Source organism: Cynocephalus volans, chromosome 16 (genome assembly GCF_027409185.1).
Source record: "Cynocephalus volans isolate mCynVol1 chromosome 16, mCynVol1.pri, whole genome shotgun sequence".
Classification (NCBI taxonomy): Eukaryota; Metazoa; Chordata; class Mammalia; order Dermoptera; family Cynocephalidae; genus Cynocephalus; species Cynocephalus volans.
Genome location: NC_084475.1, coordinates 71,797,440 through 71,869,528, shown reverse-complemented (window position 1 = coordinate 71,869,528; position 72,089 = coordinate 71,797,440).

Genomic DNA, 72,089 nt, shown 5'->3' with positions numbered 1-72,089 from the left:
TAATATAAATTAAAGAATATTTATTAAAAAACAATAAATTAAATTGTATTTTGATAAAAGTAAAAATCTAATTTTTTTATCTAGTTAGTTGTGTGTGTGTGAACACATACATATAAAATCATAAAGTTAGAAATAATGAAATCAATATAAAAATGATATATGTTAAAATTTAAGTTGATTGAATATCAATGGATTTACTTATGAGAAAAAAGTTTCAGAATCTTTTACAGCAAGATATCATTGGCTAATATAGAAAAAGAATAAAATTAGAGTTTTTTCTATGATATTAACAAGCTATTCTCTGCCCAGATAACAAAGTTTCCTTAATTTTTGAAAAACCAAAGTTCCTCATAATCCTTGTCCTTATTATTGTAAGATTTTTCCTTTTAAAAGTTTATATTTCTATCTTTTTTCTGCAATTTTTCTTGATTTTGTCTTTTCCTAACTCAGTCCCAAATACAGAATATAAAAATAGTAAGACGTGTTTTATTCACAAAATATCTCTGGGTTTTCTAAGATGGTCCAGGTAACACGAAGATTTTTATATCTCATTATTAACAGGGGGATAAAAATAATTAATTAAAAAAATTAAGTTTACTTGGAATTCCCAAAATTTAAATACTTCATAATTGTTGTGAGAATTATTAAACATATCTTAAGATAGGACGTTTTATTGTCATAGATTTATTATGCATAAGTAGCTTTCTCAAAAGAAATATGTTTATGTTAAAACCCAAAGAGTAGGAAGTTACTATTTTCAATTAATTCTTGTTTCCAGATTTCAGTACACTTGTCAATCAGGCATAAAAAGTGACAAATGTTGAGATATCAATTTATAATACATGATATATGATTTGATTGATTGGTGATATAAATCAAAAGACTTGGAGATTTGCCAGTGTTCTCTCTATTTCTGTTTTTACTCAAAAAAAATCAATGATTACGTTCTTATTAATTAACTAAATATTTTTTCCTGAAATGAGGATTCTACCATCTATTTTATAAAATTTAAAGACTCTTTTGAAGGTGAGATACCACATACTGACACTTGGATTGATGAGTGGCACAACTTCTTGTTACTTATAGCTCCAAGGAGAAAAGGTGGCCAGGCACGACAACACAGGGCATGGCACCTGGAGACAGAATAACAGCAAACTGGAGCTGTAGGGAGCAGCTTATGTATGGTGAATGGAATGAGATTAACTAAATTTCCCAGGGTTCCCAGGGGATTGGGTAATACGAATACTCATCTGGGCTCCTGGGAACAGAGGCATAGGGTCTACGCGTTGTTGCCTGGTATATGGCTCTGGGGTGATTTGGGTGGCAATACAGTGGTCTGGAGTGCTAGAGCCTAATAAGGGCTTTTGTTGGAGGTATGGACCTAATCAACTTCTCAAGAAAAACTGTGCCTCAAAACTGAGTCAAGACAGTACTAAAAAAAAAATAATAATAAAGGCAACTACATATCAGTTGACACTTGATGTCTTGGCATTAGTTTTGAGCTCAGGTCTTTGGGATATTTGAGTGACTTGAATAATGAAGAAGACTTTTAGAGAGTAGGACATAAGTTGTCCTAAACAGCATAGAAAACACATTCTTCTAAGAGTAAAAAGAAAGAAAACAAATAGAAGTTTAATTCCTTGTAGATCAGCCAGTAACTAAATTCTGCATTTACATGGCATTATCCAAGAAAATAGATGTGAAATTCTGAGGGTCTCTAATATCTTGATGGAGTTAGAAAGTATGCTAAGAGTATAAATTACTTATTTTTATGATGAGAATATGTTGGTATATTTCTTGAAGCAAGATGGCAGGTCCAGTAACTAAGATTTTGGGCAATGTGAGATGATAGCTTAGTAAGGTATTTGTGAAGGTTAGTGGTATTTTTAACAAAAAGAAATACATAGGTGTGTTGATCATGGTTGGAGACTCAGAGTGTGAGGTCATGGTGGAAAAATAAAAGAGTGAGAGTAGTAGAAGATGCTGGGGAGTGGGTGGTTCTCTTCCTAGGAGGTTGAGAAGTGGTCTCATATGAGGAAGATGCCTCTTAGGGAATGTAATAATTTTCATTAGTTTTTAGAATGACACAAATGGTAGTAATCTCTACCAGATTTCCCTTTAGGCATGGAAGTACAGAGGCGTACATTTTGGAGAAGGGAAAATATGCCAGGATCACAGTCTAAATAGACAGATCATGCAATGTAATCAAATTCCTGTCAAAGGAAAAAAAAAAAAAAACAGTAAATGTTCTGTGTCCAGCTAGTCAGAATCTCAAGAAAAGCAGCCCATGGTGTTGCTGGGTTGGTGGTCTCAGTGCGGAAGGTGAAGTAGGCTTTGGTACAGGGGTGACGTCATCTCTAGTAGTGAGCTCCTACACCAGGGCAATGTTCTCTGGGATGTGGGACTGGACTACTCTTCCTACGTGAATACCTAGTTGGGTTGATGTGGATCATGTTTTTGAGGTTCTACAGTATTTTAATAAGGTTGAGCTTACTTGTAGAATATGAAGACGATGTAGGCCTGAGAGCCTGACTTGTAAACATTTTTTAAGTCAATAGGTTTTAGAGGTGCACAGCTAACAAAAGTGATGTTGGTAACTGTGATATTGTTGTAATTGGACCAAAGCTCCAGAACTCAACTAACACAATTAAAAATCCAATTAAGGACAGCCAAATCTAAAAGCTCCCAATAATCCAAGATTTTTCCCAAATGGTTTATGAGAGGGGATCTGTTATGAATAGGTTTTAAATTATATGGCCTAATTTGGGTATATGTTGTTAACAAGGTGTCAGGTTGTGCATCAATTAAAACATCTGTGGCTGAGATCGGAGCTCCAGCATTAGCCTACAAGCAGCCCCTCCAATTTAGCCAATTATTGTAAGCCATAAGACTGTTATAGGTTTGGTTGGTGATGGGCAAGCCAGTGAGCTCTGTGGGTTGCAGAGCTTGTATTAACCAACCTTGATGGCATGCTGAGCTCAATGTCTGTCATGTTTGGGAGAGACAATGGCTTTCTTTGTGGGGGTTGACCTCCAGATCACAAACCAATATGAGCACTCAGAACAGCAGTAAAAAAAACCCACCAGTTACACTTGACAGGTTTTTATTACCTACTGATTTTCCTCCAGCATGTATTATTACCAAAAAGGGGTTGCCTGGTTTCATGATTATTGGATATGGTATTGATCCCATTATTATTTCCAAATGTGATTTTTATTTACTAAGTGGGGTATCTTATGTATCTTTTTGGTCTATCTGAAGGAATGATTCTGGAGTACTAATTTTAATTTTCTGGAGGAGATCAGAGGAAAAGCCTTGATTTATCTTCCATCCTTTATAACCTGAATATTGAGGAATATTTTGGGGTGGTGGAAGTCTAAGCTCAAATGAGTTCCGTATCCGATAACTAGGAGCCTGTCTGTGGGACAATCTATGGTTAACAAGTTTCAGGAGGGTATCCTGGCCTCCAGCCATTACGTGATGGGCTAGAATTAAAAATTTATAAGACAGGGGAAGACATTATTAGGGGGCCATATATACAAAATGAAACTTTATATATAGGGAAGTGAGACATATCCCCCTTTAAAAATAGAAAAAAGGAACAGGAAGTTTGTTGCTTTTTTAAGTTGATGTGAAATATGAATTTGCCAAGGAGTCTTCAATAGAAGAAATAAAGGCCAGGAACAGATCCATTTAAAAATGTGTGTGTCATTCTGTAATTTAAATAAGAGTTTTTTGAGGAGTCCATTAGGTCTGTCAATTAAACTGGCTGCCTAGACCCTATTAGAAAGATGACCGTTTCGTTGATATATTTTATAGAGTCCAAGATTGTGCATTGTGAAAAGTGAAATATCTGCCTTGTTTGCTATAAGTAATATCTGTAACTCCAAAGGGGATAAGGAGTGTCCTGGTGAGGTCCTGTATTACGGCTTCAGTATACAGAGACATGTGTGACCTTGATTTACATTTTGGGTATTTAAGGCAAGAGATTGCTAGAGATTTTTTTTTACCATAAAGGGTTTAACACTTAGGCAATGACCCAAGAGTTTGTAAAAATTGATGGCCAGGGCATTCAGTGTTAAGATGACTGCCAGAAATTTTGCCACTTGCTCTGACCCTCGGGTTCCATCCTTTACTAAGGACATCCTTGGTTAGGGAATGGAAAGTAGCAACACTCTACTGACCACCAGCACTTATCATGATGTCAGAGTTGTCCCTACAATCTTCAAGCTCACATTGCCCTAAAGTTTGTCCCACCTGGACTAGTCTCTCGCACCTGGAGTTAAGCCAAATAGCACTGTTCCTTTTCAATATTCCAACAATAAGGAACTTTGGATAGGAAGAGCTGTGACAACCACTGGCAGACACAGCAGAAGACAGCAATTCTAAAGTGCAAGCTTGTCAACAGGAGACAGTTTTGTCTCAAGCAGTTGTTGCAGTGATTTGGAACCAATTAGTCAAAAAGCAGTCCCTTGAGAAGCTTGCGAAGTGTCAGTGATCATGGCCGCACCATCCTTCTCACACTACCAATTGTTTTATAAAATACAAAGATTCTTTTGATGGCTAGACACAGCACACTGACAAGATAGAAGAAAGGAAGAATGAGAAAGGCTGTCAGGCAGCATCATTCAGGGGGTTGCACCCATGCACAGGGTAGCAGCAAGCTGGAGCTGAGGAGGACAGTATATATATGGCACATGGCGTAGGATCAGCTTGATTTTGTGGGCCCCCTGTGGATTGGATAATTGATAACTTGTAGGGCTCCAGGGCAGAGGGGCTGTCCCTAATTGTCTGTTACCTGACCCCAGGGTGATTAGGGCTTGTGTTTAGTAGGCTGGAGTATGAGAGACCAATAAGGAAAGTGGTTGGGGGTGTGGAAAAAACACTCATTTTATATTTTAGATTTTGAAAAAGGTTTTCAAGACACTGTGGGACTGTAGTTCACCCTGGGTATCTCAGTGATCCTGCACGTTCTGGCCAGTGTCTCAAAACTGGGTCATGGCAGTTTAAAAAAAAAAAAAAATCAGTCTCTTCCATTCTGTTTAAACCAGCTGACATAGTTCATTGGCTGAAACTCTTCTACTTTTTCACCATAACAGAGAAAAATTGGCTGTAATCTTAAATTAATACTGAAGGACAATTTCACTTAAAATTTCTGAAGATATCTCTGGTGCCAACCTCACAATACTGACAAAAATGTATAAAAGTGGGAGATAAGTATCTGAACATTGGTAAATGAAATTTTTACAATTATGTGATTCAAATGAACATGAATACATCCTCAGTACTGTTTGTTTTCTAAATGGCTAGAGCTTTATCTCAACAGTAACAAAAACAAATCGAAACTTCAAGACTCTGTATTTTCAAACTGTTTATCTAACTTGATTATATAGTAACAAAAACACTCATTTTATATTTTGGATTTTGAAAAAGCTTTGCAAGACACTGTGGGATTGCAGTTCTGCCTGGATTTCTTATTTTTGCTGAAGGTTCTGGCCCCCTGAACAATAGAAATTTTCATGCTATAAAAATAGGGAATGTTTTCTTTTGTCCCACAGAAATATTTGCTCACCACATTTAAGGGTGTTATATGCAGAGGTATGGGTTTATATTTCAAAGGGAGATGAACCACTAAGTCATTCTTTTGTATTCCAAATAACTGTAGAATAGGGTTTTTTCTCTTCTTGTCTCAGGGAAGATTTGTTTTTATGGGAGAGATACTGTTTCTTTCTCTGTCAGGTGAGGAGGAGAAAGCTGAATATAGGTTTCTGTAAAACTCACAGATTCATAATTTTCGATCCCTCTCCTGCAGTTTTAAGAAAACCTTCTTTTGCACAGGCATGCCTAGCCATCTGCCTCTCATCACATCTTTCTATAGGGGTAGAGTTGGGTATGGCGAACTGATGTAATTATTGCTGTAATTAATAATAGTCTGCTTTTTTCCCCCTTATTTTTAACATAGGTGCTTGCACACCTATATTTATTTACAAGATGAACCCTGCATCCTATAAATTTTGATACATGTGCTTTGATTTTTATTTCAAAGTATTCACTAATGTCCCTGTGATTTTTTCTTTTACCCATTGTTTATTTAGGACAGTGTTGTTTAATATCCACAAATGTGAATTTTCTAAGTTTCCTTCTGTTATTGTGATCAGAGAACATATTTAAGACTTGTTTTGTGGCTAAACTAATAATAACAGTAATAGTTACTTTTAATCCAGAATTCTTCTGTTTGCTTTCAGGAAAATACAAATAAATATAGGTATTAAAATTTCACCCAGTCTAGACAATGCTGCTCATCATCTAGAAACCCCATTGTCCTTATCATCTTCACCAATGCAAACTGGGAGAAGAAATGGTACCCTAAAAATTTTCACAATTATCTAGTGTATTGTTATGAAGTTTTAATGTGCTATAGCTGAATTTATTACTAAATGATAGGAGAAACATTTCCCAAGGACAGGGTATGGGAACCCTTGTGTGGTCTTTAGCCAAGAATAGAAAATGACTCTAACATGGGACTTCTCATTAACCTTATTGGAAGTTACCTCATCAGACAGTGTTAACACAGATACTGCAATAAACATCTGATGAGTTGAGCAATGGGTTCATGTCTCTTAGTAAAAAAGACATTATATATGCACTTCCAGTAGTTCAGTGCTGACGAGAGCCCAGTAACAAAAATCCTCAATAACCTTGTATCAAGCTGCAGAATGTTAAATATTCTAGTGCCAGCACCCAAAATGCTTAAGAGCCAATAATTGCCACATCTTTTCTTGAAATCTCATTTTCCTCCTTCCCACTCCCAATTTTGTTTTTCCTTTCTATAAATTTAAAATTCCATTTATCTTGAGTTGGTTTCATCTTGTATCATTCAAATGCAAGGTTTGAGCTAATGGCCTTTGGTTAGTTTCACTCCTTCTACGTTACCTAATTCACTTCTGAAGGAAGAAGTCTCTTCCATACTCTTTTTGGGTTCAGAATAAATATGTTAGGAAATCACCCTTATTTTTTTGTTCTCCAAATATTTCTAATTTATTTATTGCATGAGAACTCTACTTTTTTGTAAGAGTACAATAAGAATTATGATTAAATACATTGTAAGAGAGATCCTCTCCATTTCTTTATGCAGGCAACGTGTATTTTTAACAGGAGCTATGAAGATAATAAAAAAATGATTTTTAAAGCATTTTAGTTATCTAATTAATGTTAGAGTGTTAATTTCAAAACATTTTGTACAAGTTTTATTTTACTATAGGGCAATTTAGCAGGGGATTGTACTGATTAACATCTGTACCATTTACAGCAGAGATACTTTAAAAAGCAATATTCCCTGAAGAGAGGAACTCTGTGCAAAGGTATGAAACACTGAAGAAAACCATGAATAAAGTGCATTTCAACAGATTATTTTCTTTCTCTTTCATAAATGCGGGACTTGGAAAAACTGACAGAAAATGCTCAATTTTTCCAGCTTGTTTATTTGTGAGTTCATAGAAGTAGAGAGTAGAACTGTGGTTACTAGAGGCTGGAAAGTGTTAGGGGTTGAGGAATAGGGAGAAGCTGGTTAATAGATACAGAATTGCATCTAGATAGGAAGAATAAGTTCTACTATTCCATAGTTTTGCTAGGTGTCTGTAATTAACAATAATTTAGCGTATATTTGCAAATGTCTGCAAAAGAGTAGTTAAAATGTTCTTATCACAAAGAAATGATAAATGTTTGCTATGATAGATATGCTAATTAACCTGATATGATCTTCACACAGTGTATACATGTATCAAAATATTCCTTGCACCCCATAAATGTGTAAAATTTGTGTCAATTAAAAATTAAAAAATTAAAAATTTTAAAAAAGAGTATAAATTAAATGTTGTTATTCTCAGTGAATTTCTTAATGGAGAACCAGAATTCATTAATAGTGTAACTAATTAAGATATCTAATTATTTTGACATGTGAGGCCATAACTTGATTTAGCCTATTAATAATACAGTTATATCTCCGTGATCTTGAAGCATCAAAATTGTTATCAAAATTCTATTGGCCCAAGACATTCTGTCATTATTTGCTGAATTTTTCCCTGATCTTTAATGATAATTCTACATGGATGCAGATTTGTAGTTGTTAAAATATGGAACTTTCATTCTACCATTTTCAAAAATGTTATTTTATATATTATGAAAACCTAAAGTAGTATGAACAGTCAGTCTGATTTAATAATTCTTACTTAAATAGACCCCTACAATGTAGGTCAATTTTATTAGAATAAGTGGAGGAATCAATAATGTTTGTTTGTTCATTTATTCAAACAACATTATTAGATGCTTCTTATATGTTAGACACAAAGAGGATTAAAAAAGTAAATAGTGTTTAGCTCCTGCCTACTATCTCAATCATAAATAATGACCAGTGGAATTATGATATGGGAATATGGACCAAGAATCAAGTTCTTAGTTTATGAACTTTTACCTATGAGAAATATTAATATATCTCTGATACCTGCAACAAACAAGCTGTATCTTGGTTATTTTCCTTGGAATTTTTGTGTAATATTCTTGACTTGGTTGAGATTTTTATCTGGTAATTCCTTTGTACTCTTATAAATGCTTGGTTGTTTTGCAGGATGCACTCCCACTCCAAATTAAATTTGGATGTTGAGGCTGATAATGCTCCACAAGCCTCTTAAATCTCTTATCAATTTAAGAGAATTTGATATAAAGTGTATTATTAAGACAAGGGACTCCTTGGGAGAGCAGGGAGGGCAAAAATAAGTTTGCATTGGCTTGGGCAAAGCAGAAGGGGGTGATTTTGCCCTTTATGTGACTATGGGGTATGACTAGGGGAAAAGTTCCCAGGTTCAGGCTAGTGATTTGCAAGGGTTCAAATTTCCTGTCATTGCCTGAAGGGGAGACATTGCAGGGTTTTTCTTAGCAGCCAGACTAGATGTAGCGTGGCAGGGAAAGGAAGGGTGAAGCTTATTCACAGTAGCCAAGATATGAAAATAACCAAGTGTCTGTTAACACTTAGGGTAAATGGGTTAAAAGTGTGGTGTGTGTGTGTGTGTGTGTATACACACACATACATAAAGGATTATTATTCAGCCTTAAAAAGAAGGGAATCTTGACATTTGTGACAACAAAGATGAACCTGGAGGACATTATAAGTGAAATAACCTAGACACAGAGAGACAAGTACTGGCATAATGTCACTTATATGTGGAATCTAAAAAACAGTTGAACTCATAGAAGTAGAGAGTAGACTGTGATTCCAGGGGTTGGAAGGTGGAGAAAAAGGGGAGATGGTCAAAGGGTATGAATTTTCTGTTATAAAATAAATAAATTCTGGAGGACTAATGCACAACATGGTGACTATTTAATAATAATGTATTATATACTTGAAATTTGCTGAGAGAGTAAAACTCAAGTATTCTGACCACACACACACATACACACAAAGTAACTAGGTGAGGTGGTGGATATGTTAATTAGTTTGATTGTTGTAATCATTTCACAATGTACACAGATATCAAAGCATCACATTGTATACCTTAAATATATACAGTTTTTGTTATAAATCTGAGGGAAAAAAGTCAGTGCCAAACATCAAACATGGAGTTAGACTCTTTATCCAATTCACTGCTGATGTTTGATGATGATTATTTCTCATTTAATTCAAGCTGAATTAATTTAACCATAAATTTCAAGAAATGTATGTCTCTGCATCCAAGTAAAATAAAAATGAGGACTTAGATGAACATACATATTCATCACCCCAGATAGTCTAGGAGAAACAAAATCATATGCCTGTGGGGCATTTTCTCAAATATTCTAGTGATATTAATAGTGACCTTAATGTGTTGTCTCATTTTTTGGGCTATCTGATCACTTTTGCCTATGCTGTTCCACACGCAGCAAGAAGTACACATAAGGGAGCAATCAATCCCCTCCCTGACCTGTCGATAGTCCAAGGCTAGTGACTATCAGCAACTGCAGCTATCAGAGAGTGTTGTCCCACATTTATGGCCATGATGGCTGCATCAATTTAAATAGTATATTTGGATATTAATTTGAACATTTATTGATTAGCATCGGTTATTCAATTTTATTTTTAAAACATGAGATGTTTGCTCAGTGAGACTTACACAAAAAATTATTTTGCAACATCACCTCAGGGGATAATGACATATTAGGGAGTGGGACTGGAAAAGCAAATGTATGGGAAACAGGAAGCACAAAGGTTGAAAGAGGAAGGAGAGTAGCTTGTGGTGGTCAGGATGAACTGGGGAGGAAGGAGAGGTGAGGACAGCAGGAAGGAGTATAAAGGATGGGGGATACACTTGACAGGGAATACAATGAATGCTTGGGGTTATAGATTTCACCTAGAATTAATCCAGTAGTTAGATAGAGCTCATCACTGGGAATGAGTCCAGCTGCAAGTCTGACATCATGATCAGGGATGGGTCCAGGTGTGGGTCTAATGTCATCATTAGGGATGAGTCCAGCTGTGAGACTGGAGTCATATGATGGCTCTTCAGGCTGTTAGAGTTGGTTGAGAGCAAAGTCATGAGCCTCACTTGGTTTGTAATACTCTTGGGCCAAATTTAGGACATTCAGGCATAAAGATTTGTTGATATGGGAGTCATAGAAATGTACAGATTTAGTTGGGCAAGGAGGGAAAAAATGAACAAGAAAAGCAAGAGATCTCTATCTTGGCATCATACTGGATATGTAATGATCCCAAAGGATTCTGCTGTATACATCCCCCTATGAGGCTTTCCATTGTTCTTTCAGTAACGGTCTGGCCTGTATTGTGATAAGTAAGGTCAGAGCCTAGGATCATTAATTCAAAAAGCTCAACAGTGAGGCTAGTAGCAAATATATGTGTGGCCTACTGTGTGGTGAAACACCCTTGTTTATCTAGAACAGCCAATAGGGACTGCTTTAAACACTGCTGAAAACTTTGCCAATGAGGAAGAAATGAGATTCTGTAATTCCTCATTTAAAGGTTGGCATTGTATTGAAGAACCCAAATAAGTATGGGCACCAGCTAGGCCAGAATATAACCTACTAGCTATTTTATTGGCATGTGGGGTTCTCCCAGTGGCCCATGGTGTCCCCGTCTCAGGCTCATGGTATTACCCAAATTACCATAGGGCTGACATGAAAAGCCAGAAGGTCAAATAATAGCATTTGTGCTGTGTGCTTGCTATAACCTGAGGCACTGAAGGGAATGGGGCTGCTTGATATCCCTCCTCTAGGCCTATGTGGTTAGAGGAGCAATCCTGAATTTCTTAGCAGATGCTCTTGTCTGAATGAATTTTAATTTTTCTTGGCCTGTCTCTGCTATCTACACTGTTTTCTTGGTCCTGGAGTAATGATTTCTACTTCCTGAATGAGATAATCATTGATATTATTAATTAAATATCCTTTATAGTGAGGAAAAAAAGGAAATCTTGTAGCTTAGGCATCATCAGTGTGCTAGAATAGTTTTGACAGATAGCAATAGGGGCATTCAATAGTGAGTGGGTCATAATTTACAGTCCATTCTTGGACTGGCTTTCATTCTAATCTGGCTGGTGGCATAACCAAAAAAAGATGAAAGGGGAGAATGGTCAGGGAGGAACAACTAGTGCAATGTGGTCTTTATAAACTCCGATGTGCAAAGTGTCATCACAGAGAGTAAAGAAAGGCAGTTGAGGTGTTTCTCGTGCATTGGATATGGACAACAGGGCCCCAAAGGCCAGGGCTTTAGTATAATAAGGGCCACTAGCAGGAGCAAGACCCATTTAGAAGATCATGTTATTTTATAATTTCAATAAGTTTTGTTAAAGTAAGCCATTGCAGTGTTCCGTAAAACCTACAGCCAGGGACTAATAAAGACGATGAAAGTTTTGTTGAATGCCTTGTTAAAGAGCCTAATGTTGTATGCTTTGATAAGTAAAGTGAATACTTTGGTCAATGCCAATAATGTCGGGAACAGTGAAGGCAACAAAGGGTGTTGTAGCGAGGCTCTCCATGGTACTTTCAGTGGTGGTATGTCTGGTGGGAGGGGTGAGAAAAATGCCAGTGTAAGTATCCACAATGGTCAAGGAATAATGGGCAGCACTGGCAGAGAGGGGCAGTAGCCTGATAAAATCTATTGTATATTGTTAAAATAAAATAAAATTGAAATAAATAAATAAATAAATATATAAACACCTAAAAAGTAGGAATAACATAATTTCAGAAATATAGATAGTCCTATACATTAAATAAATTAATTTTCATGAGGGAAAAATCTATTTGTGGGTGACTACAATGGCAGGATCCCTGTGGAATGCAACATCAGAGATTGTGTTACCAATGACCTGTCTTTATCACTGGTTTGTCACTATTTTGGCCATGGCAGAGGATGGGGAAAGCCCTGTCTATTTCATTCAAACCTTTAGAGCAAAGGATTGTCTGTGATTTGGTATTTGATGGGTCTATTGGGCCAAAAGTATGGGAACACAATCTGTAGTGTTTTCTGAGGAAGTTTTGGCCCCTGTCTCTGAAATCTGTGCTAATCTATGAGTATCAGCTTGTACTTTGAGGTAAATTGGGCCTCAGCTGTCTGAGACTTGGTATGGGTGGAGACATGTGATCCTCATTTATATATGTGCTATGTGAAAAGTAAGGAATTCTCAAAGTTCTGTACCCCAAAGGATTTGTTGAAATTGTTGTTGACTTGGGCCTGAAAAAACAACTAGACCATTGGCAATAGCCTAAGAGTCTGTGAAGGAGTATAACTGGAGCCAATTGTTGACCATTGCCAAGATGATTACCCGGAGTTTAGACAATTGTGTTGATCCTTGGATTCCATTCTTTATCAGGGATGTCGGGGAAGCAGCAGCCCTTCAGCAAGCTATCCGTAAAGTATACAAACTCCCATTAATGTTCACTCAATTTATCCCAAGGGGCTCCTCAGGTAACTAAGGTGTCTGGAAGAGGAGTGACCCCCTCCAGCACTAAGACATCTGTCAAAGGATTGAGGACAGGGGAATCCAGCTCTCCTGAAGATTGGTTGTGGCAGAGGAATGGGTTTGGCTATATCCTGTATCCTGAAATAATTTTCATTTCAGCAAGGAGGCCTTGGTGACCATGGCAAAGTTGAGGGGCATTGACTCCATGACCCTGGGCATAATGGGTAGCTGGGTGTAGAGAGTTAGAGGTTAAGGTTTTATAAAGTCCTCTGTTTCCAGGAGGGTCTAGTATGCAGCCAGATGTTGTTTCTCTAATTGCATGTAATATGGGGCTCAAGCAGGCAGATCTTCTGGATGCCCATTTGCAAGTCTTTATGGGTGCTCCACAGACTTCACGAACTGTAAGAGGTGGTCCCCAGAGCTTCTGTTATAAGGCAGTCTCCAGGAAACACCAAAGAAAATGCCTGTTTTATGCATATTTGAACTGAATCTAGAGTCTTCTGTTGTAAAGTACTCCATTCAAAGTGGGCTGGCTTGTGGATTATCCCATAAATACACTTTAGTAGTATTTTTATATGGGTTATATATATGAGGCCTAATGTGGCCCTGCTATGAGACCTAACAGGTTTCTTGGGACCTGCGTGAGAGTAGCTAAGCCTGACAAAGTTAGGAGTTGCCTTTTAACTACATTAGGAGTGAAATGGCCTTCAGTGGACTTCATGGTGTCTGGGAATTTAACTAAGGTGGCAGACCCCTGAAACTTACGTGGAGCCCAACCTGTCTCACTAAGTACAATGGTAAATGTTTGTATATCCTGTGTGAGAGTGTCAAAAGTGAATGTTCCTACAGAAGGATGTCATCAAGGTAGTGCCTCTTTAATATAGCTACTTGACTAATTAAAGGAGCAGGAGAAATATATAAATTTTTTGGATGGGAGCTGAAAAAATAAATGTGAGGTATCAGTGTCAATGAAACCTGCTCAAGACAGACTAGGGCTTCCCTTTCATTTGGGATGCTTAGTAAAGTAATATATCCTTTTAACTGTACAAAAATTTCTTATTAACTGGCTTTCCTCATATTTCAATATATGAGGGGACATGAAGTAATTACTGCATAGTAGGGTGGGTTATTTTCTATGTCAGTAACACCCAATGTTGCAAGAGAAACCTGGGAACAGTGCCTGTGAATGTTGGGATGGGCAGAGATCACAGGTTCATTTTAATAAGTCTATCCTATAAGTCCCTTAATAGGTCATTATCATGAGATATACCAGACAATTGATACGTCTTGGCAGAAGTTAAGGTTATTCAGAGTCAGTATTATATAAGCGCAAGAGCCAATCAGTATGCACTTCAATGTGCTAATTGCATAAAATCTATTAATAAACTTTATATTTTCAATTGAGTCAAATGTCAGACCTTTGTTTCAGTTTTAGTTTCTTCTCCCTATTTTTTAATCTTTTAGATGGTCACAGGTATACTTAAGCGTAGTCTTCTCTACCCAGCTCACAGTGTTAAGCTTTTTCTTCCAGGGAGTCCAAATCAATAGCTTTAGGATTAGGAGTATCCCTCATGGTTGTTACTTACAAGTTTTTGGTTCCCAGCCATACGCTAGGCATAAAACACGCCTTTGTTATGTTCATATGTCATAGCACTAAGAGGATGCGCGTTCACTTCCTGTATGTGTTATAGTTAGACAATAGGGTCATGGCATCCTCTGGCCATTTAGCAAGGGTCAGGATAAGGTGTTCAGGGCCATTTTCCATAAGCATTTGTGCCATGAGATGCCAATATAATTGTTTTCTCCTATAAACCTAAGGATTCAGATTTTTATTACAATAGAAGCACAGACAACAGTGGCAGAAAAGGTTTTTAAAAGCGATCTGCTGCCTCTTCACTTTCTCTTTCTCTCTCTCATTATTTTACTCTCCATTAACTTTCTTGAGTGCCTACCTGCTGGGCCTATGTATCACACAGGGTGTAAGTCTTTCTCTTGAGCTCTTAATAGAATGGGAAGGCAACACCTGCTTGATACACACAACGAGTTGGCCACAGGGAAGGAGTGGCTCCCCTGAGCCTAGCATCAATCAAAGCTTTTGTTGGAAACATGATGCTTGATTCATTCTAAAATGCACAGACAGGTCCAGGCAAAGACATGGCCCAGGCCACTTTAAAGAGGGACCTGTGCTTTATTTTGGTCCCTAATTGCCAATTAATAAAATTTCTGACTTAGGTGGTCTAAGTCTATAATAGAGGCTTGGTAAACTCAAAAAATGTAACAAAATGCAGCACAACTCAAAGTACAAGCTCAACAAGCAGTGGAACCACCCCACACACTATGTGCACTTGTTTCTGCCCAGGTAGTAAGCCAAAAGCATGAGAGGTAAGATCTTAAAGGAGCTGTGGTCATGGCCTAAAACATCCTGTTCAGGATACCAATTGTTTTGAGACTGCCCTATAAATGTAGGATGGATCCCGGCCCAAAATTGGTTTGGATATTGAGGCTAATAACTCTCCTCAAAACAAGAGAATTTGAGAGAAAGTTTATGACCTATTCAAGGCACTCCTGGGGAGGTCAGTTGGTGCAAACAACTGGGTAAAGCAGAGGGAGTGCATTGCTATGGTTGTATCTAGAAAAAAAATTCTCAGGCACAGGCTGGTTTGTGAGGTTTAGATTTTCCACTGGCTCCAAAGGAGGAAGCTTTCTTATCAGCCTCTCCAGAGTGGAGACAAAGGGGAAACAAAGGATGAAGATTTTAAAAAAGTCATCAGTCAAACATCAAAATGTGGTCATCACTTAAAACATATGTGCTATGTTAAGTCTTTTCAGCTACATAAAATTAGTCTCATTTTTGAAAGGAGTCAGACTAACCAGAGATTTAAATTCATTCTCTGCTTTAAGATAGTCATGTGATTTTGACTGACTCGTTTTATTCAGCTCCTTCTTCTCCTACTTATTCTCTAAAATGGACTTAATTCCTAACTCATATAGGAGAAAATAAGTCAACACACATCAAGGTTTTCATTAAAAAATTACTTTCTATTTTATTCTTTTAAAATAAATACCAGTACTTGTGAGTTTCTTGGCATTGATTTCCAAAGTGGACCCTTCAAAGGAATTGAATGAAGTTAAGGATTTCATGAGTCGTGTTATGTAGGCTTCCACCTTAAGAGTCAATTGGACTTCCTCAATGAAACAGATCTCAGTATAGGTAGATTGTGGAGTAACTGATCACTGTCTCATTAGCTATGGCTAAGTAGAGACAAAAGAAAGGCTGGGACACAACAGAGTAAAACGCAAAAGAAGATGTTAATAATCCATTTATACAACCTAAAACCTTTGTGAAAAGTTTAGTGAAATAACCAAAAATGATTACATCTTAGATATTGCAAGATCAAATCATTTTAATTATTAGTATAGGAATTTACCTGAAGTAAAGAATTTTAATATAGGACTTTTCAATGAAATGTAAAGATCAGTTTTGTAGAAATTTACCAGAAAAGGGTAAAAGTACATCGCTTTCTCATTACATGAATTTAAATGTTTATTAAAATTTGGCTCCTTCTAAGTTAGAAAATATAGCAGGTACAATTGTCTTTGGGGAAAAATTTAAGTGAAATGGTACTATCAAAAATTAGAATTTCTTATTCCAAAATTCATTTAAATATTTTTCCTCTACATAGATTGTTCTAGAGGTTATTCCTAGTTATTTTAAAGACTTCTTTCAAATATCTGTCATACATTAGGATATAAATGGTACACAACAGTATGGCATGTGAAAAAGCACACATATGTAATACCAGAGGGACCAAAGTACAAACTGCTTATTAAGTTTCAATACATGTTCAGGGCATGTATTATTATATTCAGAACATAAAATTCATATTTAAAATTATTTACAATGGAAAATAAAAGGTATATAGTAAATAGCTTTTATCTTCTAATTGTCTATCAGGATATTGTGTAAGTACTTCTTGAAGATATTAATGGCTTCTTTTATTTTGCTGGCTGTCTTTTCCATTTTATATTTAAAAAATCAACTTCAATATGCCAAAGATATTAATGAGTCAAGTGGGTATGTAAATTAAATAAAATTGGACAGCTAGTATGTGTAAAGTAACCAAGGATTGCTAATATTTGAGCTATTATGACTTTTTAAATGATTGGCATAGATGCAGTATATAATTAGGTGAAATCACTTTGGTAAAAATCAGTTATTGGTTTTGAAACAAGGCAATATATTAGTCTACATGATATTCAATATATGCACTCTTATTACATTAAAATCAAGACCTGTGCAGAATAAAAGGGAAATAATTTTTAAAAAAAGATGTTCATGTAACAAACAAAATTCTATAGTGGTCTGTGTATGAGAGGAATTTTTTTGGGGGGGGAGGGAAAACTCCTATTTTCAACTAATAATTTTACATTTACTTTCTGGGCAACTAAAATACCTAAGAGAAAGATAAATACTTTTTTGGTGTGATATAGCATATACAAGTATCCTATCACCTAGGCTTATTCAAGCCTTAAGAATCTAACACAAACTATGTGTGCACAGCATACTTCAGCATCTATGCTCCTTTCCATGCCATCTTTTGTACCTAAACTTCAGCCAGTCTCAGAGGACATAGTAGCCAACAGTATAGTTCTTATTGCTTGAAGTAGAAGACAGCTCAACTGCTCACCCAACCCACGCCCAGAGAACTGTATAAAGCAAACTCCTTTATAAGATTATTTTAGGTGAGAAAAAAATGTCAGGAAGAATATTACTTTAAACTTTAAGCTTTGATGGATTATAGAAATGATATCATGGTTGACTTTTACTTTTTACTTTTATATTGTTGAAAATTGCAATATATTTTGGAATTATAATTATACTATGTATTATTTCCATCATTCAAAAACAAAGAATAGGAAAAGATTTTTAAAAGATAAGAATAATTCCAATACAATTTTATACAGGACTCCAATATCTCCTCAAATAAAATTTCTAAATAATATAAATTGAAGCTTCTCTGGTGTTACAGGCAGACAAAATGCTGTGAAAGACCCTGTTCTTGAAAAAGTCAGAGTGTAAACTAGAGAATATAATAATAGCATATTTTTTTCTCAGGATTCCAAGTAATGAGAGATTAAGAGTATTCAGATTAGAGCTCTAAGAAATATGAAGAATAATTAAAATATATGAAGCATGGATAAAGAATTTATGTCCCTGTCGATACAGACCATCTGAGATGGCAAAATTATTGGAATCTACAAAGGAGTTATTAGGTCAAAATCAATGAAAAGAGTAAAATGCATAAAGAAGAGAAGAACAGAATAAGAGAGAGCAATAGCCACTTAAGTCTGTTTTATTTAAAAAGAAATAGAGTTTGTGGAAATTTTATTGTTTTCTATGACTTTTTTGTTATAGGAAAGGAATTGCATCTGAGGTTGTTTGAATGCATATGTTTATACAAGCTAAAGAGGTAACTATATTTCAAAATAAGATATCTATCATAATCAAATAGGATAGTAAATATATATAAATATAGAAAAGTGAAAACAGCTACAAATTATATAATTTATAAACACAGCATAAGGCAGAATCCAGATTTATATTACCTAAAATTATAGTCAAATCTCCAAGTATAAAAATACACTTCACTAAATTAAACTAAAGTATGAAAGTATGAAGCGTAAAAGGCCCAAGTGTTAAACAAGTCATGGATGAAGAAGTCACTCTATCAGCTCATTATTTAAAGAAAATAAAAGCAGCATATGTCTCTGAAAGGAATTCACAGTGAAAACGTACAGCCTGACCATTTCTGAGTTTAAGACACTCAAGAGAAAAATCATGATTCTTGAAAACTTGAAAGAGTTTACTCAACTTTTTACAGGATTGGCAAATTGAAGCTGTCAGCCAGCTAAACCCCGAGATTCTATGCTAGAATCTAAAATTAAGTTGGGTATTGAATAAAATATTCCATTTACTGTTAGCTGACAATATATTTTATATTCATATGTCCATTGTTAAAAATGCGTAACTTAGAGAATATAAAGAGATCCTATAGCTGCTCAATCAGCAAAAGTAAACTAGCTGGAAACTTAAACATGCGTGTTCTTTAGCAAACAAAACTTTAGAGTGTATTAAGTATGACTTTTCCCACCCAAACTCCACTATGGTTATTTTCATTCATGCATTGGCTGTTGTAATACCTACATTCTGATGGCAACAGCAATTATCATGCTCCTGTTAGTTATCTTCCTTTGGGATAATACACATTTACTGATTCTATTACTGTTTAATTTTTACAAATTTTTTATTTTATCATGTAATAACTAATGAAGTAACTAAGTCAACAATATTTGTTTAGAGTCTCCTACATACCAGGTATTGTGCTGTTCACATAGCAACGACTGAAATACAGAGGGTCTCTACCATTACTGTTTTCCTGCTTTACCTAAAACAAAACTCAGCAGATTCCATTTTCATTTCAAATGGCATGCAATTTTATACTGTCAGATTTCTTATGTTTAGGTTAGAATCTCAGTATTTACACCATTTTCCCACATGGTGGAACATATAAAAATTAGAACTACAAAAACTGGAATGATAAATATCTACTCATCTTATACCATGAAGACTTGACTGGGATGCTGCTGAGATCAGCTGGACTAAAAGATGTTGATTGCTGGGATTCATAGATAAAGTTGTACTATAATTCATACATCTTCCAGAAAACCAAACCAACGGGTAAAATACCCTTTGCAATCACTTATTAATGTCCCCTTTTCCATGGTGAGATGATATAAAAGAACACTGAGGGTCTGTTTGAAGAGGTCACGTTGAGAAAAAGAAAGTATTAAGTTGAGCAGACTTAAGTAAAAATAAGTGATTACCACTCATTGAACATTACTGAGTGCCAGGAAATATTCTTTAAAAAGTAAATAAATCTTAATAAATTCCCAAAACATCTCTGAGTTGAACATTATTATCATCCCATTTTACAGATAAAGACACTTAGGCACAGAGCATTAAACTTGTCCCAAATCACATATGATTTAAATAAAAACCAGGACTGAAACATTATCAGTCTAGCTATAAAGATTTTCTTTTTCTATAACTTCATAATGACACTCAAATTGGAATCTGCTTCTCAGATCCCAGAAGGCAGGCCATGAAAGAACACTCCCAGCACACTTCCTTGCAGACAAACAATTCAAAAGTAGTTGAATCATGCATCATACAAAGATTAGACTAAATGACTGTATTAGTCTGTTTCTGTGTTGCTGTAACAGAATAGGTGAGACTGGACCATCTTCTCATTGTCCTGAAGTTAACCTGTGACCTTTTCCTGTTGGCAAGCTGTGGTTAATATCTACCCTATTAACAGGGTGGGGCTATTGTGGTTGCAAAGTGATAGACAGTACTATCATATGACCTATGTCTATTGCTAAATGTAAGTACACATTTGCTAAAAGGAACAATGCTAACATTTAAATTCTAATGGTGGTCTAATGATCTTATGTTCTAATGGAATGAAAAGGAACAATGGATATTTGAGCAGCATTATCATGCACATTTTGAGGTTATGCATTAGCTGTGGCCCTGTAATCTTGATCTAAATGTTAAAGTGTCCTTGTGCACAGCATCATCCCACACAAAACTAGGTGTACTCTCTTAGTCTTCTAAGATCTAATTTTGCAGGTTTAATAATTTTACAGAATGTATTTTTATCCCAATACCTGATTTTTAATGATTTATTAAAACTGGACACCACCAAGTAAAGGGGGTTCTACAGTTTTGTTCCCATATACTCAATTTGTCCAAATCATATGATTTCTCATTAATGCCAACCATTCTCTTGCCATTAATATAATCTGCAGTAAATGATGTTTGCCAACCTACATCATATTTTGGACATCCCCTAGGGGTATACCAAATTTTTCCTTTCCCCCATTTTGTATGCCATATATACCCAGATGGTTGGGAGAGGATGGAAATTTCCTTTTTGAAATAACTTGTGTGTTTAGGCTGCAGCTCATATTTAGTCATGAGCGGTGCTTTTGGAACATATGTTGGTGTGGTCAATTTATCATAAGGGGATAATTTAAAATTGTCCAATTTACTTGGATCCTCTGTGGGAATGTTTAGTTCAATGACCGCAAAATCATTTGTGTTCTTTTTATAATCTTTTGGGAATTCAGAGAACTGCCATGCTAACCAAAATATTGAAAGAGAAAGCAAAAGCAGTACCATGAAGCCGAGGCAGTAGCCCTTACAGTTGTAGCAAGTGCTCGTAGCTGTGGCCTTGCCAACAGCTCTCCGTCCAGTGGCCTTGCCAACTCGGAGAGGGCAGCCCAAGCTGATTCCTTTAGGATCCTGCCGTGGTGTGGACTGTGCCAAGGATGATCTTTTGAAGCAGGATTTTTATTAAAAGATGGTGTATCAGTAGAATCAGCTTTATTCTGGTGATTCTAATAGTAAAACTTATTATTTTCACCAACAGAAAGTCTCATCAAAAAGTGGTTCAAAGTGGTTCAAAAAGTGCCTCTTGCCTTCAGAATCAGACCAGAGAATCTTTAAAGAACAGTCATCCTTGGGAAAACATAAGGATATACTGTATTTGGATTTTCTGAAAAGTTGTGATATTTTATGCACTGTGTATTTGTGTCTGCTGTTCCCTCTACATAGAAGGTCACTCATTCTACTTACCTGGATCACTCTTATTTGTCTTTCTGAAATGGCCACAAAGATCATGTTTTATAGAGAGCTCTTCCTCAAATACCAGCATGGGTTATGTGTCCTTTCCTTTTACTGCCAATAGAACCTTATGCATTCCTCCATCATATTTTATTACCATATTTTATTGCAATAATTTGTTTATTTGTTCATCTGCCTGAGTTAACTGTGATATCCTCAAGGGCAGAGATTGATTTGTTCTCTTTGAAGGATGAAAAATATCTAATAACTAAATATAGTTATTTGTTCTTTGATGTTAAAGTTGAAGTCCCTCTTTTAAGTCTGTTTCTAATCAAGCTGCAAGCAAAATTTTCTCAGTGTAAAAGGTAAAGTAATAGAAAATTATACAGATTAGAAGGCTATACCAAAGGACCTATATAATTATGATGCTTTTGGAAATATAGACATTTCTTTAGCTGTTTATTCTTAACCTTTCTGCTGATTTTTCAGTTAAAATAATTTACTTAACATTTCACTGCACAAAATAATTGATAGTTGCCCCAGTCTAAACCTAGATTTGTAGTTATTCCTCATAATGAAAAATGACAGTGTGGTTGTGTTTGGTAATAATTATTTATATCTTATTCTTTCTCCAAAATTTTAGACCCAGCATTTTGCTAGATATCCCTTTAAAACACCATTTTTTATTACAAAGCTACAGATTTTGATGTCTTAATATTATCTAATAAATAATTCATTTTATTTATAATGAAATATTATTTATAATTATTATTAGCTAATAATAATAAAATTACTAAGTCATACAGTTTAGCTAAGCTTTGTCTACTGTTCCACATAATGCAAAAAGTTTCCTTATGACTGTATTCTCCAGAATTAAGCATAAGTATGGTAATTATGATGCAAAGCTGATCTGTGACTCAATAGTTTCCTTTTTATTTGTAAATCCAGTTTGGAAAAGTCTTTAAGATACAATAGATAAACATCCAATAAGATGATAATATTTGCTGGTGATTTTGTTTTAGTGTCACATTATAGAAGTATCTTTAAAACAACTGTAACTATACTGTATTAATAATACTCACAACTGAGTCTTTGTTTTTAGCAGAGACTGGTCAGCATTCAAAGGGGCTGATAAAAAATGTCAGATTTTATATGTGTTTTCCCATCAAAACTCACTGTAGAATATGCCTCTTTTTCCTGCATCCCATCCCTTCAGCCCACCTCTTATTTCAGCCTCAGTTGTGGTAAAATTTTCGTGTAAGTAAGACTCACCTTGCTTAACTATTGTCCAAATTTAAGCTCCCAGTGTTCTACCCTGGTAAGATCTGGCTTAATTTGGCCTTAGGAATAACCCAGAAGAACAGGGGTGATAACACCCCAAGGAGGCAGTCCTCAAACAATGGAAAATAGAGGTTGTTGCTTAAAGACTTCTCTTACTTTAGATGGACCATTCTGAGAGGCATTCTGACTCTTCATATATCGAGGTGGAATTGGAAATAAAGCTTAGAGCAATGACGTTGATAACTCACCCTTTTATTGGCTTTCCCCCTTCCTCTCCTATGTAATGCTTCCTCATTCCTGCACTCAAGTCCTTGTTTCTGGATCTCTTTCAGGGGAATCCAACTAAGATACTCTAGTAGTGCCAAACAATACAGTTCTGTTCAAAATCAGTCATTAAATGGTAATCCCAAGCAATCAACAGAAGGCTACATCCTTTAAAATCTTCCTGAACAAATTAATTTCACCCCTGCTCTGTAATTCATAATTTGTTTAGTTCAACTACATAAATATTAGAACACTGGGGTAGAACTAAAGCTATTTATGGAGAAAAGTCATGGCACTCCCTGAAAAATTGGGAGCCAAGCACTTACATTCTTCAAACAAGATATCAGTTTTGACACCTGCATCTAAGGCGTAAGAATCTGCTTACAATCAATTAATAAGTAATCTCTGCTTCAAGTCATTACTAAATATGTCAGTCTCAAATTTTTCTATAACTTGATGCTAAAAAAGTTTCACTTAAGGAAATGTTGTATACAATATCTAGTCCTGAAAAGACATGTTAATAATTTACAGTGCTAATCGTCTGAATTTTATACTGGGGATGAAGGACCAGAAAGTTACATGTCTCAAATATATATTTTTTCATATTAGAAATCTCTTCCATAAGCCATGAGTTGACATGATTAACTTAGTTCTTAGGATTCATTAAAAAAAAATTACAAAATAAATGACCACATGAAAAGCATGTCTTCATCTTTTAAGAAACTGCAATGAAAGACAGTATCCTTCACATTACCCAATATCCCTTATATGGTGACCTACAATATAAATTAGCTAAGAATTTAGAGCTGATGAAAATTAGATAAGCTGACTTGATAAATTGACAATTATGAAATTTAAGTGTACCATTTTTATGTCCTTTTGTATGTTCTGTCAAGCAGCTCATAAGTAAATTTTGCCCTCAGAGATAATTTTCTTTAGATTAAATCTTTAAATGCCTTCCCCCCGTGATGCAGAAATGTTTTATTTACTTTAATGATGCTTTTCAAATGTTATGTTAAAAAATTGTTGGAATAATAGGTAGTCAGGATAAAAATTAAAATGTGGTTAATTTTATTGCTCTATTACATTAGCAAAGTACTTTTGTTTTTCCTTGTATTGATCTTTAGTAAATGTTATTTTCTAAAGAGGTAATAAATGTGAACCCTCCCAGTTGGAATTTAGTTTAAAAAAAATAAACAAGTATGTTTCCTCTCTCCCTCCGTTTTGCAGATTATTGTAATGCAATAGAATATAGGAAGTGATTTCGAATCTAAATTTTGGACAGTCTCCTAAAAGCTCCTCATCTAAATCAACTGACAAAATGTTGCAGATCCAGTATTACAATTATATTCTGCTAACTGTATAGTAATCGCTTTTATTCGTCTCATTTTATTCATCGTATTCTATTTTATTAGCTTCTTAGGGAGAAATATAAAATCTAAAGTAACATGGTCTATCATACTATCTTTCATCTAGTGATCCTATGTTTAGGTTCCTATAATGCTGTGAGAATACAAAATGACTGCCTGTAGTGATAGCATTCATGATACAAATATTGCACGTTGCTTTTGATGTGTGTGTGGGGGAGAAGCTTTGTAATTTTAAATGCAAACATCAGTCCTGTGGTGGCAAGACTGAAGAGGAAAGAACTCTAATCAAAAACAGTAATGTCTTTGTTATTCTTTAGAATATCATTTCTTCCATCCTGCTTTTATTTCTCCTGTTGTAATGAATATAATGTGGGAGCCAATGGATCTCTATTTTCTACACAAGAGAAATTTTTTATTGTGGATTTAAGCATATGAAAGCACATTCACGTTATTAGCTCGATTTTCTTGATTAGTTTTAAAATGGGAATTTAGTAAATGGAAGAAGATATACTGGAAGAGAAAAAAATAAAACTTTCTAGATAAATGTTTCTCACACTGCAGACTCAGGAAGTAAAGCAAGAATACAATAATAGCTTTTGAAAAAGAGGTTTTCAGTTGTTTGGTCTTACATATTCTTTAGAGATTTCACTTCTCAAAATCTTGGAGCCAGCACCAAATCCTTTAGCTACTGTAGATCATCTGATAGCTTTACCATCTCTTCTAAAATGCTATAGGTATATTGATATTATCTCTGGGTGCAAGAAGTGGAAACTGTGTTAACAGAGCTCTGCTGTCACAATTTAGAACGGGGCAAAATCACTGCTTTTATCCATACATTAGTAAATGTCTAAGCACAAGGATGCTGGCTGGCATCACTACCAGTACTGCCGCCAAGTTGACCATGAGCTTTACAAAGAAATAGTTTGCATTGTTCCTACTAACTTATTTCATCCCTCTCATCCTGTGTTTCTAATAAAAGCCCATAAGGATTGGATCAGGGACCTAATGGAAACATTATGCTATATCAGATAATGGATAACATTGTCCTATATCAGAATGACATTCTGCTTCTGGATTATTATTCTTGTACCAGAATCTGTACACCAATTTTCTTCTTAAATTCCCCCTAGGATGATTCTCTATTAATTGTGATAATAAAATAAAATTATTCATTAAACGTGAAAATTAAATCCACTGTGCTTGAACCCCTGATTGTCTAGATAGATACAAAACTTTTTAAAACTGAGAGTGAACAAAACTTAGGTTCAAAATGCAACCCCTTTCTTTATTTAATATCTTGTGTCAGGAAAAATTAAAATTGAAGTTTATACCTGTATTAGTTTGTTTTTTGTTGCTTATAACAGAATACCTGAAACTGGGTAACTTGTAAGGAAATAAAATTTATTTCTGACAGTTTTAAAGTCTGGGGCAGGTCCAGCAAGGGCCCCTTGGGTGGGAACTCTCTACAGGGTGCTGTGGTGATGCAGGCAATCTCATGGCAAGGATGGTGTGAGCAAGTTTTCTCTCTAGGAAACTGTTTCTTATTCACCACTGAATTCCCCAAAGCCTATGACAGTCCTTGATTTGCGATGTATGCAAAAGAAATGTGAGTTGAATAAATTTATGTCAATATTGTAATGAGGTCTCTGCTAGTACTCACAATTGTATATAACAGGGTTTCTCAACCGTGCCACTATTGGCATTTTGGGCCAGATGATTTTATGTTGTAGGAGATGTCCTGTACATTACAGGGTGTTTAAAAGCATCCTTGATCTCTGCCCAATTGCCACATATCTCCAGGAGACAAAATCAGTTAAGAACCACCAATCTATACATAGATCTGCATCAATATCTTTATCTACCATGTTTACATCCCACTTACACAACAGCCAAGAGTTCACAGCTGTTATGACCTCTGCTAGTAATGACTTTATATTTCAGATTTCATAATAAATTTACTCTTTCAATAATCTTTGTCCATACTACTTGGAGGCTTCTTTGGAGACTCTTGATGAATGCAAGTAGGATAGCATACTTGCGTGGCATTTCAGTGAATAAATTGCTATATTTCAGAAAGGACCTTTGAAACATCCCTGTGCAATAACAGAATTAGAATTATTCTCTTTTTGAACCCTTGTGCACTGTTGGTGGGAATGTAAATTAACACAGCCATTATGGAGAACAGCATAAAATTCCCTGAGAAAACTAAAAATAGAACTGCCGTATGATTCAGCAATCTCACTTTTGGGTAAAAGAAATAAAATCAGTATATCAAAGAGATATCTGCACTTCTATGTTCACTGCAGCCTTATTCACGATAGCTAGGATCTGAAAACAAAATAAGTATCTGAACAGGTGAATGGATAAATTAAAGGTGGTATATATACATAATGGAATACTATTCAGACCTAAAAATACTATTCAGGCACAGAAAGACAAGTACTGCGTGATCTCACTTACATGCAGAATCTAAAAAAGTCAAATTCATGGAAGTGGAGAGTACAATGGTGGTTACCAGAGGCTGGGGGTGGATGGGGAAAAGACACATGTTAATCAGAGTACAAAATTTCAGTTAGACAAGAGAAATGAGTGTTAGTGATTATATGGCACACAATGGGGACTATAATAAACAATAATGCATAGTGTATTTCAAAATTGCTAAAACAGTAGATTTTAAATATTTTCACCACAAAAAATTATAAGCATATGAATTGATATAACAAATTGATGGATTTGTTAATTGGCTTGATTTATTCATTCCACAGTGTAAACATATGTCAAAATATGACATTTTACCCCATAAAAATATAATAGACATAATTATTATTTATTAATTAAAAATAACAATAATAATTACCCCTTTCTTTTTTTATTTTAGAATTACCCCCCTTCTTAAAAACAACAGCAACAAGAATAACAACAATTATAGAATAATAATGTGAGTAAAAAAAAGGATATTACCTGGGGGATTAGTTTATTCAATCATTAGAATATGTCACTACTAGTCTTTAAAATATTTATCTATATTGGACTCTATGCCTCTATCAGTCTTCAAATGGGGAATCCTGATTTTAGTCAATAATGGTAAAATACTCCTTTTGTAATTTTTAAATGGAATGATTTCTGCTATGTATAATTTCAAGTTGAGAACAGCAAATAGTGAAGAAAAAATGTTGGATGATTAACAACTTGAATAGTAATTATTGCTCTTTCTCTACTTTTAAATTTAGATAATTATTTAAGCATTGCTGGGCCCCAATTCTATTATAAGTAACATATGATGATAAAATAATTATCAAGGTACCTGTCATTTTGAACACTAAATTTACATGAACTTCTGAGTTTCTATTATGAAATGGAGCACGAGAGATCTGTGGACTCTTCCCAGTGAAACAAACATACCTTGTGAAAAGTATAGAAAATTATTTAATGTAGTAAGATGTTATAAAGTGAATAAGTTCTGGAGACCTAATGTACAGCATGGTGATTGCAGTTAATAAGATATATTATACACTTGAAATTTGCTGAGAGAGTAAATCTTGTGTTCTCAACACACACACATACAAGGTAACTATGTGAGGTGTTGGGAATTGTTAATTAGCTTAATGGTGGTCATCATTTAACCATTTATATCAGAACATCACACGATACACATTAAATACAAGGGTACTTCAAAAAGTTTGTGGAAAAATGGAATTAAATATAATACAAATCTTTCCATTGACTTTTTGAAGTACCTTCATATATACGATTTTTATTTTCAATTATACCTCAGTAAAGATGGAAATGTACCTTGCAAAGGAGACCAAATTTAATTGGCTCAGACTATAAAACAATTTGTGTCCAGGGCATTGTCCAAAACAATGGAGTGATCAGCTGGCAGTTCCTGAAGCCTAACAACGAGTGTGATCAGGGAGTAAAATAGTCAAAGAGAATACTGCTAAAGCAACTGTCATCCCTGATGACTGCGTGCATGCCACAGGCTGTGCCAGCTGCAGAGCAATGTCAGAGGCTTCTGATGGGTTCTGTGGCGGATGGTGGTGGACAGACTTCACTAAAATAGTTCAGCAAGTCACTAAAAAAAAATGAAAAAAGTGAATAGCAGCAAGCTCTAAGTGGGTGGGGGTCAGTATTTCAAGTTGCTATGTTTTCTAGAATGTCCACTTTTAATAGAAAGTTATATGACATGCAATGAGAAAGGGAAATGTGACGTGCACACCTACCTCCCCCCCAAAAAGCAAGCAATGTACACTTCCAGTGTGAGGGGGAAGGTGTTAGATGTAACAGACAAAGATGTCAAAGGAATCATTACAAGTACACCCAAATAACTAAAGGAAACTTTGCTTAAAGAAATAAAGGAAGGTATGATGACATCTCTTTAAATAGAAAATATTAGTAAAGATATAAAAATTATAAAAACGAACCAAAAGGAAACTCTGGAGTTGAAAGTGTAGTAATGGGACTGAGGCGAAAAATTCACTAGACAGTGAGCTCCAGCACACCCGGGGACCTCAGGAATCATGAGCAGCCCCTGCCACTGCTGAAGATAGCACTTCTGCATGGGTGGCCCCTCACAGCTGCCACTACCACAGCCACTACTTCTGTAAGAGTGACTCACCAACTACTCAACTGCATCGACACAAGGAGAATGACCAGCAGAGGTTGCAGAAAGAGGTGACCAATCACAGGCCCGTGACCCAGTGGCCCAACCCACAAGGGGAATTACACTGCCACATACAGTAGCACACCTGCAGATGGGAGGTAGGTGCACAGCCTATATGACAATCTTGATCCAGGGAGAGACACACACAGAACCTCCTGAGAGAGAAGAAACTCAGGATACCCAAATAGAGTAAGGAAGAAAATTCCCAATCACCACCAACCTGTCCCTCAACCAGGCAATACAAGGACCCAAGAGGGTCCTCTGCCTGCAGGAAAAAGTAAAGAGAAATCCTGCCCAGGGTCACCCATTCAAACTGAGGAGTTCCAGTATTCCCCAGTGAACCCATCAGGGTCACAGGACACTAGTCCAGTGCCAATAAGCCTTCCCCAGGTCACCAACCCAGCCAAAGAGGAACAGATCATTCAGGCACTTCTCCCTAGAACTCAAGAACCAGAGCATGTCCTTGATGTACCAACACAGTATCACTAATCTCAGCAAGGATTCACTAAGTGCCCCAGTGCTTAGGCCATAGAGGCACTCACATGCAACTCCAACACTGAATATGGTTGGAGTACCCACAAAGAGACTATACCATTACATCTACCTGGAACCAATACTACAACACCCTACTCTGGTCAATATAAAACACAAGTCTCTTCTCAAAGCACACTCCAGAACAATGGAAGGAGAAACTTCTCTCCAGGTGACTCGACATCAATGCAAAGTTGCTAGAAATATGAAAAAATAAGAAAATATGATATCACCAAAGAAATACAATAATTCTCAAATATAAGATTCAACAGAGCAAGAAGCCCTTGAAATGAGTGAAAAGAAATTCTAAGCAACAATTTTTAGGAAACTCAATGGCATAAAAAAAGACTCAGGAAGACAACACAATGAAATGAGAAAAAGTGTCCAGCACATGAAGAAGAAATTTACAATGAAATTAATACCTCACAAAAGAATGTAGCAGAACTGGAAAGAGGATTAATTAAGTGGAATAAAAAACACAACTGAGCACATAAGCAGCAATTTAGAGCAAGCAGAATAATGAATTTCTGATCTTGAAGACAGTCTTTACAAAGTAACCGAGATACAGAAAACAAACAAACAAACAAACAAACAAAAAACAGAGAGGGAGAGAATTTTAAAAAATGAAGAAAATCTAAGAGAGTTACCAGACAACCTTAAGTGCACAAACATGGAATCATGGGTGTTTTTGAAGGGGAGGAGAAATGAAAAGGCTTTGAAAACCTATTCAATGAAACATTAGTGGAAAACTTCCCAGGTATAGGGAGAGACATATACCTACAGATCCAGGAGGCTCAAAGAATCCTAAACATATTCATTCCAAAAGATCTTATGCAGAACACATTATAGTCAAACTGGCAAAGCTCAGAGACAAGGAGAGAATCTTAAAAGAGCAAGAGAAAAGTGTTAAGTCACCTATAAGGAAGACCTCATCAGACTAACAGCAAGACTTCTCAACAGAAACTCTACAGGCTAGAGGAGAATGGGATTATATATTTAAAATATTCAAAGAAAAAAACTGCCTGCCAAAAATACTATACCTAGGAACTCAATAATTCAGAAATAAGTAAGAAATAATGTACTTCCCAGACAAAAGAAACTGTGGGAGTTCACCACCACATGACCTTCTCTACAAGAAATCCTCAAGTAAGTTATGCATCTGAAATCTGAAAATGATAATCATTACCATGAATACACAATAAAGAACCCAACTTCCAATCAAGATGGCAGAATAGAAGGTACCCAACCTCACCCTCTCCCACAATCAACCAATCTACAACTATTAAAAAGCAAAGACTGCCAAGCTGGGGCCTCTAGAGCTTGGGGGAAGAGGAACAGAGACCTGTGGAGTTCATGAAGGCAGGAGAAGCCATCATGACAGAAAGAAAGGCCAACTCCAAATGTTTCAAGCCCCGACCACTTCAAGGCTGGCCCTGGTGAGCACATGGATAAAGAGCTGGCAAAAGCTACAACTTTGTATGAAGTTGCTTGGAGGCTGTAGGGGAGAAGATATCTTTGGTGGGCCCCCAGTAGTAAGGGGCCACAAACAACTGTAAAAAGGAGTCACTGATAGACCAGTGAGTCATCTCAAGGAACCAGCACATGGCCAGCCCCATGGGAAGTTTTTGGAGCATCAGGGGTTGAGGATACTGGCCCACTGGGGGAATATTGGGGCACAGCATGGACAGATGATCTGCCCTCCAGTTAGCATAGGACTACTCAGTGGAGACTGGTCAGGAATGTAAAACTGCAGGGATTCAGTTTGCTGAAACTATGAAACTCTTAAGAGAAAACATTGGAAGATATGAAAAAGACATGAAAAAATGCTCAGCATCACTAAGCATCACGGAAATGCAAATCAAAACCACACTGAGATATCACCTCATCCCAGTTAGACTGGCTTTTATCAATAAGACAGAGAATAGCAAATGCTGATGACGATGCAGAGAAAGGGAAATTCTTCTACATTATTGGTGAGACTGTAAATTAGTACAGCCATTTTGGAAAATAGTATGAACTTTTCTCAAACAAATACAGATAGAACTACCATATAATCCAGCAATCCCACTACTGGGTATATACCCAAAGGAACTGAAATCATCATATCAAAGGGATACCTGCACAAGTGTATCACAGCTCCATTTACAATACCCAAGACTAAATGTCCATCAAGAGATGATTGGATAAGAAAATGTCACATTATTTAAGCCATACTACTCAGCCATAAAAAAGAATGGAATCCTGCCATTTACAGCAGCATGATGAGTTTGGAGAAAATGATGTTAAGTGAATTAAGCCAGGCACAGAAAGAGAAATACCACATGTCCTCACTCATAAGTGGGTGCTTAAAAAAAAAAAAAAAAAAAACAGAAAGAAAGAGAACAATTACAATAATATGTTGAACTTTCAGAAGGAGAGAACAGAACTATGGTTACAAGAGCTGGGAAAGGGGTGGGGGAGGGATGCGAGCAAGAAATTCGTTAATGTAAACAAAGAATGATTAATTTTGTAATGAGGAATATACTAATTATTCTGATTTGATCATCACACATTGTACACAGGTATTGATATTTAATTTTGTACCCCACAAATATGTATAATAATTTGTCTCAAGAAAAAATAAATTTAAAAAATTCACTAGAGAAGCTGAAAAATTGTTCTTAACTAACAGAAGAAACAATGCTATTAAATTTTGTTTATATAATGTTGACACCTCATAGTTTATAATGTAATTTTGACTTATGCAGTCTTGATTACAGGGTGTGTGTGTGTGTGTGTGTGTGTGTGTGTGTGTGAAATCAGATCCTTCTGTCTCTGAACTAAGGTTTTAAAATACATATTTCTATAAAGTAGAGCTGCCAGTTTATAATTGTCTGGGCAGAGAATGATTTGAAAAAAAATGAATAAAGTTATTTTACTCTACTCTTTCATTGATTCAGTTATTTAGATATTTGTTGATAACCTTACATTTGCCAGGGCACTGGTCCCAGTTCTTATACAGTTTACAGTGTGGTTTCAGCAGATACAAAACCAGCAGAGAGTAAATCAGGCTGAGAGGTTGAGCTCTTTGATTTTATATTAGTTTGTGAGGAGATAATTACAAAACAAGAAGTCTTGAGTAAATATTAAGGTCATTGTTTTTGGCTTAAGTCAATTTATTATTAAAAATCAATACTAATGGTTTTAGACTTTTAATTGCTTGTCATATTGTTGAGACTAGTACATTAATAATCACTGTTCAACTAGTTTTGTATTCATTTTCAAAAGCAATATTTAGAAAATTACAAAATTATATTATGAACTATAAGATGCCAACATTATATAGAACTTAATAGTAAAAAAGTTAAAAAATCAACATTGTCAAGATTGATTGATAGAGATTATACAATCTGAAGAACAGAGGAAAAAGTAATGAAGGAAAATGAACAGAAAGAGAGAAATGTGGGACACCATAAGTGCATCAACATGTGCATAATTAGTGAATAATAATGCATCAATATTGGCTCATCAATTTGAAATTACATCATAACAAATGTACCACACTCATGTCAGATGTGAATAATAGCAGAAATTGTGGAAATGAGAGAACTAACAGAACTTTATATTTTCTACTCGTTTTTTTTTTTACAAATCTAAATGTATTTTAAAAAATAAAGCCTATCAATTAAAAAAAGTTCTCTATTCGAATGTGCTAAACTACTTTCAAACTGAAATGTGAGAATTATTTGCAATCTTGAGGGAAATTTGATTCAATATCACTTCAAACACACACAGAGACATCCCAAACTTAAGGGAGAAAAGACAATTTACTTATAATGTTACTACTTTTTCAAGCAAAGAAATTTAAATCATTAAAAAGCATAGTTTAAAAAAACATGTATTAGAAATCCTTAACTAAATTTTATTTTTTTAAGTTTATTTTAAGCTCTTGAGTCAAGCTTTTATTTACATTCAGGCAGAAGTTTCATACTAATGTAAAGATGGACAGCTGCATTTGCAGTACCATGGCAAAAGCAAAACTGGTTAGTTTCTGCTAATATAGCTTAACATACATAATCACTTCACATAAATTTTCCATTGTAGAAACACCTGATTTAGATTCAAATATAGATTTACATGTGTTAATTGTAATGCTTTTTAAAATATTGAAAAGTGAACATAAATAGATAACTTTCAAGTAACTTTTTTCTTTGCAAGTAGGGATAGTAAATAATTCCATTCCCACTTAACTGTGTAGAAAGCAGGAAAATGATCATCTAGTAGAAGACTCTGTACATTTTTTGTGGAAGGAAATGCCACTAAAGAGCTAAGTGAAAGGAACTCCGATATTCTTTTTTATTTGAGTCCATAAGTTTTTTTTTTTTTTTTGGTGGCTAGCCTGTAAAGGGATCTGAGCGCTTGACCTTGGTGTTATCAGCACCTCACTCTCCCAAGTGAGCTAACCAGCCAGCCCTTTCTCTAAGTAAAAAGCAGAATTTGCTACTCAACAGTTAAATATTAGGAGATATGCAGCTAAGTTTATATTTAACTTATTAAGGTAAAAACTCTTCATAATGTTAGAAAATAGAGAATAATATTTTAATACATATTAAAAGAACTTCCAAGGTGAATTGCAGAGGATCAAAAAAGTTTGCTACCTATTATGAATGCAGTGTTTATAACTAAATGGACTTGCAGCAAAACTAGTATTTAAGGAAACCAGATTTTTAAATGTACATCTAACATCTACTTTGTTTTCTTTTTGATATAATGGAATTTCTTGTTCCTCCCATTCTTTCTTCACTCTTCCTCCACTCACTAACTCTCCATATACATATTCAGTGACCCACACTGTTTGTTCTTAGCTTAGTGATTTTAGAAACATATGTAAAGTTATTCATGCATTTTGTGAGTTTTATATGCAGTTACTGTTATCTATGGAGAAGTTGGGGACAGCGTGCACATGAGAGAGATTCATTTTGTTAGAACTCAGTGATTGTATTATGATGCAAAAATATTTCTATAGAGCCATCTATGACTCGAGTCAAAATTCTTTTTGTTCTCAACAACTTTACCACTAAGCACTTTGGGGTATTATTTCTGCAATAACAATATTCTCTAAAATGCTGGGTTCACATAGGAAGAATTATGATAATAGATAGTCTGTGAAAAAAACTTTTTGTGCTTATAAAAAGAAAGCTTAAACTGAAAAACACTTTCAAAAATATAGTGACTTGTGTCAGCAACCTATTTCAGTTTGTTTCAGGCTGGCTTGGACCCCTTACCACTATCCATAAAATACAGACAAAATTCCTCTCTATATGATATTCCCTAGGAAGTTAATTTCCTTTTTTTTTCATACTTGGGTACATGAACATTGAATTTTTTTTATTAAGTTCATTAGTTTACTTGTGTTTGTTATTGATAAAGATATTTGCAACAACATGGATGGACCTACAGAGAATTATATTAAGTGGATCGAGTCAGGCACAGAAAGAGAAATATCACATTTATTCGTGGGAGCTAAAAATAAATAAATAAATACACAATAAACAGCAGGGTAGGGGGAGGAAGACACAACAATTACAATTTCTTGAAGTTGATACAACAAGTGAACAGAAAGGACATTGTTGGGAGGGAGGGGGGAGAGGCAGGAGGGAGTGAGGTTTCGTTAATGGGCCACAATAATCAACCACATTGTATATTGACAAAATAAAATAAAATAAAATAAAAGATATTAAAAATGTTATTTTGAGAAGGCACAATTTAGCAAAAAGTACAGAAACATATAAAATAGAATACATGGGCCAATTAGCCTTTAATGAAGGCCAGCTAAAACTGGGTGAGTTGTAATAACATTTCCAAATAGCCACATTTTGAGGGACTGGGAATAGAAACAGCAATAAAGATGCAGGAAAACCACAGATTCAGAGTCACAGTAAATGCCTTAGAAGTATTTTCCCTAGGAAAAAAATATCTTGAATACTAGGCTAGTCTTACCGTCTCTTTTTCTCCTCTTTTCAATAATAGTGTGATTGGGATCATACACTCTGATTTTAAATATAGTGTTGCATATTTCATTTCTAGTTTATTAGTCTCAATATTTACTATTACCTGTCTAATTTGATCTCATCCAAGTAAAAATCCTCCCCATTCAGATAATCCAAAGCAAATCATTTTCATTCTCTTAAAATTTTTCTATTTAATTTTAAAATCATTATTTTCTATTCTCAATTTGCTTGTGGGGTAAAAATGAAAACAACTAAAACACCATCAATATAAACGCAATTCTGTGAATGATGAAAACAGAATCTGAGGCCATACATGGTTTACCAAAGGCAAAAATAAAACAAGCATTAGGATCTTACCTAGGCTTACCTTAGGTCTGAATCTGTTTTACTATTTATCTACAGTGAGAACTGGAACAGTTACTTAAATCTCTCAGTCAAGAATTTCTCACTTTAAAACATGCTAATGATACCTATATTACTGGTTTGTTGTAAGGATATATACATTTAATAAATATTTATTAAGAATCTATTATTTGCTTAGCAAAGTTCTAGCTAATGGGCATATAAACAGTAAATGTAGCCCTCGAAGAGTTTACAGTCTAGCACAGTAAGGAAAACAAATGTAAACAAATCCATGGACTAACATGTAATAACAACTGTGATAGATAGGTTTCTGTAGATCCATAGAGGATGGTTCATTACTTCTAAAACAGTTTTATGGAAAAGACATAACTTCCACCAGAAAAAGATTAAAGGGGCTGCAAATAGAAACCTCCTGAATCATAGCTGTACTTGTAAATGACAGTGTTGTTCTTGCGCAACTTCACTTCAGAGTTTGGCAAAGTGATAAGGCTGGGATCGTGTCCAGAACTGTAATATTGGGAGTAAAGCCAGAGCATGGAATTTGGTGGAACATGGAACAAAGAAAACTTGATGCCAAGATTTATGTGAAGATTGTCCAGGAAGAAAGGAGGCTTCAGAAGCTTTGTAAAGCAAAGCTAGTGGGAATGAAGGACCAACGTGAAGGGCTGACAAGTAAAAGGTTCAGAGTATGAAACCGTCTCCCCCTAACACATACACACTCCTTGAAATGTTACAGAGCAGAAAGAAAGTAATGTATGTGTGGAAGGTATGAAACAAACATGTAGGTATGGAAAATTATTCTCAACATAAAGCTCCCATGGATAGGGTTGCAACCATGAGGATGAAAATTTTGAGATGTTTTTTAATGAATGGAAATTACAGATTGCCTTACAGTGGAATGTCGTGATTTTTGAATGTGGAGTCCCTTTACTTAGGCCTGTTTTTTGGATCATGGGAGATTCGCTTTAGGAGTGTGGAGGGTATGCAGAGACTTCATTTCTTTAGCATTTTTATGTATTAGGCCAACAAACACGGATCATTTCACCTTGTAAAGAGAAGTAAACAGACTTGTTTTTAAAATAACCTACCTAAAGCATTTTGATATAAATGAGTAATTATCTTTCTAAAGCCTGAAAGCAAGGAAAGAGAGGTCAAGTGAGAAAACCTGCTGTAATTTAGATTCCCACCTTAGTTTTCAAAAGCCAAATGTGTAATTGATGATTAGTGTAGGAAAGGACAAAAAGATCAAGCCAATTACTCACTTGTCTAAAGCCCAGACTTTGCAGATGACTGCTTAATTTTTTTCATGCTTCAAAAAAAATTATTTTTGGCAGTTTGGATTAACTATCTTGCAAAAAGTTTATTAAAATTACATTTTACTGTCACGTTAAATAAGTAAATCAAGTCAGGTTTAAGTAATCTAAAGTTAGAGTCACATTTATTGTCTAGCAAATCTAAACAATTTAAATAAGTTCTTTTGTTTATTTTATTTTATTTTATTTTTTGGCTATAAGTAACAACAATTTATTGTATACTTTCAATTAGCTAGAAGAGAGGATTTTGAATGTTCACAATACAAAGAAATGATAAATATTTGAGGTGATGGATAGGTCGATTGACCTGATTTGATCATTACACATTGTATACATGTATTGAAATATCACACACTACCACGTAAATAGAAAAATAAGATTAAATAGTTACAGTTTAAACAAAGAATATACATATATGTATGTACTCATATACTATATGTATATATGATTTTTTTTTTTTCTAAAACAAGGCTGGGCTCACAGATATTGTGTGTTGACATGCAATCATCTCAGTTAGTTCTTAGCAATTAATTGGTGGTTTGCTCAGATAAAACTATAACGTTTTAGAGAGAATTTTTAACAATTTTAATTTTAAACAACATTTTTCTTCAGTAACCCTCAAAATGTTACTAGTTTTTGAATGTCACAGTGCTGATGGCATTTTTGTTCTTTTATGCAGAGATACAGGTGAGTTCCCTTCAGCTAATTTGCTCACTTTTTTCTTTGTTTGCTTTTGTTTTACTCCTGTAATGACTCATGTATAGCATTCACAATGAAGTGTTTTAGGATCCCTTTCCTGTCCGCAGTAAGTAAGTTTTTGGAAATTATCAGGACATGTTAATGAGCCCACACATGAATCCTGCCCCTTTGTCTCCCAAACACAAAACTTACCTACAAATAAAGCACGTTTTTCTTGATTTGATAACTCTACGTAGATATTAGCTGCATAGCTCTTTTGGGGGATTACTTTGGACAAAACTGATTTTGTTATCTACATTTAAGCTGTCATTATTATTATTATTTCAAATTTCTGATTTTCTCTCACTTCCAGCAAATGAGAGGTAAAAAATAATAATAATAATCTGTGAAATCTTCATTGAGTTATAGAACAGATAACAGCTTTAAATCTGTGTGTGATTCTGCTTTTATGAAGGAATCCTTTCCTCATTCCCTCTTGTAGTAGAAAACGAATGACTTTTTTTCTTTTTTTGTAATATGAATCTCTTCTCTTCGTAATAATTTTCTTTAAGGAATTTGGCCTTATCATTAATTTCTGGCTCTTCAATTACTTTAAGCCACTCGAACAAAATGGATTTCCAGTATCAATATGGATAAAACTGAAGCATTTTAAAATGGGAGTTCCTAGACATGAAATGTGAAGGCTAAAAACCCTGCTGAAGGGAAGATGAGTTAAAAATAAAAATGAGCAGAAGGTAGTCTATCACCTTTGCTTTATTTATATTTGTAATTATTAGTTAGGGTCTCATTTTCTTACACTTGATTTATGTTCTATAATTAAATTTGCTACTTGATTTAGGATCGATGAAAAGATCTGTCATCATAAATCTGTATTTATCCTCCAAAAATGTTATAGCATATTTTCCAATAAGAAAACTTAGATTTGCTTTTAATTAACATTCTTTGTGCTAAATTAGCCTTTGTAATTGGGGCTATGAAAACATGACAGGAGATGTGGTTTCAACTGCTGTCTTCCTATTTTCATGTCAACTTCACCCCAAAATTAATTTGGACAGGTAGATATCACTCTTGTTCCTTAAGAAATATAGGGTATTAGGCTTAATATTTGTAAGAGCACTTAATATTTTTAAGAGCACTTCTTGGCTCACCAACTTTGACTACCCAATGCCCTCTTTTTCATATTTGACCTAAACAGATTCTTAGCAGCTTTCCTTTTTTTTACCTACAGGAAATAGTATGCACATCGTGGCTATTTTAGGTATAACCATTACCTGATGTTTTCTACTAGTGTAAATTGTAATCACACCATTATTGAAGGTGTATATCCAGAGAAAGAATTCTAGATTGTAAGCCCACAATGAGCTCAATCATATTCAGCAAGGGTAGATGAGTGGGCAGAAATAATTGCTTAAGAAGGCAGGAAGATGCATTCTATCTTCAGGAACTTCAAGGTCTCACAGTAAGCGTGGTCTATCTGTGGCGCTGATAGTGTCAGACATCTATAAAAGGATATTTCCGGGTTTCCTGACTTGGAAATCACTCTTTGGCCCTGAATAAAATTATTTCTTTCTTGGAATATTCCCCCTCCCCCCCAAAAAAACTGGGAATGTGGAGAGACTGCCTTGAAATTTTCTTTGTTTCAAGAACTGTTCTCTTCTAAGCAGATAAAATTTCAAAAAATCTCACAATTATCTAGGGAACTCTATTGCTTTGCCCTGTGTGTACCTTACTCTCTTTCAGAGACATTCATCTTGATTTTTTTCTCTCCTATGATAACTATCCTAGCTGATGTCTAGTTCCATCAGGGTCTTGTTAGGTATTTCATGTTGAGATTTCAGTGCAAAGAGACAGGTCTGGTATAAGAAAATGAGAAGAAATATTGGATCAATGAGCCTTTAGATGCCTTTCATATTGTGTCATGTAAGTAACTATTTAGTGTGCTCCCTGTTGAAGTCTGGATAATGTGTCAAATGCCATATTTGCACCAATATGAGATGCACACTGTCTATGAGAAAATAAACCATCTTATGTCTCTATTGCTAATTGATCCCTTCTCCGTTGTCCTCTTCCAGAATAAAAATATTGACACTGCCAGCCTACCTTTTAACAGGTAGAGGGCTCCCTCCTGTGGGCAAATAGCTAAAACAGTATCCATGGCAACAGGCAACTGCAAAATCTGACATCAAACAGTAGCTGAGAAACCCCAAGATTATACTAGAAGAAGAAAAATAAAACATGGAAGAGAAAAGTGAACCTGAAAAAGAATCGTGATAGAGGAGGCTTTTAAACAAACATCAACAGAATAATTGTTAAAAGGAAGGAGGAAATGGAAAGGACCAGGCATGTATACAGCAACTTTTTTTTGTATGTAGCAATTAGACAATGGAAAGGAAATGGAAAGGGAGGAAAAGGGAGGGGTGTAGTAATATGTTAACACGGAAATGTCCTAAAATCTATAACCATGACACACTCAGTGACCCAAACGCATGATGACAGACATTTAGAAATGTGGAAAAAGTGGTTATGAGTGCAATAAACATATTAAATATTTAAATAATCATTAGCATTTGTATAATGCTTTCTAGGTAATTGACCACTATGTCATGCTAATCTCTCATATTATCCTCACATAAACGCAAAAGGACAAAATGTACTCATTTTATTGATGATAATAAGATAAAGGCAGTAACAATAATAGTTTCTATTCTAAAGTGTCATAACAAGTGATAATTATGTTTCTACTGTATGTCAGGAACAAGCTGCAAACTTTAGTGGATTATCTATTTAACAAACTAATAAAATATAGCAAGTAAAAGAGCAATAACAGAGAAGCATATCTGGCATATTTGACATCCAGCAGGGAGATTTGTGACTAGGAGTGAAGACTGAGTGTGTAGCAGGGAAATGAGGTTAGAAAAACAAAGATTTAAACAGGTAGAACCTTATTATAAGCCATTGTACTGTCATTAATTCACTCTGAACAAGTCTAAGTCTTGGAGGGGTTATATGAAGAGTAGTGATGTGATATGATATGTTTTACAAAAGGACCTCTCCCCTGCTATATAAAAAATGATATATTATAGCTATCAAGTATAGAAACAAAAGGACCAGATAGGAGATAGGAGGATACTGAAAAAATCCCAATGGGTATCGACAGTGGTTGGGATATAGGAGACTGTGGTGTAGATGGACAGATAAGGTCATTTTCTAGATTATTTTGAAGATGCATACAATGGGATTTGCTAATGGATTAAATGTGGAGTATGAGAAAAAGAGAGAAGACAAGGATTACTTACTTCAAAATTGTAGGCTTGAGGCTCTTGAAAAATGGAGTCGCCCTTTATAGAGACGGGGAAGACACTGGGAAAAGCAGGTTTGGAAGAATCAATAGTTCATTTTTTGACATATGAATGAGTTTTTTTATTAGACATCTATCTCAATGTGGGTTTCCCAGGAATCATAGCCTGAAGCAAAAGTTTATGTGTAAATATGTTATAAGGGAGTGAAATCATTGAAAAGCAAGTATGAAGGAAAGGAGGAATAAGGTAGGAAAGGAGCAAGAACAAATATCAGGTTCATAACTGAGCTGGCCACCAAGAGCTCAATCTCACAGGACTTCCAAGAGGTCATATAAAATAGATCACTACAGAGGGGAGATCCCAGAGAAGAAAGGGACAACAAGTTATCCACTGATCTCCTGTCTCTCATCACATGTTCACCTCAAAGGCAATAACTACTCTACACCTCCAAATTTTGTATTTATGTGCATTATGACCATGTTGGTGAATGCCTCAGTAAGAGCAGAGAAGCCCTGGAGAGGGAAGCAAGGCACAACAACAGCCCTAGGACAAGTGGGAAAGCACTTTCTGGTTGTTCCCATGTGCTGTTTGTTGCCTCAGCCATCGGCTGGGTTAAGATCAAACTAACTTGGTAACCAAAGTGAAAGTGGAGAAACAGCTGGCCAAGGGCCCTGGTATAATATGAGATGAGCCATTAGAGGTACCCATGTAATATCCAATAGAAGATAACATATGGGCAGTTAAGGCTATAAACCCGTGGAGATAGGAATAGATAGATGAATTCAGTACAGAGCCCATAAGTGAAAAAGTTGATCATTTTGACTATATAAACATTGGTCATTTGTCTATGGTTAATCCTGTCTGAAAACAAAAAAGAAAGTGAGAAAAATATTTTCAATACAGAATACAGAGTTTTAATTGCCTTCATTTATGAAAAGGTCATATGAATTAATTGAAAATGGCAAACAACCCCCAAGAGAAAAAAAAATAAGAAAATGAAAAAGAAATACAAAAGGAAAATTCACATTTAAAAAAGATCCTTTTCATACGTTTTTGGTGCATGCATGATGTTATCAGTCTCAACATCTGGACAAAATGTGGGTGTGTGGGTGTGTATTCTGTCTTTGGGGCATGACCACAATAGCTCTATTTCATGTCAATTTTATGCCCACTTGTTTCATATAGTATGGGAAGTGAGTATTGAAATCTCCAGCTATTTTTATTCATTTGTCTTTTTCTTCCTCAATTCTGTCAGGTTTTGCTGACAGACTTTTGGGGCTTTGTTGAATATATTTATAATTGTTATATCTTTCTGATGGATTTACCTTTTTATTATTATAAAATTATATTCTTAGCCACTAGTAACACTTTTTGTCTTAAAGTCTATTTTGTCTGACATTAGTATAGCCACTACAGCTCTTTTTGTTGACTGATTGCATGATATGTCTTCTTACATCCTTTTACTTTTAACCTCTTTGTTGTTTGAAACTAAAACATGTCTTTTGTAGAGGCCACATAGTCAGATCATAATTTTTAAAATTTATTCATGAATCTATGCTTTTTGATTGAATATGGTAAGGTTTACATCTATTTTGCTATGTTTTCTATATGTATCATGCTTTTTGTTCTTTTTTGTTTAGTATCTTCTTTTTTGTTAATTTTTTTTTGTAGTGTACCATTTTAATTACCTTGTTTATTTACTACATTTTTGAGTTATTTTCTTAGCGGTTGCTGTGGGGATTAAAGCTAGCATCTTAATTTTTAAAAGTCTAGTTCAGATTTACACTAAATGTTGAAATGTTCCGGTGTATCTCTGTTTATCTCCGTTTCCTCTCCTTTTTTTGTACTATTAATGCCATACAAATTACATGTTTATACATTACAATCCTTTCAATGCTGTTTTATAATTACTGTTTTTTGCAGTTGTCTTTTCAAGCAGGTTAAGAAAAGGAATACAAATAAAAACACTTTTGTACTGGCTTTTATATTTACCTGTGTAGCTACTTCAATGGTGCACTTTATTTCTTGATATAGATTTGAATTAAGGTGTAGTGTTTTACTTTCCTTTTTTTTTTTAAATTTTGGCCTGCAGAACTCCCTTTAGTATTTCATGTCAGGCAGGCTGCAAGCAAGAGATTCTCTCAGTTTTGGTTTACTTAGTAATGTCTGAAGTTTTTCTTTATTTTTGAGGAAATTTTAGCTGGATATTATTTTCAGTTGGGAGTCAATACTTCGAGCATTTCACCCCACTGTCTTTTGACCTTCATGATTTCTGATGAGAAATTAGCTATTAATCTTACCGAGGAACTCTTGAATGTGATAAGTCCTTTCTTCTTGCTTCTTTCAAAATTTTATCTTTTTCTTTTATTTTCATAAGTTGGTCTGTGATATGTTAAAGTTGGAATCCTGTTCAACTTATTCTACGTGAAATCACTGAGCTTCTTGAATTTGAAGATTATTATTCTTCATCCAATTTGAGAGGGCTAACCTCTTCAAATATTTTTCTACCATTTTCTCTGGTATTTGCATCATGTATATGTTGGCACACTTGACATGAACCCACATGTCTCTGAGGCTCTTTTCTTATTTCTTTCTGTTCCTCAGACTGGAGAATCTCTATTGATCTACCTTCAAGATTGCTGGTTAATTCATCCACCAGTTCCAATCTGTTATGGAGATGCTTTAATAAATTTCCATTTCAATTATTATACTTTTAATCTCCAGAATTTCTATTTAGTTTTTAAATAATTTTTGTCTCTTTATTGATATTCTCTATCTTGTGAGGCACTATTATTGTACTTTAATTCTTTAGATATGGTTTCTTTAGTTCTTTGAACATATTTTGGTAGCTCATTTAAAATCTTTGTCTATTATGTCTAAAATCTAGGCCTCCTCAGCGACATTGTCTATTAGCTGCTTTCCTCCCTGCTGTATTTCTGGCATATTTTCCTGTCTGTTTGGATGACATAATATTTTGGAAAACTGGACATTTTAGATAACATATTTTCAGAAAACTGATACCAGCTTTTCTCCCCACCACATTTGTTGCTGTTTTTCCAAATTTATTTTCCTTGTTTTCTTGTTCCTGGTGATTTGTTCAACAACTTTTCTGGGCTAATCCTCTAGATTCTCTTTTTTCATGCTATGTGACAACTTAGTAAACTGCTACATTTTAATTTTTTTTCCATTCTTGTTTATTTTTAAGCCTGGCTCCCTAGGGGTCTCGTCTGTGTCAGTATAAATTATTTGTCAGTCAGTCATTGGTCAGAAGGTTTTCTTAAATTCCTTTCCTGTTCTATACTTTTTGTAGAGAGGATCAGTGTGAAAAGCCATGTGTTCAAACTTCAGGAAATTTACAGGACAGGCTTATCTTTAATTTCCTTCTTGCACAAGGCTTCAAGGTCATCTGGCGGTGACTGAATAGAGCTTTTTCCTTTTCTAAGTCTTTCCTGGCAAGTGAATTTTCTGTTAAATTCCCAGGAACATGTCAGAGTTTTTCAGAGTCTCTTATGGTTGTCTAGTTCTCCAGGCTCTTGTTTGCCCCAACAAAAATCACAATGTTAGACAGCTTCTATATTGCCAGCCTGTTGCTTTTATTTCACTAATTGCTCTGGGGGAGGGCCTTTTTTTGTTGAACGGACATGGAGTCAAATCAAATATCCATATGTTCTTGGAATGGAGACTTTTTAAGGAACCACAAGTTTGAACAAAAAGTTAACTGTGGACTGAGAAGTGTGCTTTCAACACAGCTCCAAACGTTGTCTGTCCTCTCAGTTTGCTTCAAGGCTCTGACCTGTGGCTACCACACCACTCAGTTGGGCAGAGAGGAGATATAAGAATAGTTCCAAGTCAAAGCATTTCAGACCTCACTGTCTCACTGAGGCTCCATAGTTTCTTTTCAATAGGTAATTTTTCAGTAAGTTTTATGGCTTTGATTAATTTCCAGAGTTCTGAAATGTTGGATTTTAGTGGTTTTGCTCATAATTTTGTTGTAGGAGAGTAAGTTTATTTGGTTCTTAATCTGCCATTCTGGAGATAAAATTAATCCATCAATGGAGTTCAATTTAAATGTGGACTTTTATTTCCCGTTGAAAAAGATTTTTTAAGTCAATTTATAAGTAAATTATGATTAATAAGAATGTCATATTGCTGTTGATATGACTTTTTCTTTCTTCTAAAATTAGTACCATTGTTATTTTATAAAAGGAGAAAAGAACACAAATTTTTAAAATTTAAGATCAAGGAGTTGAAAACAGAAAATAAATTTATAACTTAAAAATTACATCATTATCTGGCTACCATCACTGCAAAATTTTTATTTTTTTGGTCTATTTGTGAACCATCATAAATTATTTAAATGCTAAATTTTATTTGAGGATTCTGTTACTTTCATACTTTCTATAGACTATAAAATATCACATAAAAACAATGAGTTATGACAAATTACTAGGTATAAGGGAAATTATTTTCTAAAAAACAACGAAAAATTTCATAGGGCTTTCTGTGATATGCTTTTAAATAATTTCATGAGTAGATTAGTGGGGTTTTTTGGTTACTAAATTCTCATAAAGGCTTTTAATTGTGATCCTCAGAGACTTGAGTTGGAAATATTTGACTAGATAATGGCATTTACATTTCATTTTTCTCTGTTTCAAACTAAATTGCATGTAACAGTCAAAACCACATTTTGAAACTGTGAACATAGTAAAATAAAACTCAGTTTAGTTCAATATTTATTGAGCATTTGATGTTTTTGCTGTAAAATATCTTAGAAAGCATTGTTGCCAAGAATTCTATTTTAATTTTGTGCTTTGTTTCTAGCCAGGATACTGATGAATAAATTATTTTACTTCTCTGTATTTCAGTTTCCTCATCTATAAACTAGAAATAATAATAATACCTACCTCAAGATCTGGCATGAAGTAAATATTATATAAGTTTATATGTTTGGATTTCAGAACATTTAAGAATAATGTATGTACTATACGTTCTCAATAGAGAGTAACATTATGCTTTTCTGGTTTGGGAATGGGCCCTCTACCACCTACATTACAACTGTTTTATTACAACACAAAACAGGGCAACCTTGAGTTTCTGTCCTTGGCATGGTATTAACTCAGTTTTATAAAATCATATCTCTATCCCAGATATTCACTTGATATAAATGATACCAAACAGTAACTCAGTCAAAACCCTCACTAATATGAGTTTTTAACAGTTGTTTGATAGTGATGTAAACTAGCTCCTTTCTTTCTTGCCTCAAGATGTATCCTTTTTATACTGGAAAGTTGAGTAGTGTCTCATAATAAATTACCTAAATTTTGGACTGATTGGCAACCAGCTTCAAACAGACCAATCATTCCCTACATTTTTTACTTATATAGAGGAAACACAGGAAATAAGTCATTGAAGCAGTGCAGCTGTATTCTGAGGTTTGTCACAGAATGCTGACTTAGCAGGACAAATCCACTGTATAGGATGATTCGCAATCGTTTTTTTGTTTTTGTTTTTGTGTTTTTTCTTTTTGTTTTTGTTTTTTTGTGTTTGTTTTTTAATGCTTTGGATGTCTTCAGGAGAAAGAGATTAACTATACTGATCATACTGTACATTAGATCTCTAGACATGTTCATTCTACCTAACTGCAAATTTGTACCCTTTGACCCACTTCTCCCTATCTTCTCCCCCTCCAGCCTATTCTATTTATTCCGTTTTTTAAAATGTCACATGTAAGTGAGATTACAGGGTATTTTGCTTTGTTTCTGGCTTATTTTACTTAGCATAATGCTCTTCAAGTTCATCCATGTTGCCACAAATGGCAGTATCTCCTCCATTTTTAAGGCTGAATAATATTTCATTGTAATATATATGCCACATTTTCTTTATACATTTATTTGTCAGCAGATACCTAGGTTGTTTCATATCTTGGATATTGCAATGCAATGAACGTGGAAGGGCAGATATCTCTACAAGTTGCTAATTTTAGAAATTACCTAGGAAATAACCTTGGGGTATATACCCAATGAAGGTATTGCTGGGTCATATGGCAGCTCTATTTTTAATTTTTTTCAGGAAGCTTTATATTGTTTTCCATAACACTTGTACTGATCTGCATTCCCATCAACAATATACAAGGCTTCTGTTTTCTCCACATCTACACTAATACTTGTTATCTTTCTTTTCTTTAATAAAAGCCATCCTAACAGATGTGAGGTGCTATTCATTGAGATTTTGATCTGCATTTTCCTGATGATTAGTGATGTTGTGTTCCTTTTCATATACCTGTTGGCTATTTTATGTCTTTTTTGTGAAAATGTCTATTCAGGTCCTTTGCCCATTTTTCAATCAGGTCATTTGTTTTTTTGCTATTGGCTTGAGTTCCTTATATGTTTTGGATATTAACCCCTTATCAAATATATGGTTTGTAAGTATTTTCTCCCAATCTATCGGCTATATTTTATTTTAATAATTGTTTCTTTTTCTGTGCAAAAGCTTTTCAGTTTGATGTAGTCCCACTTGTTTATTTTTTGCTTTTGTTGACTGAGCTTTTGATGTGATATAAAAAAATCATTGCCAAGGCCAATATCAAGGAGCTTTTCTCCTATTTTTTTTTCTAGGAGCTTTTTTGGTTTCAGTTAAGTCTTTAATCCATTTTGAGTTGGTTTTTGTGTATAGTGTAAGAGAAGGATTCGGTTTCATTCTATTGCATATAGATAGCCAGTTTTCCCAGTACCATTTATTGAAGAGAATATTATTTCCACATTGTCCCTCCTTGGTTAGCTTGTCAAAAATTAGTTGACCATATACATATATACTTGGGTTTATTTCTGGGTTCTCTATTTTGTTCCATTGGTCTATGTCTCTATTTTTTCAAAACAGCCAGTACTGTACTGTTTTGATTACTATAACTTTGTAATGTAACTTAAAATCAGGAAGTGTGATGCCCCCAACATTTCTTTCATTTTTCTTTTTCAAGATTGTTTTGGCTATTCAGGGTCTTTTGTGATTTCATTCATATTTTAGATTTTTTTTTAGTTCCATGAAAAATTACATTGAAATTTTGATAAGGATTGCATGGAATCTGCATATTATTTTGGATAGAGTGAACATTTTAACATTAATTCTTCTAATCCACAAACACAGGATATCTTTCCATTTTTTGTGTGTGTTGTCTTCAATTGCTTTCATCAATGTTTTATAGTTTATTGTGTAAGGATCTTTCACTTTCTTGGTTAAATTTATTCATAAGTAATTTATTCTTCTTGATGTCATCATAAATGGGACTTTTTAAAACTTCTCTTTTGGATAGAACATTTTTGGTATAAAGAAATGCAACTCAATTTTGTATGTTGATTTAGTATCCTGATATTTTATTGAATTAATTCATTAGTTCTAACAGGGTTTTTTGAAGTCTATAGATTTTGTACATATAAGATCATGTCACTTCCAAATAGGAATAATTTTACTTTTTCCTTTCAGATTTTAATGACTTTTATTTTATTTTTTCTTGTCTGATTTCTCTTGCTAGTACTTCCAATACTATGTTGAATAGAAATGGCAAGAGTGGGCATCCTTGTCTTATGACAGATCTTAGAGAAAAACCCTTATGATTTTCCACATTGATTAAAATGTTAGCTGTTGGCTTTTCATAAGTGGCCTTTATAAACATTCTTATCTTCTTCTTTTCTACAGAAATTTGTAGGCACTATTATATAGAAATAACAATAATTTCAAGAGTAAAAGAAGGCTATTCCTCCTGTATTGTGAAATACCTGTGCAAGGATATGGAAACTGATAATTAAATAAGGATATAGAAATATGTGAAAATGTTGGATATAAGAATATATGTGTACTTTACATGCAGGAAGTAACAGGGTATATTCATACAGTCACTGTAAAGCACTGAAGACTATTTGGGCCTTGAACAATGTAGCTTACTTTGGATTAACATGAAATATCAGGGCACCAATTTAGGAGACACATCCATTATTGGGAATAGAAAAATTAGCACAGAAGAGCGTGTTTGCAGGGAACTGTGAGGATTAAGGTAAACAAAGCTAGACTAGAAAGAGGAGAGAGGATTCCCTACTCAGGAGCACAGGAGCACGTTAAAGAGATACCAATAGGTATCTATGACTTTCTGAACTAGTCAGGAAGGATTTTAGAGGAGCTGCTGTTATTTTAACACCATGGGTAGGACCAACAGAGTATTATTTCTTACTGTTACTATGTCTCTACTGAGACTGCAGTTTGTAGTACCCCATAACCACAAAAATTCCTTGAGCTATTTAAGTCAAGTGAACAGATATGATGGGGGGGTGGAGGAAGGGAGAGGGTGGAGAGGAACAGGTAAAGGGGCATTAAAATCAACTACAATGTATTTTGAGAAGTAAAATAAAAAATGAAAAAATAAAAACAAACAAAAAATGTAAATTACTTTTAAAAATTATGCATTCTCTTATCTTCAGGCACTTTTACTTTTTTACTTTTATTCTTAAATAGTACCATAGCTTTTCTTCTGAATCACTACACATAAGAAAGACTTTGGGTATGTAAAGAAATGAGGGACTCTTCCCCTATGGGTATATAATTCAAGACTCACTATTTTGGCCACAAAATTAAGTTACTGGACAGATTTTTAAACTTTGCTAAAAAGAACTCATCATTTCCTCAAGGGGGAAAAATGGACTTCAAATTCAAAGTATGTGGTTATTCTTTCTTCTTCTAAAGTTTACCATGTTATTCAGTACAATTAGCCAAATGAATGGTTACAAAGGTTAGGTTTGTGACTAACTGTAATGAGTCAAACTGCATCATAGAGGAATTGACCATACCTGGAGCTCATTCAACAAAGACATTTACTCAAAAGCTACAGAGCCACTTTAAGTAAAACCCTTTAAAATGTGCTGCTATTCTCTTTCATGGTGAGAGATAAATTGTGGTCTAAGTCAGATGAATTTTAAAATGCAATTGCTTGCTGAAATATCCATTGTCTAGTATCAGAATGACAAGTCTTTACGTATGGCCACATTTAGAAACATTATTTAATACATGCCTCCCATTTTTTCATTAGTACCTAAGATGTCCTTTGTCTTGAGTTTCAGAGCAGATGCATGAAGTGGCTTCAATGGAATGATGAATAGCATTTCTTCATATAATACATTCAAAGGTATTTTGCATCTTATAGATTTAATAAACGGAAGGATGGATTTGTAAAATAAGAGTCAGAATATGTACTGTAGTAAACAGGGTTCTCTAGAGAAACAGAACCAATAGGATGTACATAGGTGTGTGTGTGTGTGTGTGTGTGTGTTTGTGTGTGTGTGTGTCTGAGTGTGTGTATAGAGATTTTGAGGAATTGACTCACATGATTGTGGAGGCCTTCAATTCTGATATGTGCAGGGTAGGCCAGCAGGCTGCAGACCCAGACAAGAGTTTTATTTTAAGTCCAGAGGTGGTCTGCCGGAAGAATTCTGACTTCTAGGAAAGTCAGTACTTTTTATTTTTCTATTAAGGCTTTCAACTGATTGGAAAAGACCACACACATTATGGATTGTAAACTGCTTTAGTCAGTGTCCTGATTTAAATATTAATCCCATCTTAAAAATACCTTCACAGTAACATCCAGATGTCTTTGACCAAATATCTGAGTAACATCACCTAGCTAGCTTGGTAAGCAAAATTAACTATCACAGTGGCCTTTATATGAAAAATAAAGACTACTGCTCTGTTATTAAGCTCACTCAATGGACAGCAAGAAACATACTGATTATAGTTTTTAAAATCTATTTCTTTCCTGAGATGAAGAAATTTCAGAACTATCTCTTTTCTGAAGATAATTCTTGAAGATCAGTGTAACAAACATATTATCACTCTATCTGAGTGACCAGGAAAACAAAAATAGTTTTTTAGCCAATCATTACTTCATCACATGTAATGAAATGTTGCTCACACACAAGAGTCAAAATACCACAATTATGGCTTTGAAGAAAACCACATTATAGACTTTGGTAGTTTATTTCAGCATTACAAAATATTTTAATATGCATATTCTCCTTGCAGTTATCTTTTTTCCCAGTTACAGTGATACACAGCAGTGATCCTCAAAGAATATTCTATTAACTTCTACTTTGGGATTATTAGCTCTCTACTAAGGAGCTAAATGAACATAAAAGAGGTTCTATAGTCTAGTAAGTTTGAGAAAAATTGATTAAATCCTGTGTGCTCTTTTATTGCTTCACTCCTCAAGACAATGTTAGTGTGCACTGTGAATTCTTTTCTAAAAGGGGGGTTATAATAGGCTACTGTTCCCACACTGGTTTGACTAATAAACCTTACTTTTTTGTGGAATATCTTGTTGAACTAGTATTATAATGTCATATTTTTAAAAACTCTTCCTGCTTTAAAACTTTGTTTTTCTTTTTCAGAATTTCTTTTATTTTTCTCAGGCATGAATATACCTATATATATTTTAGGATTATTTTTTTTCTTCAAGAAAGCCTGCTTTTGTTTTGATTAAGATTATGTGAAATTAATATATAAATTTGCGGTATCTACCCATTTAACAATAGTGAGTTTTCTGTTTTGTGAACATGTCTTTTAAGATAAAAAATAGATATTTTAAAATTTCTTTCAGCAACATATGGTAATCTTCAGAGGAGAAGATTTGCACATTTTTGTGTTAAAATTATATATGTGTGTTTGCATGTGTGTGTAAATACAATTTATTTACTTATGTTACTTGTGATATGTATTTTTAAAATTTTATTCGCCATTTTTTTTGTTACCAGAATATAGAAAGACACCTGACTTTTGGTATTGACTTGTGTCTAGCCACTTCACTTAATTCTCTTATTAACTGTACTACTAGAATACTACTGTTACTAATTAATGCTACTAGAATTAAAATACTTTTTGTAGATCCCTTAGGATTTTGCTGTATACAGTTGGGTTGCTTGTGATTAGAAACAATTCTTTCTTATTTTCTACCCATACACAAACACACTCTCCATTTGTTTATATTTATATAAATTATATAAATGAATTTTTCTCCAAGGCCTGGTGGCTTCTTCCTACTACTCCAGGACCTGGAGTACTCAGATAGATTTTTCTTGCCTATTCTGCTCAACTCTTCTTATTTTTGATGTGAGCACTTAATGACGGACTGTGGGAAATTGGTGAGGAGTGGAAACAAACACCTTCTGTGTCTCTAACTCCTCTAAAATCTAAACACTCATGCTAGTCCATACTCAGGCCTAAAAACTTGTGAGGAATATTCAGCTGATTTCTTCTCATCCCTTATAATGTCAACTTCCTCCTTTCTCTCTGTTCTGAGAAGAAAAAAGCAGCAGTGGGCCTCTTCTCTCCTAGAAATGGATCATTTTCTGGATTTTAATTTGTTTAAATTTGTTTGCATTCTTAGAGCTTTTATAAATTTAAATAAAACTAATATTTTCTGGGTTATCTACCTTGTTCCTCTTGTTAGGCTGGAGAAACATTATTTTGCAACTTATCACATTCAAACTATTAGCATCCTTATTTATATACATCTATTTGGTCTATCAAAGACCTTAAAACATGTTCGTTTTACAGAATAATTTCTCTCATTCTCCTTAATTTGTATCAGTAATTGTCTTCATATATTTTATTTAATTATGTGTAATAACAATACATATATTTTAAAATAATTATTTCAATGAGAAATTGAATAAAATGTCATATTTTATTTGTTCTCATTAAACTATGAGGTGTAGGTAAATGTATCAGATTATTATTGATAAAGGAAAAGTATATATCAGCAGAACATAATAGAGAATTTAGAACTAGCATCATCATATATCAAAATTAGTAAACGTATATAATAAAGTTTAATTATTTAAGAAAATGGAAAATGTTTAATTAATATACTGGTGAAAAGCAAATAAGAAAACAAAAAACTGGAGCCCTTATGTAGGAGCCAAGCATGGAAGAAAAAGGAAAAAAGGGGAGAGAAAACACTGTAAAAAATCTATTAAACTGACATAAGCTTAATTTTGTCATTGTTTAAAATCCCATGCATTTGTGCATATCCTAAAATTAAACAACACACTCATACAGTGGGAATAATAATTAAGGAGCTTGAAATAAAGGTGCAAGAGAAACAAGAAGAGTGTTGTAGAAAGTAAGGGAATCCAATTTATATGTGAGCAAAAGTGGGGCTTACATGTGTAAGAAGGACAAGAAAGCAAAGCAAATACTTGGCAAAATCAGGATTCAAAACAGGATTCTGTGATTCCAAACTTCATTTTGTTTCTATTTCTCTATACTATTTGACTGAAAGTGTGGGATGGAACATTCTTAGAGACATGTGTGCCTGTTAGGACAGTGACCAAGTCCAGCTGGAAGTTCTAGGTATGAAGATCACCTCCTGCAATGCTGATTCATTACAGCTTATTGGCAGGTGGCTCCTTCCCCTCCACAGAGCTTCAAGTGCCTCACTCAAAATCAAATCTCCCTTGACTAAATCCCTTAAGCTCAGACCTTTGAGTATACCCTATCAGGAGAAAAAGGGAGAGAATTGCACATGCATGCGTGTGTGTGTGTGTGTGTGTGTGTGTGTGTGTGTGTGTGTGTGTGTGTATGTGAAAGAGAGAAAGGGAAAGAGGTAGAGGTGATATTCTTTACACAGTCAGGAATATCAAATAACTGTTTCTTCATTTGCAGTACAAAAGGGCTCAAAGGAATCTCTATATGAACTACCAACAGATAGTGTGGATTAAAAGAGAGACTGAGGCAGAAAGATGGAAGAAAATGTTGAACGAGATTACAATTCTCATCCATTCAGATAAAGACTTTAAAACATTATTCTCAGATGGAGGAAGTGGGTCTGTAGAATTAACAACCATAAAGCAAGAAATATCTGAGCTGGAAAAGTCAAATACTGTTTATTCTATGTAAAAGCCGTTCTCTACCCATATGATGTATGCCTTTATCCTCACTCTCCTCCCATACATAAGTCGTATATTTTATGGCACTGCAAACAACTGGTGTGTTGCTCTAGATTTACTACTCATCAGGGACACAGGTGATACAAAGGCTTCATTTCTGAATCATGAGTTTCCCCCCCAAAACTGGAGTTCTCCAGTAAAGGCAAAATTGATGGTGTTCTCTTAATTCCATCTCTTTGTCATTTTTGCTTTGTTTTGTTTCTTGTTCTAACCCACTTTAAAAAGAAGGTGGAAGAGATGCAGATGGAGCCCAGAAATCATCCATCCTGACTTTAGAGTCTGTTTCTCAGGGCAATAGAGCATGACAAAGTGTGCCTTGCTTGCATATGGGTGTGCTGATGGGTTCTGGAGAATTAAGCTGCCTTTTAGCCATGGTGTTTTCAATGCAATGTTGCGTCCACTTAGTATTAAAAGGTCATTAGTTAAAAAGATAGTTTTAATTAAAGTAACAAAAATATTAGTAAGACAACATTTATTCATTGATTGTGTTCATTTAAAACATATTGTTCTTGGAATTTTAGTGCAAATGAAGCATTTTAATGAATAAATTTATAATTAGAATTTATATAAAATATGTAACTGGCAATACCTGTCCAGAGTAATTCATTGTATATGGAGGGAAATCTTCCAGCAAACAATTATTTTGCAAGGAAAAGAAAACAATATTCAAGGTAAGGAATCATCTATAATATCAAAACACAGTGAGTTTTTAAGGCAGCAGCAATTCAGAAGGTTGATGCCTGGGCTTTGTTCATAAGCATATAGCAAAATCAAGCTGAACAGATGGAACCCCATCTGCAGGATGGCTATATCTGTATAGTGATGTTCTATAATGTGCTGATATATAAAAACTATAAATAGAAAACTCTGTAAATTAGTTTCCCTGTTATGTTACACATTCTGACTAGTTGAAAATCTTTAAAATCTCAGCCAATTGGTAAAAGAAAGAGAGTGTCTGTTCACCTTACAGTTTATCGTCTTAATAGCAATATGAAAGTGTTTACCATGATTACTATCCTAAATTAGTATGGGGTGTTAGGAAAAAAAAAAAAAAAAACCCAGATACTTTAAAGTAGTCAGGGTCAAAAAGTTCAAAATGTTTTCTACCTGAGGAAAAATCAATTGCAAAGATTGAGTTTACTTATATGGTAAAATGATGTTGACTATTGGTTTTAAAGAATAAAATGTTTCTACCAATTTACGTCATTTTTATTTAGTGGATTTAAAACCCTATTGTGTATCAGTACATGAAGATTTCATCTTTATAACGTAATTATTAAACATTTAATAATCAGAGATTTTTATTTTTTTGTAAAAGATGGCTCCAATTTCACAGACAGATCATCTTTGGTGATTTTATTTTTTTCTAAGGGAACCAAAAGAAAATGATTTGGGCCTTTATAGAAAAACTTATAATGCAGAAAAGTTGTCTTTCATATTTATAATCATCAATATTACTATTGTCAAATAGTAAGAATCTGCACACAGGCTGTGAGACCTTGAACAATTTACTTAATCCCTTTAATCTATCTTTGTCTCAGATTTCTCATCTGCAAAAAGTGGATTATAATTATTCTCATAGGATTATTATGAGAATTAAAGGAGCCTACACATGTACCTAATTGAGAGCTGTACCTGCCATAGAATAAGTGTTCAGTGACTATCAGATATCACAATATAAAGGGTACTCCTTGTGGTCCAGACATTAACCAAAATTCTCCCCAAATGATTCCCCAGGATGAAGCTTGGTAAACGTTTGTTATCCCTACCTCTAAAACTTATTTATGCTATTTAAATGTTTTTCTCTAATATACAATCTTCTCATCATAAGGCAAATGTACCTGGCACATGAAGTTAGGAATTTGGAGAGCAGTTTTGAGAATATTCTTAGCATTTACCTCGTTCTTAGAGTTTAACTGGTTCTTAGAATGTTCTTGCTGTGATCTTGACTCCTCTCATTATTCTGGTTAATGAAATGAAAATCACTTTATGATTTTTCCTGGGTTTTTTTTGAAAGCTGTTTTCTCCTCAAAATCAGTCTTTCTTTCCCCATAATCTTGCTGACCTTTCAGTTTCTCCTGAATTTATTATGTTAATGTGATCTATTTCTTCTAGCTACCTTTTATGCTTTAACCTTATTCTTATATAATACAGTCCTCCTGTGATCAACACTTTCCTTCCGAAAAGCCCAATTATTCCTATTAATGAGGAGAAAAATAAGGCTCAGATAAGTCAAGTGTACTTGTAAATTTGAACGTGGGCCTGACTGGGAATTCTGTGCTTTTCATTACTTCTAAGGCTGTCAGTACATGATTACGGAAGACTCTGCTATTCCAACAGCATAGAAATAGGTGGAGGGATGAATTGGCTGGATGTATTGCCAGGCAGCCTGATACGCTGGATTAGGCATGTTATGTCCCAAAATATTTCATTCTCTGAAGCCTTTTCTAGAGAGTCCCAGCCCTCTTCAGATGATGGTACTGAAACCAAGGTTAGTAAATGTAACATTTGTATCCTCTTTGCTTTGTATGATGGGAAGCATTGTTGGGTTAGATTGGTCAGAGGATCAAGACTTAAAAATTTACCAGGGATGCATATGTTCAAACAGTAATTTGTGTTTCAATAAAAATGTAGAAATATCTTAGGACTTTGTTTAAATAAGGCTTCCTATTAATAAGGAAGGCCAGCCATAATTTTCAATTGGTCCAATGCAAGTGAACAGTGTGGGAAATGTAAGAAATCCTTTATATTAATTATTATCTCTGAACCAAAGAGAAACCACAATAGCCCAATTTCTGTATTCTGCAAGAAATTACAATGATTAAATAAGCCAGTCACAGAAAGAGAAGTATCACATGTCCTCAGTCATAAGTGGGAACTAAGAAAGGATGGAAAGAAGGAAGGAAGGAGGACAGACCACAATAATACATTGAACTTTCAGAAGTAGAGAACAGACTTATAGTTACTAGAGGTGGGAAAGGCAGAGGGGGAGGGGGTTAGGGAGTGATTGGGCAAGGCACACAAAGAATAATTACAATTCGTAATGATGAACATACTAATCATATTGATTTGATCATTACATACTGTACACAAATCCTGATAGTCAATTCTGTACCCCACAAATATGTATAATTAATTATGTTTCAACTCAAAAATGACTTAAAAAAACAAAAACAAAACATAAAAAAAATTAAGGAAGAAATGGGAGAAATCATATGTCATGTGGATTGAACTATTCCATACTGAAGATAGCTATAAACACTTCTGAAATAAGGGAATGATGGTAATAAGTAGTAATTTCTATGGAATATATTTATTCTCAGACTGTATTGCACTTCAATTTTTTTCACAGAGCTTTTAAAAAATGCAGAGACTTGGACCACACTCCAAAGCAACTGAATCAAAATTTCCAATTACTATTAGTTATTGTGTGCAACCATGCTTCAGAAATGTTGTTCTAGGCTGTGGATTATTGCTGTTTTTAAGAACACAAAAAAGTCTTGGTAATGCATTCATTTTACATCCATTTTAAGAATAAAAATGCCAAATGAATGAAAATAAGGAGAAATGTTTTTACCATGATATTCATATTATTGTCATATTTTGAGAAAAGAGTTTATTTTAATCTAAGTGTTGGGAATGCTTGGGGGGGGCAACGAAATCAAATGAAGCTCACAACTGATTATTGACTAAAATGTTTTAAATATTTTGTTAAAAAATTAGTCACTATTGCAGAATGAGTGGTAACACATCAGAAATTATTTGGAAGAATTTCCATTCATTTACCTCTACCTTTCAGCACTGACTCAAAAATATTTAGATTATTTTTTTAAATTACTACATTTTATTTAGCAAAACATTGCTTTGCTCTAACTTCAAATCTCACAGATTTTTACCTTATGTGCCTATGTGGTAGTTTAAATTTTGATTTCTACCACATCAGTTAATAATCGAGACCCTGGTTTAAGTGAAAACAAGGTCACACTCTCTTATGACAATAGAAAATTTTACCTTTCTAAAATCTTATTTATTTGGACTCTTCTCCCTAATGTTTTATTTACATTTTGTAAAGAACTTAGTTGAAGCCTAATTCAACTTTGCTAATGAATTATGATGTCCTTATCAAATAAATCATGAAAATAATTGTGAAGCAAATCCCTTCTTAGGTAATAATTGACTTCAATCATTTCACAGCAAACTTATATGTGAAAAACATGATGGAATTATTATCAATATTTATCAAAGCAAGTTAGCAAGACATTTTTCCATTTTTCATTATGAAATGATTTCATTGTTTTTTTTGTATAGTAAATTATAACCTACGCAGAGAAATGTGCATAAAACAAACATTTAGCAATATTATTTTACAAAACAAGCACTCATGTAACTACTACCTGAGACAACAAATGGAATATTTGTCAACATCTTAGATTCCCTAATTGCCCCATCCAAGTAATAACATTCTATCTCCCCTCTAAAGATAATCACTTTTCTGAATCTTATGGTACCACTTCCTTGTATTTCTGTACATTTCTTTTTTTCTGAATATTTTAACCACCTACATACGCTTTCATAAACAATCTGGTTTAGATTTGCTTTTATTTGTATTATACGTAAACGGAATTACAATACTGCATTGTTTTGTGATAAGCTGCTGTCATTCAATATTATGTTTTTAAGGCTCAGCCATATTTTTGCATGTAGTTGTAGTTCATTAATTTTCATTTCCTGGTATTCCTTTTATGAATGTAAAGCATGTTATCCCTTGTACTGCTAATAGACATTTGGGTTTATGACTTATGCTGGTTTTGGCTTATAAACAATGCTGTTAACAATACATCTTGAACATGTCTTCTGGTACACACTTCCCTAGGGAATATGCCAAGAAGTGTAATTTTTGGACCATAGTGTATGCCCATTTTACTGCAATACCATTTTGATTCTAACCAACCACCCGGAGTTTGTGAAAACCCCACAAGTTAAGGGCATGAGCCTCAATAAGAGTGCTACCACTTCAGATGCCATCCACAAGTTCAGGGGTCTCCAAGCCTCCCACATTTCTGACCAACTGGCTACAAATCCAGGGGGATTCCTGTGACCCCCACTCTGCTTTGAAAATGCACTAGAATAATTCATGGAACTCAGGAAAGTTCCACACTTACAATGATAGCTTAATTTATTTACTCTGATACAAATCAGGATCAATCAAAAGAACAGACATACAGGGCAAGGTTTGAGAGGTTGCCAAATGTAGATTTTCTGTGCCCTTTCCCCTTGGAAGCAAGATGCACAACCTCCCCCGCACACCAATTTGTTCACAACCACGAAGCATACCAAACTTCAGTGTCTAGAGAGTTTTTCTGGGGTTTTCCTGCATTGGCCATGTAATCAAACTCAATCTCCAGCACTCCTCCTCTTCCTGGAGGTTTGGCTGGCTCAAAGTGCTGATCCTCTAATGACATGGTTGGTCTTTCTGGTAACCAGCCCTTATCCTAAACTGTCTGGTCGGCATAAACTCAGTTGTAATCCAAGGGGCTCATGAGAAATAAAGACACTCCTGTAACTTGGAAAAGTTCAAGGATTTCAGAAGCTCTATGCCAGGAACTCCGAACAAAGACCAAAACAATTCTTTATTATGTAACATATCTTCAGATTTAGTAAATGATATCAAAGTACTTAATCAAATCATCCACCCACAATCTGTTTATGGGTTTCTTCATATACCAAAATGTGTTACTTCTTTTTTTCCACTTTCATTTTTTTTCTTCCTTTCCTTTTAAATTTTTCATTCTGGTTAATTCATAGAGGTATCACATTGTAGGTTTAATTTATATTTTTCTATTCACTAATGAAGTTGAATAACTTTTCATATGTTTAATGACTGTCTGTATATCCACTTTTGCTCCTTGTGAAAACACTGCTCAAGTCTTTTGCCCATATTTCTTTTATGATTTTTTAATTTTACAAATAAAAAAAATTATTTGTAGACCTTTTTAATTTTGGAGGTAAACTCTGTTAGTTTTATGTATTACAAGTATATTTGCCAATTCTGAAGGCTGAACCTCTAATCATATCTTTAGTTGAATGAAAGTTCTAATTTCAGTATATTCATATTTATTGTTTTCCTTTGTGATTGGTGCATTTTGTGATCTGTCTAAAGACATATGTTACCTTCTGCTCATGAAGACATTCCTGTATGTTTTTGTCTAGAAACTATTCTGTTTCTTAGTAGGACAGTAGAACAGTAATTCATACAAAAATAATTTTATGTGGTTAGAGATACTGTCATGATATTTTTCACATGAAAAAATAATTCCCCACCATCATTCACAGTCTCTTTTCTCACATTTATGCAATTCCAACTTTTGTGATAAATTGGGTGTCATATATGTGTGGGTTTGTTTCTGTTCCATTGATATTCTCTGTTCTATTGATCAATTTATCAACCTTTGACCAACACATTACTAATATGTCTTAGTAACAGTAATTTTATGCTAAGCTTTGATAGCCAGTAAAGAAAATTATCCCACTTTTTAATTTTGATGATTGTCTTGGGTGTTCTTAGCCTGTTACATTTCAATATAAATTTTAGAATCAACTTATTAAAATAAACACATACACACCCTCATGGGATCTTTAGGTGTTTGGAAAAAATTAAGATTTCTCAAATATTAAAATGTGATATCTCTCTCATCTTGACTTGAAAAGATTCTTACTATCCTTTTGAAAATTTGAGGTGCTTAATAGATATTTTAAATCTTCTCAAGCTTTTGTAAATGTTTTCAGCAAGAAAATCTATCTGGATTATCTAAGTTCCCATTATTCATAGCAGAAGTCCCAAACATGGTTTTCTAAAATTGCTTAGACTTTAAGTATATTTTGTGCTTCTGCTCGACTCTATTTTTTTTTATTTCATGTTGTTAAATAAAGCAAATCTAAACTTAGAAAAGAAGAGACTTTATTTAAAAGTAAGACTATTGCAATAGTGAGAACATTCTGGTAATGGAAATCTGCAAGTATTTCAAAATTAGACAGAAAAGACTTTTCTTTCATAGGCAGGGAAGGATAGGCAGTGGTTCAGCAAAAACTTTTATTGGCAAGTTGGGCAAGCAAGGAAAATAGCCAGAAGGACCTGAGAGAATAGTGTCTTGCTGTGGTTAACCAATTCTCAGGACAAGCTGATAAGGGGATACATTCTGCTTTGTAATGTTTGCTCAGACTTGGGGGTAAGCAGATTTCAGGGTCCTGTAGTGAGAAGAAAATAATCTTGACTAAGGTTTGGTCAAGACAAATAAAAAGAAAAGAAAAGGGCTTTTGTTGACACTTGGTCAATGTCCATTTATCTTTCTAATTATTCTTGAGTAATTTGTTCATAATCATCCTACTGTGTGGAATACTAACATACTGTAGATTATAAATAGTCACAAGAAGGTTTTCACTAAGATTATTAAGAAAATAGTCTGGGTGTAGTGGAAGATGGGGGCAGGCAAGCTCCTACATTGCAAAGGGCTTCTTGTGTCTTATGGGAAGAATACATTTACATACATCCAGAGTGGAAAACAGGGTGGGAGGTATAACAAGAAATTATATCAGTGGCCCCAGAGAACAGTCTCAGAACAAAGGGACTGAAAAAGGTATATCCCCTGTCATTTAGACATAATTGTCTAAATGCACTAATCCACTGCATATGTTTGACCTCATCGTACATCTAAGCTACAGAATCACGGAGCAAATTAAACAATTGATTCCAATATCCTCTGGTAGTAAAGAATTCTCAACTAGTTGAGTATTAACCATCAATGGTTTTTACATGTGTGATTAAAAGGTAATTTAAAGAAGATTCCTCCCCATTGCTATTTGTAAGTACAGTCGTCCTCCCTTATCCACGGTTTCTCTTTCTGTGATTTTGGTTATCTGTTGTCAACTGCAGTCCAAATATATTAAATGGCTAATTCCAAAAACAAACAACTTTTAAGTTTTAAATTGTGCACCCTTCTGAGCAGCGTGATGAAATCTTGCTCTGTTCCACCAGCCCATGATGTGAATCATCCCTCTCTGCAGCATATTCACATGTGGATGCTCCCACCTTTAGTCACTTAGTAGCCATCAGATTATCAGATCAACAGTTGTGGTATTGCAGTGCTTGTGTTCAAGTAACCCTTCTTACACTTAATAATGGCCCCAAAGTGCAAGAATAGTGATGCTGCATATTGTTATAATTGTTCTATTTTATTATTAGTTGTTAATCTATTATTGTGCCTAATTTATGAATTAATCTCTATTATAAGTATGTATGAGTAGGAAAAAAAACATAGTATATATAGGGTTCAGTACTATGCATGTTTTCAGGTATCCACTGGGGATCTTCGACGTATTCCTCACAGAGAAGGGAAGACTACTGTATTTGAAAAATTTAAATCAATTCATTTGTGACAAATTACCATATTTCCATGTACTTGTTGTCTTATCTTCAGTCATCTTTCCATAACAAAATAACGGATTAATCTTCAAACTATCATTGTTTTAAATACCCATGGTGAATAGATTTCAGTATTTTCTTATGAATTGGGATTCTAATTATGATATTATAAAATAATTCTCTCACAATATTGAGTAGATCTTTTTTCTAATTAATTATCAATTGATTAGATGTATAAATTCAGTGAAAGGAAATAACAAATATATATATATTTATAGATTGAGAAACTATATCCTTGCTGGTATTAACCAATCGAGAGAATACTGGAGAAACATTGTTTCTGAACACCTGCTAGGATGTTGCAATTTTGTATTTAAGACTCAAAAGAATATAAAGGAAGTTAAATAAAAGAAGAGGTAAAATTGACCAGGGAGCATACATTGTGATACATATAGTACCTAAGAAGAGAGAATAAAGCCCTAGAAAACACTCAAATGTCAATGAACTAAATAAAGGTCTTGAAAGAAACTGAGTCAAAGCCTAAATCAGAAGGAGAACCAAGAAAGTTCTTTTGATTACAGTAGACCCAAAGAAGAACAGGGGATCTTGGTAAAAAAAAAATGTCAGGAGATACAGCAAAGACAAGTAAAGTAAGGGTCATGACACTAAAGTCTAATAATGCCAAAATTGTTCTCTATTTGTGGTCAGACTATTATGAAGATGATCTAAAATTTAAAAAAAAATTCTTACCTATTCCTGTTTGAACCCTAATCTTACCTGAGGAGATTAATACCAAAGGGCTTAAAGAAAATAGGACTAAAAACAGATGAGAGCATTCTTACTGAATGAGAGCATGTTGACCTATTTTTTTTTTTTTTTTTTTTTTTTTTTTTTTGCTGTATTTGAGTATCTGAGTCAATCTAAAATAAAAATTGCTCTGATAGTTATGAGATAGGAGGTGCTCAGTTTCCATAGGCTTGGGTTGTCAGACACACCTCTGGGTTTCAAGGCCCACCCCTAGAGGAGAGTTACTGCTGATTATTGGACCTATTTTTGGCACCAACAGGGGGAAATTGAGATCTTAGGAGGCAGACTTATGCAAATCCAGAGGCTGGGCATGCTCAGCAGAAAGGGGTTATACAACCCTAGTAACTGAGAATGCTAATCTAAGTAGAATTTATCCTTTCAATGACTGTCCACTAGAGGTGCTAAAGAGCACAGAATATTCTTGAATATGTTCAGTGCATGTGATAGAATTTGACCGATAAACATGCCTTAAAAGAAGACCAACTGAGCATGTGAAAGACTATGTTACATAATAGCGAATCACCCCCAAAGTTGAATGTTCGTTAGATAGCATGAATATGTATTAGATAGCAAAACTATCAAAGTGGAATCCTGGCAGAAGGCGAGGTTGTTGTCTACTTTTCCTGGGGCCGACCAGCACTTTGTTGGCAAGGTATACTTTACTTTTGTGTTAAACCTATTTTTAGCAGGCAGCTGCTCACTCTCTTGAGCCAGCCCATACTTTGTACTAAATTCTAAGTGCATGTTTCTTACATGTGTATTAAACTTAGTGCAGGCCCTGCTCAGTCTCTGGAGCTAGGCCACACTTTTCTCTGTAAAGTCTGTGTTCCTTACTTTGCTACATTAATTCTGTTTTCACTTTCTACTGTGACTCTGTTCTTGAATTCTTTCCTGTGGCAGAGTCAAGAACCTGCTAGAAGACAGGGTAGGCTGAGGCCAGCTGTCAGGCCTCCCAAGACCCTCTCTTCCAGTAAAAGTTAGATAAGTTATTTAATAATGTTTCCTCTTCCTTCCATGTGGTCATATTTATTATCACTGACACCATGTGAGTATTTGTGCAAAAATTGACCCAAATGCAGCAATAATAATACTTTTTAAAGATATTTTAAAGTACTTATATTTTTCTTTACTGAAATAATAAAAGATGAAAGCATTCAAAAGAAAGCCTTTTTCTAATTAAAACTAGATAATGAATGTTAATTTCATACTCCATTATGAATAGTAAGTTGGAGAAAAGATGTTAAAGCCAGGTAGTCACTTTTTCAAACCACATGAGCTGATCTCAGTCACAAATTTCCTGGGAATAAATATCTTTCTGATTATCATTAGGAACTGTAGGATGCAGAGGACTAGATAAGTCATAGCTTAATGATGGATTTTGCCCATTGAGGTTATATTCTTCAGTGTTGCTTTCCCAAGAGACACCTATAGTTTTCCTAGAGTTACCTCTAGGTTCACTGCCACTGAGTGAAGAGACAGCCTATGTGTGTAGCTCAGTAATTAACATTTCATCTCTAATTTCAGATGTCTGTCACAGAGGTCAAGGAACCATTGCATGTAAAGTCAGAGAAGATTATGACAAAGCTAGCCCAAAATAGGTCTTGGTCAGAAATCCATTCATAAATTTTGAATGGCATTTCTAACTGGAAAAAGAGAACTCACATCGATTCACTTGTTGAGGCTTCTTTTGACTCATTCTCTAGCAGGAAGCTTATACACCTGGGTATATTTGAAAGTCCCTTCATCTCTGCTACTATATATTATTTAAAAATGTCAAATCTGTTTTGGTGTTCCTGGAATCGAAATGATTCAAGACAAACTGCTTATATACACACGGAATTACTCCTTAATATATATTTTTAAATTATGCATTGTGACCCTGCCAGTAAGAAAAAAGATTGCTGTTACTCTATCCACAGCATTGTTCTCTTTCTACCTTCTCTTGATCATGTTGTCAGTGATAGTGCTGCATGTTTTCACTTCCATCTTTAAATTTGAAAGAAGATAAAATGGCTTAATAAAAACAATACTGTGAAAGTAATATTAGCTCGAATTTTTAAAAAATCTTTCTTTTCAGTAATTTTAACTGTCCAAATTCATGATACACTGTGGGGTTACTAAGAGGGACAGAAATATGCAATTTGCTTTAATTTTTTGGCCTCAGGATCCCCTACAGTGATCTTACTTCTTGCAAGACATTCGACTTTTGAGATATATAGGATCAATTTATTTGCTTTAAGAATATACCAGAAGTACCCCAGAAACCCCAACATCTTCATGAGAAAGATACTAATTAGTATCATAACTAACCTCTCTAAGTGTCTAATTATTATAATCATTTTATGAATACTGAATTTCCCAACTCAGAAATCTAACAATTTCCCTATTATAAATAGGAGACTAAGAATATTTTAAAGTGAACAAAATGCAGATTATCACCAAATGGCTCTATTCAAAAACTCACACTAAATCCTGGGCAATAAGGGACCCTCACATAGTCCTCTACTTCAAGTGGCTCCCAAATATTATATGCACATATACACATAAAGGCACACATACTGTGTTAAGATATATCTGAGAGTTCTTGTTACTTAGAATCTGACAGTACTTAGAGCAAACTGTGGCCCAAAACAGCTGTTCTTGGTAGTACAGTTCAAGCATCAGGGAACCCCTTCTCCATATCTCTGACTCCATATCTTCAAAATAAAAGGTGTCTTCAATAGAATGTCCTGTAATTTTGTAGATTGTTCTGTTACTTCAGAGACAGACACTGTTTTAGAGTGTGAGAAATATCTCAACAGCAGATGCACTTAGTTCAGAGAAAAAAAATAGTAAATATAAAAATAAAACTAAGAAGAACAAAACTTAAAATTTAAAAAGAAATAAAAACCATCCAAGAGGTTATCATCACTTATATTTTTGAAAACTAGAGAACAATGAAGTGGCCACATTCACATAATACACACACAGTTACTAAAATGGAGAAGAAAAATACTATATAAAAAGCAAGCAATCCATAACTCAGCTAGTTCTGACATAGAAAATGACATGATGTTCATGAAAGAATAACATTTTGTTTAGTATTTTGTCAGTAATAATAACATTTCTCATGGCATTAAAAATGTAAATTTGTAGAAAATAATTTATAGAATTTTTATAAAAATTTTGTAGACATTTATAGAAAATTTCTAAACTAAGAAGAATTGATTTTAGATTTGATTCTAGAATGGCCAAGTATGTAAGAACACTGTAAAACAATTAGTTAATAAAAAATTAAAAACAAATGATCACTACATAGCATGGAGAATTCAAAATGAGATTATAAATTTAATGGGCAATAAAATGACACAAATATAAATAAAATTTAAAAGTGAATACTTGTGTTGCTAAATTCAGACAAATTATACTAGTTACACAAGTCATGTTGAGGAAAGAACATCATATATGCTTTTGATATTTAGGAAAAAATAAAACAATGAAAATATCCTTCATTTTAATACATTTTTTAAAAATTTTGACTTTTTATGAATACAATGAGTCTTCTAGTTTTAGGCATTAATTTAGTATTGTTAAGGCAAGCTTATGATTACAGTGTTAACATGGTTGCTAAAAAAAATGACATACAAGACAAACTTAGGCCAAAAATCCAATGTATTTGTCCATGTCCGTTGCCTATAATAAAATACTTGGAATTGGGTTAGTTATAAGAAAACAAAATTTATATCTTACAGTTTCAGAGGCTGGAAGTCCAAAGTCCAGGGAACACATCTGGCTTTCTTTGGTGGTGACTTCAGTGGTGGCAGGGTATCACATTGATAAATGGCAGAGCAGAGAGAGCGAGAGAGAGACTAACCTCCTCGTTCACTGTTTTTAAAGCCCTCAGAATCATACCCATGACCACCATTTTTAATCCATTAACTATGGCATGGTCCTACAATCTAAACACCTCTCAAGGCCCCACCTTTCAACTACCATAATAGGATTTCCCACCCTCTTAACACTATCACAGTGGGGGTCAAGACCCCCCCCCAAACTCATGTCCTTTTCACATACAAATACAGTTATTCCATCATCAAAGTCCTAACTTGTTTCAACTCAAAAGTCCAAAGTTCAACATCCCATCTGTGAAATCAATACAAGTTATATACTTCCAAGATACAATGGTGGGACAAACAGGGTACATATTCCCATTAAAAAAGGGTGAAATAGCCCCAAAGAAAGGGGTAACAGTTCCCAAAAAAGTCCAAAATCCAGTAGGGCAGGCATTAAATCTTAAAACTGGCAAATCATGTACCTTGACTCCATGTTTGATGTCCTGTGCACATTGGTGTGAATGTTGGGTCACCAAGTCCTTGGGCAGCTCTGCTCCTATGGCTTTATTGGTCTGAGGACACTCAGATGTGGCGGGGGTTCTGTGGAGCAGTTCCGTTTATTATCACACAAGCACTTGCTTTTAAAGGCAAATGGGGAAGGCAGGTTTTTTACATCCTCCAGTCAGCTTAAGGGTTACAAGAGCATGCATCCTGTCTCAATGCCTAGCTATTGCAATCACGCAGTGTTCACGAGCGCGGAAGCATGTATTTGGCCAATAAGGGCTAAGGCAAGGTTCACGCAGACACTCCCACCCTACTTCCTTCCCGCGCCGTCTTAGGCTGCCATGTTAATACGCCCTTGTGGGCCCATAATGGCTCCACTTGTAATGTCACTTAAAGTGGTGTTAGTTTTTAAAGCCCGACATGCAGTGACACTGACCATGTGACAGATTTCTTCCTTGGTTTCCAGGCTTTTCCATATATTCTTTGAAATTAGGGTGGAGGCTCCCAAGCATCCACAGCTCTGGCATACTGTGAGCCTGTAAACCTAACACCACATGGATGTCACCAAGGAATCTGGCTTGTATTTTCCAAAGCTGCAGGTCTGGCCACATCTGGGACCAGTTTAGCCATGGCTGAAGACGGCAAAGCAGCTAGGGAGCTGATGCTGGAAGCAGCTTTCTGAGGTGGCCCTGAGCAGCAAGCCAGGGCACATCAGGCCTGTTCCCCAAGACCATTCTCTCTCCCTAGGCCTTGGGCCCTGATATGGAAGGGTTAGACCCAGATGTTATACTTTCCTCTGTGTAACCGAGATGGAAAAAAGAGAAAGAATTTACCCAAAATACCATCAATGAGGCCTGGAGGGACTGCCGCCCATTAGGGGAGCAGCAGCCCCAATCCAAAATCAGCCTTTCTTTTTATTGACATGACAAGGGAGTTTCACAAGAAAAATCAGTTGATCCAATCATCAAAGAAGGACATAAAAACAGGCAGTGTAAAACTCGTAACAGCAGTAAATTACCAATGTGACATTCCAGAGTGTAATTTGTAAAAAGCTAGGTCAATTCACCAACAAACAGCTTGTCCTTAGTAAACATTTTCTTTTCTACATACTTCCTACAGTGTTTTCTTTAGCATATTTAAACAGCATTCAAGCAGTTTTCTTAATATATCTAAAGAATAATCAGTAGGTTAAACAATCCATAGTCATTCAAGCCAGAATCAAACCAGCAACCTAAAATAGTCAAAGTACACAATCACATCCCTAAACAGTGATTATAATTGATTAGATGGCTTTTGCCAACCTTATCTGTGGACTGTTGTCCCCTACTCAAGAGCCTTTTGGCTCATTCATGCATTACCTAAAAATCCTATTCTAAGATCAAAGGAGAGTCAAGATTTTTAACCCACTACACCCAGAGCCTTCTGTAATGCCTTCAGGGCCTTTCCCGCCTTCTCTTGATAATCCCTTTCTTTTGTAATAATCTTCTCAACACCATTGTATTTTTCTCATGAAAATGCTCTCTTCTCCTCTGCATGGCCAGGCTGCAAATTTTGCAAATCTTTACAGTCTGCTTTCCTTTTAACCCAAAATCTAGTTTTATGTCATGTCTTTGCTGCCATATCTTGGCATAGGCTGTTACAAGTAGCCATGCAGCTTCATTAATGCTTTGCTGCTTAGAAATTTCCTCCACCAAGTACTCTGGTTCACAACTCTTACATTCCAATTTTCACAAAGTCCTAGGGCATGAACAGAATGAAGCCAAATTCTTTGCCAGTTCACGGCAAGGGTGATCTTTGCCCCAATTTCCAATGAACTACTTATTTCTACCTGAGACCTCCTTCAAATGGTCTTTACAGTCCATATTTCCATAAGCATTCTGGTCACTACCATTTAACCATCCTCTAAAAGTTTCTCAGGTTTTCTTGTCTTCTATACCTTCACCAGCATCTAGGCTTTTTCTAGCCTGTTCCTCCAAATTCCTTTAACCTCTGCCTAACACCCAGTTCCAAAGCTGCTTCCACATTTTCAAGTATTTGTTATAAGCAACACCCCACTTCTCTGGTACCAATCTTCTTTATTAGTCCATTTCTGTTGCTTATAACAAAATACACAAAACTAGATAATTTATTTTAAAAAATGAAATTTATTGTTTACAGTTTCTGAGGCTGGAAGTCCAAAGTCCAGGGAACACAGCTGGTGAAGTTCTTGGTGGTGGCAACAGTGATAGGAGGGTATCACATTGTGAAATGGCAGAGCAGAGCAAGCAGGAGAGAGACTAATCTCCTCCTTCATTCTAGTTTTAAAGCCCTCAGAACCACGCCCATGACCACCGTCTAATTACCTCCCAAGGCCTCACCTTTCAATTACCGTAATAGGATTTTCCACCATTTTAACACTGTCACAATGGGTGTCAAGTTTGGGGGGACTCTCAATCCAAGGCATCCAGGAACATTTTTCTATAACATACAGTTTAAGTGCATTACCAAGTTACATAATCAGAATTATTTAAACAGCAATTGTCTTCTTTGGAATTAAAAGATTATAAAAGATAGTTTCTCTATATATGAAGGGTCTTCAAAATTTTATGGAACGATTAATATTATCTTTTAACTTGATTCTTCCACAAACTTTTGGAAGAACCCTCATGATTCTCATAATTCCATTGTCAGTGAAGGCATTCTATCAGAATTTGATCTCTTAAAATTTATTGAGATATTTTAAGCCCCCAAATATGGTTCATCTTGGTAAACATTTCTAGTGCATTTTAAAGGTGTTTATTCTGGATTTTATTTTTGTTGGGGGGGCAGCTGACTGGTATGGGGATCTTAATCTTTGACCTTGGTGTTATAACACCACACTCTAACCAACTGACCTAACCAGCCAGTTGCTGATGTTTATTCTTTAGTTAGACATTGTAGTATTTTCTAACATGTCTAATAGGTCAAGGTGTTTGGTAAAATTGCTCATATCTACTATATTCTTAATGATTTTCTAAATCTATTTTTATCAAATACTGAAAGTGGAATATTAAAATCTTCAACGACGAGAGTGGTTGTTTCTGTTTTTGTCTTTATTTCAATTTTCTCTTCCTAATTTTGAAGTTTTATTATTAATTGTGGAAGCACCTAGAATATTATGTGCTTCTGATGAACTGACCTTTTATTATTACAAAGTTACCCCACTTTATATTTGGAAATAATTTCTCACTTGAATTCTACTTTGCCAATATGTTTTGTGAGTCTTCTCGTATGTCAGTGAGTTTCCTTAAGACTGTTGCTTGGAACTCCTTTTCAGTTATTTCAAAAGTTTCCTGCCCTATAGGGTGTGGTATTTGAGAATTACAGTATTCTTATGGTGGTGACATATTTTTTGGGGTTTTCATATTTCTAATATCTCTACATTGATGTCTGGTCATCAGGTAGAACAGTTGCTCCTTCTATTACTATGGAGTCGACTTTGAGTAGAGAGACATCCACTTCTTTTTCCAGTCTCTGCTACTGAATTTCCTTGTGTCAATGCAGTCATGTGTCTGGCAGGCAGCATGCATGGTGGCTGTGGCTACTGCTGTGGTGTGGAGCCACTTTGGTAGTTGTGGCTGTTGAGGTGGCTGTGGTGGGCCACCCATGTGAACATAGTGTTTTCAGCATGTTTTTTAGTCTGCTTCCAGACAGAGGAGGGTGTGCTCTCTTGTCTGCTTCCTGGTGGAGTTGGATGCCCTTGGCTCCTTGCCTAGGACCCTGGGTGTGCTCTTTTGCCTGTTTCCTCTTTGGGTCTTTATCTAAATCCAATGTTTCTTTATTGGTTTTCAGTCTAGATGATCTGTCCAATGCTGAGAGTAGATTGTTGAAGTCCACAACTATTATTGTGTTAAAGCCTATCTCTCCTATTTGATTTAATAATATTTGTTTTATATGGCTCAGTTGTCCAATGTTGGGTACATATATGTTTATAATTATTATATCCTCTTGCTGAGTTGACACCTTTAACATTATATAATGACCTTCTTCATCTGTTTTTACAGTTTTTGACTTAATGTCTGTTTTATCAGGTATAGGTAAAGCTACTACTGCTTGCTTTTGGTTTCCATTTGCAAGAAATATGTTTTTTCCATACCTTCACTTTCAGTCTATGAGTATCTTTACTGGTGGAGTGAGTTTCTT